The sequence below is a fragment of the Oncorhynchus clarkii genome, chromosome 8 (assembly GCF_045791955.1).
Source record: "Oncorhynchus clarkii lewisi isolate Uvic-CL-2024 chromosome 8, UVic_Ocla_1.0, whole genome shotgun sequence".
NCBI classification, from domain to species: Eukaryota; Metazoa; Chordata; class Actinopteri; order Salmoniformes; family Salmonidae; genus Oncorhynchus; species Oncorhynchus clarkii.
In genome coordinates, this window is record NC_092154.1 from 1036949 (window position 1) to 1109037 (window position 72089).

Genomic DNA, 72089 nt, shown 5'->3' on the forward strand with positions numbered 1-72089 from the left:
ATAGCTAAGATGGGGATAGGTCTTTCCATAATAAAGCGCTCTGTTTTCTTGACATTGCTATCAACAAAACAAGTCCTACAGGCCATAGTTTTGTTGCTCCTGGTCTACTGCCCAGTCATATGGTCAAATGTCACAAAGAGGGACATAGGCAAATTACAGTTGACTCAGAACAGAACAGCACGGCTGGAGCTATCAATGACATGCATGCCAATCTCTCCTGGCTCAAAGTAGAGGAGAGATTGACTGCGAGACTGAGAGAGGTATTGACATGTTAAAAGCACTGAGCTGTCTGTTCAAACGACTACCACACAGCTCATACACCCATGCATAACCCACAAGACATGCCACCAGGGGTCTCTTCACAGTCCCGAAGTTCAGAACGGACTCTGAAAATGCACAGTACTACATAGAGCCATGACTACATGGAACTGTATTCCACATCAAGTAACTCGCGCAAACAGTAAAATCATATTTAAAGCAGAACTATGGAACAATAGATGACTGTGAGGAGACACACGCCAGCACATGCACTCTATGCACTCCTATGAATGGTGGTATTATGCATTGGGAAACAAAAAAAAATAAAAAATCCACATTTTGTTACATTACAGCTTAATTCTAAAATTGATTACATACTGTACATTTTTCCCTTGTCGATCTACACACAATACCCCATAATGAGAAAGCAAAAAAAATGTTTTGCAAATATATTAAATATGAAAAACACAAATACCTTATTTGCATAGGTATTCAGACCCTTTGCAATGAGACTTGACATTGAGCTCAGGTGCATCCTGTTTCCATTGATCATCCTTGAGATGTTTCTACAACTTGATTGGAGTCCACCTGTGGTCAATTCAATTGATTGGACATGATTTGGAATGGCATACACCTGTCTATATAAGGTCCAACAGTTGAAAGTACATGTCAGATCAAAAATCAAGCCACGAGGTCGAAATAATTGTCCATAGAGCTCCAAGACAAGATTGTGTCGAGGCAGAGAACTGGGGAAGGGTACCAAAAAATGTCTGCAGCATTGAAGGTCCCCAAGAACACAGTGGCCTCAATCATTGTTAAATGGAATAAGTTTAGTAGAGTGGCAAGATGGAAGCCACTCCTCAGTAAAAGACACATGACAGCCCGCTTAGAGTTTGCCAAAAGGCACATAGAGGACTCTCAGACTACAAGAAACAAGATGATCTGGTCTGATGAAACCAAGACTGAACTCTTTGGCTTCAATGCCAAGTGCCACATCTGGAGGAAACCTGGCACCATGCCTACGGTGAAGCATGGTGGTGGCAGCATCATGCTGTGGGGATGTTTTTCAGTGGCAGGGACTGGCAGAAAAGTCAAAATCGAAAGATAGATGAACGGAGCAAAGTACAGAGAGATCCTTGATGAAAACCTGCTCCAGAGTGCTCAGGACCTCAGACTGGGGCGAAGGTTCACCATCCAGAACAACGAACCTATACACACAGCCAAGACAACGCAGGAGTGGCTTCATCATACCCAAGAAAATTGAGGCTTTAATTGCAGCCAAAGATGATTCAACAAAGTACTGAGTAAATTGTTTGAATACTTACAGTGGGAAGAAAAAGTAAGTTTAGAAAAACCTTGATATTCATTTTATCTGATCTTCTTCTAAGTAACAACAACATACAAACACAGTCTGCTTAAACTAATAACACACAAACAATTATAATTTTTCATGTCTTTCTTGAACACACCGTGTAAACATTCACAGCGCAGGTTGGAAAAAGTAAGTGAACCCTTGGATTTAATAACAGGTTGACCCTCCTTTGGCAGCAATAACCTCAACCAAATGTTTTCTGTAGTTGCAGATCAGACATGCAGAAGGGTCACGAGGAATTTTGGACCATTCCTCTTTACAAAACTGTTTCAGTTGCACAATCTTCTTAGGATGTCTGGTGTGAACCGCTCTTGAGGTCATGCCACAGCATCTCAATCGGGTTGAGGTCAGGACTGACTGGGACACTCCAGAAGGCATATTTTCTTCATTTTCCGCTCCCAGTTTTGTTGGGCATTATTTTTCTGTGCGATATTATAAGTGCACGTCTTCCTGTGAAACTATATGCTCTCTGCGCCTGATTCTTCCCTCACGCACCAAGTTACCCGTGACAGAATCCCGCACCAGGCTGTCTCTCCGTCTCCTCCCTACAGGTGCTCCCGCCTGTCCAGCGCTGCCAGAGCCTTCCTCCTCTCCAGAGCTGCCAGAGTCTCCCGTCTGTCCTGAGCTGCCAGTCTCCCGTCTGTCCTGAGCCGCCAGAGCCGTCAGTCAGCCAGGAGCTGCCAGAGCCGTCAGTCAGCCAGGAGCTGCCAGAGCCGTCAGTCAGCCAGAGTCTCCCGTCTGTCCTGAGCTGCCAGAGTCTCCCGTCTGTCCTGAGCCGCCAGAGTCTCCCGTCTGTCCTGAGCTGCCAGAGTCTCCCGTCTGTCCTGAGCCGCCAGAGTCTCCCGTCTGTCCTGAGCCGCCAGAGTCTCCCGTCTGTCCTGAGCCGCCAGAGTCTCCCATCTGCCCTGAGCCATTAGAGTCTCCCGTCTGTCCTGAGCCGCCAGAGTCTCCCGTCTGTCCTGAGCCGCCAGAGTCTCCCGTCTGTCCTGAGCCGCCAGAGTCTCCCGTCTGTCCTGAGCCGCCAGAGCCTCCCGTCTGTCCTGAGCCGCCAGAGCCTCCCGTCTGTCCTGAGCCGCCAGAGCCTCCCGTCTGTCCTGAGCCGCCAGAGCCTCCCATCTGTCCTGAGCCGCAAGAGCCGTCAGTCAGCTAGGAGCCGCCTGAGCCGTCAGTCAGCCAGGAGCCGCCAGAGCCTCCCATGTGTCCTGAGCCGCCAGAGCCGTCAGTCAGCCAGGAGCCGCCAGAGCCGTCAGTCAGCCAGGAGCCGCTAGAACCGTCAGTCAGCCAGGAGCCGCCGGAGCCGCCCTTCACTCCGGAGCTGCCGGAGTCGTCCTTCACCCCGGCGCTGCCGGAGTGTCGTCCTTCACCCCGGCGCTGCCACGTTAAAGAGGCCACGGAGGTGGGTAGAGAGGCGGAGAAGGACTATGGTGGAGTGGGTTCCACGTCCCACGCCAGAGCTGCCACTGCGGACAGACACCCACCCAGACCCTCCCCTATAGGTTTAGGTTTTGCGGCCGGAGTCCGCACCTTTGGGGGGGGGGGGGGTGGGTACTGTCACGTTCTGACCTTAGTTCCTTTGTTTTGTCTTTTGTTTTAGTATGGTCAGGGCATGAGTGGGTTGGCTATGTTTGTTTTTCTATGATTTTCTATATCTGTGTTTGGCCTGATATGGTTCTCAATCAGAGGCAGCTGTCAATCGTTGTCCCTGATTGAGAACCATATTTAGGTAGCCTGTTTTCCATTGTGTTTTGTGGGTGGTTATTTTCAGCCTTTTTGTGTCTGCACCAGATAGAACTGTTTCGGTTTTCACTTTTTTGTTTTGTTTTTGAAAGTGTTCAGTTTCATTAAAATACGATGAACACTTACTACGCTGCGCTTTGGTCCTCTCCTTCTTCCCAAGACAACCGTTACAATAAAATGAATCCCTTACTTTTGATGATCTTCATATGGTTGCACTCATAAGACATTCATTTACTCAATAAATGTTCCTTTTTTTCCGATAAAGTCTCTTTATATGTTTGCGCGTTTTCTTAAGTAATCCACAGGCTCAAACGCAGTCAAAACAGGCAGACAAAAAAATCCAAATTGTAAACGATGTTTGTATCCAATCCTCAGGTTGTTTTTAGCCTAAATGATCTATAATATTTCAACCGGACAATAACGTTGTCAATATAAAAGGTAAACAAGAAATGCACTCTCTCGGGATTGCGCATGAAAAAGCTATGTGACACGTCAGGGTCCACTCATTCAGACTGGTCTTACTCCCTCATTTATCAGAATACAAGCCTGAAACAATTCCTAAAGACTGTTGACATATAGTGGACGGTATAGGAACTGCAATTTGAGTCCTAAGTCAATGGATACTGTAATGGCATTGAATAGAAAACTACAAAACTACTTCCTGAATGGATTTTTCTCAGGGTTTCGCCTGCCAAATCAGTTCTGTTATACTCACAGACACCATTTTAACTGTTTTGGAAACTTTAGAGTGTTTTCTATCCAAATCTACCAGTTATATGCATATCATATCATATCATATCTTCTGGGCCCGAGTAGCAGGCCATTTAATTTGGTCATGCTTTTCATCCAAAATTCAGAATGCTCCGCCATACCCTAGAGAAGTTAACTTGGCTTTCGAAGACTTTAGAAAGGCAGGGCAGGATGGATATAAGTCTGTAACAGTTTGGGTCTAGAGTGTCATCCCCTTTGGAGAGGGGGATGACCGCGGCAGCTTTCCAATCTTTAGGAATCTTGGACGATATGAAAGAGAGGTTGAACAGACTAGTAATAGGGGTTGCAACAATGACGGCAGATAATTTAGAAAGAGATGGTCCAGATTGTCTAGCCCAGATGATTTGTACGGGTCCAGGTTTTGCAGCTCTTTCAGAATATCTGCTATCTGGATTTGGGTGAAGGAGAAGCTGGGTAGGCTTGGGCAAGTAGCTGCGGGAGGTGTGGAGCGGTTGGCCGGGTTGGGGTAGCCAGGTGGAAAGCATGGCCAGCCGTGGAGAAATTCTTGATTATCGTGGATTAATCGGTGGATTTATCAGTGCAGCTGGGAGGAGGTGCTCTTATTCTCCATGGACTTTACAGTGTCCTAAAACTTTTGGTATTTAGAGCTACAGGATGCACATTTCTGTTTGAAAAAGCTAGCCTTTGTTTTCCTAACTGACTGTGTGTATTGGTTCCTGACTTCCCTGAAAAGTTGCAAATCGCGGGGACTATTCGATGCTAGTGCAGTCCGCCTCAGGATGTTTTTGTGCTGGTCGAGGGCAGTCAGGTCTGGAGTAACCAATGGCTATATCTGTTCTTAGTTCTACATTTTGTGAAAAGGGAGTGCTTATTTAAGATGGTGAGGAAATTCCTTTTAAAGAACGACCAGGCATCCTCTACTGACGGGATGAGGTCAATATCCTTCCAGGATACCAGGGCCAGGTCGATTAGAATGGCCTGTTCGCAGAAGTGTTTTAGGGAGCGTTTGACAGTGATGAGCGGTGGTCGTTTGACCGTGGACCCATAGTGGATGCAGGCAATCAGGAAGTGATCGCTGAGATTTTGATTGAAAACAGCAGAGGTGTATTTGGAGGGCAAGTTGGTCAGGATAATATCTATGAGAGTGCACATGTTTACGGAATTAGTGTTGTACCTGTTGCGTAGTTTGATCATTTGTGTGAGATTGAGGGTATCTAGATTAGATTGTAGGACTGCCGGGGTGTTAAGCATATCCCAGTTTAGGTCACCTAACAGAACAAACTCTGAATATAGATGAGGGGCAATCAATTCACATGTGGTGTCCAGGGCACAGCTGGGAGCTGAGGGTGGTCTATAACAGGTGGCATACTTTTGAGATACTTTTTTCTGGAGAGATTCATTTTTAAAATTAGAAGCTCAAACTGTTTGGGCATAGACTGGAATGTATGACAGAACTTTGCAGGCTAACTCCTCCCCCTTTGGCAGTTTTATCTTGACGGAAAATGTTGTAGTTGGGGATGGAAATCTCAGAATGTTTGGTGGCCTTCCTAATGCAGGATTCAGACACGGCACGGACATCAGGGTTGGCGGAGTGTACTAAAGCAGTGAGTAAAACAAACTTAGGAAGGAGGCTTCTGATGTTAACATGCATGAAACCAAAGCTTTTACGGTTACAGGAGTCAACAAATGAGAGCGCCTGGGGACACACAGGGCCTGAGTTTACCTCCACATCACCCGAGAGGAGGAGTAGGATGAGGAGGAGTAGGATGAGGGTACGGCTCAAGGCTATCAAAACAGGTCGTCTAGTGTGTTGGGGACAGCGAATAAAAGGAGCAGATTTCTGGGAGTGGTAGAATAGATTCAGGGCATAATGTACAGACAGCGGGTACAGTGGAGATAAACCTAGATATTGAGTGATGATAAGAGAGGTTGCATCTCTGGATGAACTAGTTATGCTGGGTGAGGTCACCGCATGTGTGGGAGGTGAGACAAGAGGTATCTGACGCATGTTGAGTGGGACTAGGGGCTCCACAGTAAACTAAAACAATGATAACTATCCTAAACAACAGTATACAATGAATATTGGCATTTGAGAGAGACATAAAGTGAGGCATTAAGCAATCACAGGTGTTGATTGGGAGAGCTAGCTAAGGCAACAACGGGTAACACAACAACAGCTAATCAGCTAAGACAACAACAACAGGTAAAATGGCGATGAATGGGCAGAGAGGGTCACTTAACTACACACAGGGCCTGAGTTTGAGGCTGGGGCCGACAGATAAACAAAATAAACAAAAAAAATGGAGTACCATGATTAATGAACAGTCCAGCAGGCATTAGCTATGTAGCCAAGTGATCATAGTGTCCAGTGAACAGCAATAGTTGGAACAGGGAAGTCGTTACTAGCAAGCGGGAGACATGGCGTTCAAAAAAGGTTAACACGCCGAGGCTTGTAGAAGCGTCTGCATCGACGTTCAGCAAAGGCCGGTTGAGGGCACAACGGATGGAATTACGTCGGCAGATCAGTCGTAATGGAACGGCGAGGCTCCGTGTCGACAAAGGGTCCAGGCCAGTTGACAAAAGCGGTATTGTAGCTGGAGTAATTTTGGCTGCTAGCCGGGATAGGCACCTGGCTCGAGGCTAACTGGCGCTAGCTTCGGGACAAGGGCGTTAGCCACTATAGCCATCCGGTAGCAACTAGCTAGCAGCGATGATCCGATGCAAAGGTCCAGAGCTTACGACAAGAATCCGGTGGTGGATTCTAGTCGTGTTAGTGAACACGACTAGTTAGTGAAGAGCATCAGCTGTGTAACCGAGTGATCATAGGGTCCACTGAGTAGGACGGGAGATGTGCCTGGCTCAAGGCTAGCTTCGGGGCTGGGCCACTCGGTGGCAGCTAGCTAGCTGTGATGATCAGGAGTAACGGTCCAGGGCTTATGACAGGAATCAGGTGTTGTAGTGGAGTCCGGTATGCTCAGGGTTGATAACGCGCTGTGCAGACTGGCAGGTATTGCCCAGGCTAAAAGCGGCTGGTGTCTGTGCTAAAGGTAAAGGCCGCTAGCAGTGACTAACAATGACTAAGTAGCTATAAGCTAATTAGCTGGTTAGCTTCTGATGGCTAGCTTCTGATTGAGGTTCTGGCTATAAGGTCTAAAAATAGAAAATCACATTGGGTGAGGCGGGTTGCCGAAAGGTATATTTCATTTAAAAATGGAAAAATTCTCCCACTTAAAAAGATGAGAGAGGCCTGTAATTTACACCACACTTCAACCATGACAGACAAAATGAGAGAAGAAAATCCAGAAAATCACATTGTAGGATTTTTAATCAATTTATTTGCAAATTATGGTGGAAAATAAGTATTTGGTCACCTACAAACAAGCAAGATTTCTGGTTCTCACAGACCTGTAACTTCTCCTTTAAGAGGCACTGTACATACAAAAGATGAAAAAAATCGAAATTTCCACGGGAGAACGACAAACAACGTCTGCAATGCTACACCATCTTGGATAACTTAATATATTTATTTTATTTTTTTATTTTATTTCACCTATATTTAACCAGGTAGGCTAGTTGAGAACACCTTTATTTAACCAGGTAGGCTAGTTGAGAACACCTTTATTTAACCAGGTAGGCTAGTTGAGAACACCTTTATTTAACCAGGTAGGCTAGTTGAGAACACCTTTATTTAACCAGGTAGGCTAGTTGAGAACACCTTTATTTAACCAGGTAGGCTAGTTGAGAACACCTTTATTTAACCAGGTAGGCTAGTTGAGAACACCTTTATTTAACCAGGTAGGCTAGTTGAGAACACCTTTATTTAACCAGGTAGGCTAGTTGAGAACAAGTTCTCATTTGCAACTGCGACCTGGCCAAGATAAGGCATAGCAGTGTGAACAGACAACACAGAGTTACACATGGAATAAACAATTAACAAGTCAATAACACAGTAGAAAAAAGGGGAGTCTATATATACATTGTGTGCAAAAGGCATGAGAAGGTAGGCAAATAATTACAATTATGCAGATTAACACTGGAGTGATAAATGATCAGATGGTTATGTAAAGGTAGAGATATTGGTGTGCAAAAGAGCAGAAAAATAAATAAATAAAAACAGTATGGGGATGAGGTAGGTGAAAATGGGTGGGCTATTTACCAATAGACTATGTACAGCTGCAGCGATCGGTTAGCTGCTCAGATAGCAGATGTTTGAAGTTGGTGAGGGAGATAAAAGTCTCCAACTTCAGCGATTTTTGCAATTCGTTCCAATCACAGGCAGCAGAGAACTGGAACGAAAGGCGGCCAAATGAGGTGTTGGCTTTAGGGATGATCAGTGAGATACACCTGCTGGAGCGCGTGCTACGGATGGGTGTTGCCATCGTAACCAGTGAACTGAGATAAGGCGGAGCTTTACCTAGCATGGACTTGTAGATGACCTGGAGCCAGTGGGTCTGGCGACGAATATGTAGCGAGGGCCAGCCGACTAGAGCATACAAGTCGCAGTGGTGGGTGGTATAAGGTGCTTTAGTGACAAAACGGATGGCACTGTGATAAACTGCATCCAGTTTGCTGAGTAGAGTGTTAGTAAATTAGCTTAATAAAGTCATGAATATAATTTACTTTCAGATCTAAAAGTGGATCCAATCCTTCGAGAAAGCAATCTGAGTCGGCTGAGTCCAAATCCTCATTGTCCAAATCCTCATTGTCCAAATCACTCCCTTGATCCGAGTCTGACTCCAGTATTTTATTCAAAGCTTCTTGTCGGTATTCTTACTCAAAGCTGCTTTTTTTTATTTAGGTTTTCTGTCTGATATTCTTAGTTTTCCCCTTTTTATCACCTAGAGAAGCCATCTTTCATGCTAAAGTGATGACATTAAAGCAATGAAATCTGTTTAGAATGTAATGTAGCGTGCTCGGTGCGTCTCGTTTCTGAGCCAGGTAGCAATAGTTCGCATTAATCATGGGCTCTAGGCCTTGCTTTGTCCCACCCAGTTCATCTGCATATCCCTGGAAAGCTTTCCCATTGGTTACAATACTGCCAAGATGCCATAGTAGCCAATCCCCTGTGTAATGGATGCCGAAAGCGCGTAAGCAGGCAACATCAAATTTTTTATGAACAAAGATATAGTCACTCGGTGGACATTCGTTGTTAATATTAAGTCATACATCATCAGATAACATCATGCGATACCCCCCATGTGGCTATAGCTCAACGCAGACCAAACCGAGGCTTACCTTGTAAGATGTCTGCTGTTTGGTAAAAACATTTTGACTCTCGGGGCTGGTGATCAGTAACGGTAGGTCACAGGCAGACAAATAAGACATCCTCATGATCTGTGGAGTCCCGGCTTTCGGTGCATGTTGAAATATACCGCCTTTATTTTGTTTATGCTTCACAACGCCAACCGTAATGGAGGCAGTAGCCATCTTGAAATTAGGTCATCGGCTCGACCTTCCGTTATATATTTGTAAAATCGTATGCCCATATATGGTAGTAAGTCACACCAAAGCTTTTGAAGACACCGATCAATAGCCAAGATACCCAGCTTTCCGCAGACACCTTGCTTTTGCAGATAGGGGATACCGTTCTTATACCAGACTGAATTGAATAGACTGAATTGAATAGACTGAATTGAATAGACTGAATTGAATAGACTGAATTGAATACAAACATAATAATTGATTCCCCAGATATGTGGACAAGGCTGTTTTAAACATTATTATTGCACACAGGGTGAGTCCATGCAACTTATTATGTGACCTCTAGTGGATGTTTTTGCGGTGTAGTAGGTGGAATGGCGTTGGAGCCATCAAATTGGTGAGCAGCTTCACTTGATCATTGTCACAAAGCCCCAACCACCCCACTTGTGATACAAGCTCAGAATGACAGGCTGTAAACAAGGCTGCATATTGAAGTATATTGCCAGGAGCCATTGAGGATTTGCCTGTTTTAAGGCAGTTCCACCTCTAACATGGCAAAACATCAGATTTGGGCTAAAGCGGGATCCTGATTGTATCAGGTCATAAGACATAGAAGAAATTAGAAATTCGTTTTTATAATAGTTTGTAATTTATATATTTTGGATAATGATACTTATTTCCAGTAAAGTGCTTAAGTAAAAATACTTTAAAGTAGTATTGGGGGGTATCTGTACTTTACTATTTACAATTTATATTTTTGCCAACTTTTACATTTACTCCACTACATTCCTAAATAAAATAATATAATTTTTACACCATACATTTTCACTGACACCCAAAACACTTATCTAGAGAACATCCCTGGTCATCCCTACTACCTCTGATCTGGCGGACTCACTAAACAGAGAACATCCCTGGTCATCCCTACTACCTCTGATCTGGAGGACTCACTCAACAGAGAACATCCCTGGTCATCCCTACTACCTCTGATCTGGAGGACTCACTCAACAGAGAACATCCCTGGTCATCCCTACTACCTCTGATCTGGAGGACTCACTAAACAGAGAACATCCCTGGTCATCCCTACTACCTCTGATCTGGAGGACTCACTCAACAGAGAACATCCCTGGTCATCCCTACTGCCTCTGATCTGGCGGACTCACTCAACAGAGAACATCCCTGGTCATCCCTACTACCTCTGATCTGGCGGACTCACTAAACAGAGAACATCCCTGGTCATCCCTACTGCCTCTGATCTGGCGGACTCACTAAACAGAGAACATCCCTGGTCATCCCTACTACCTCTGATCTGGCGGACTCACTAAACAGAGAACATCCCTGGTCATCCCTACTGTCTCTGATCTGGAGGACTCACTAAACAGAGAACATCCCTGGTCATCCCTACTGCCTCTGATCTGGAGGACTCACTAAACAGAGAACATCCCTGGTCATCCCTACTGCCTCTGATCTGGAGGACTCACTAAACAGAGAACATCCCTGGTCATCCCTACTGCCTCTGGTCTGGTGGACTCACTAAACAGAGAACATCCCTGGTCATCCCTACTGCCTCTGATCTGGAGGACTCACTAAACAGAGAACATCCCTGGTCATCCCTACTACCTCTGATCTGGCGGACTCACTAAACAGAGAACATCCCTGGTCATCTACTGCCTCTGATCTGGAGGACTCACTAAACTCAAATGCTTTGTTTGTAAATTATGTCTGAGTGTTGCCATGTGCCCCTGGCTATCTGTCAACAAAAACAGCAAGAAAATTGTGCCGTCTGGTTTGCTTAATTTAAGGAATTTTAAATGGTTTATACTTTTACTTTTGATACTTAAGTATATTTAAATCCAAATACTAGTAGTATTTTACTGGGTGACTTTCACTTTTTCTTGAGTAATTTTCTATTAAGGTATCTGTATTTTTACTCAAGTATGACAATTGAGTACTTTTCCCACCACTATGTATTTCTATACTTTGATTAAAATTAGCAATAATTATTGAAATGACTGAATTGTACTGTATTGTACTGTATTATACTGTATTATACTGTATTGTACTGTATTATACTTAAACCCTTTTCTGTATTAGAACAATAGCAGTAATTCTAGGCTTGTGTCAGAGGACTCTCAATTGCTTTTTAATATTGAATGGAACTAAAAATACATATTTTTATTTTATTTCATCAAAATTAACTTTAATATCCTTTTATCACAGTGAATTAGGTTACATTAAAATAATGAACTTAAATGTTTTCTATTTCGTAAATGTAGGGTTAGGGTTTATTGTATATATTTCTTGTTTATTTCATTATGCAGTAGATGGATTTAGAGGGTAACACTCTGACGCTTATAGTTTCCGGTTTGAATAAAAGACAACCAGAATCCCTCACCGTTAATCGTTACCGTGTTCTCCATCTGTCAGAGCAGCACTTGCGGCGCCTTGCTCTGTCCCCATGACAACCCGATACAGCCAGACCGGAAATCCAACTCAAATAATATTCCCGGCGTAGCCACCAGAACGGGCCCATAAAAACTCCAGTACATTTCATAAATGCATCAGATTATATCAAGCGCGTCTGTTAAAAAAGCATCTCAATGGTAGGTTAGATGTATGCACGAGGGCAGGGGTCTGGAAGGTGTCACGTGTCATTTCAGCTGGGTGAGTGGAAAACCGGGCATTCACGAGGAGAGGAGGGGAGGAGAGATGAAAGGGGAGAGGAGAGGAGAGGAAAGGACATTCCATTTTCTTCAGACTTCAGGCTTTAGAATGCAGCATGGGCATGGTGACTGGGGAGAGAGCACCTGGCCATTTCTCTCCATTATGCACTTCTCTCTGTCTCTCAATTCAATTCAATTAAAATCAAATGGCTTCATTGGCATGGGAAACATTTGTTAATATTGCCAAAGCAAGTGAAATAGATCATTAACAAAAGTGAAATAAATAAAAAAAATTAAGAGTAAACATTACACTTACAAAAGTTCCAAAAGAATAAAGACAGTGTCTCTCTCTCTCTCTCTCTCTCTCTCTCTCTCTCTCTCTCTCTCTCTCTCTCTCTCTCTCTCTCTCTCTCTCTCTCTCCTTCTCCCTCTCCCTCTCTCTGAGGACTGTGTAGGCCTAGTGATAAATGTATTATAGAAGTGGTAGACAAACTTCAAGACTGAAGTGCTATTGTGTGCCTCTGTCTCTCTCTCTACCATTCCCTCCCTTCCGCCCTCTCTCTCACCACCTTCCTCTCCCGCTGGTTCCAGAGGTGTGTGCCCGGGTTTGGAGCTCCTAGGGCAGGCAGTGGGGTATTGGGGGAGTTAGGGGAACCTCTGCTCCTTTACCCAGCTCTCTCCCTCTCTCTCCTCTCTCACCTCGTCAGCTCGCGCTCCGCTCCCCGCGCTGCCACTTCCGCTATAAAAGCCCTGGCGCAGCTCCCCATGCCCATTAGCAGGCGCTAAATAACTGTTAACAGTATGTTACCCAGACTGCCCTGCTTCAGCTGGGAGACCCAACCAGCCTTCAAAGCTTTGCACGCAATTATGCAACATTGCTGAACATCCTACAGCTGTTTAATAAACAGCCCCGTTTAACACACACTCTACCTAAGAAACACACACACGACCCAACATACTTCCCTCAAACACAGACACACCATATAACAATTTAACACTTTACACTTGAAGTCCTCCTACCACTTCTATAACCTGGTTAGCACTAAACCTACGCTGCCCTCAGCTCTCAGCCCTCAGCCCTCAGCTCTCAACCCTCAGCTCTCAGCCCTCAACTCTCAGCCCTTACCCTCAGCCCTCAACTCTCAGCCCTCAGCCCTCAGCCCTTAGCCCTCAGCTCTCAGCCCTTAGCCCTCAACTCTCAGCCCTCAACTCTCAGCTCTCAGCTCTCAGCCCTCAACTCTCAGCCCTTAGCCCTCAGCTCTCAGCCCTTAGCCCTCAACTCTCAGCCCTCAGCCCTCAACTCTCAGCCCTCAACTTTCAGCCCTCAGCTCTCAGCCCTTAGCCCTCAGCCCTCAACTCTCAGCCCTTAGCCCTCAGCCCTCAACTCTCAGCCCTTAGCCCTCAGCCCTCAAATCTCAGCCCTCAGCCCTCAACTCTCAGCCCTTAGCCCTCAGCTCTCAGCCCTCAGCCCTCAGCTCTCAGCCCTTAGCCCTCAACTCTCAGCCCTCAGCCCTCAACTCTCAGCCCTCAACTTTCAGCCCTCAGCTCTCAGCCCTTAGCCCTCAGCCCTCAACTCTCAGCCCTTAGCCCTCAGCCCTCAACTCTCAGCCCTTAGCCCTCAGCCCTCAAATCTCAGCCCTCAGCCCTCAACTCTCAGCCCTTAGCCCTCAGCTCTCAGCCCTCAGCCCTCAACTCTCAGCCCTTAGCCCTCAGCTCTCAGCCCTTAGCCCTCAACTCTCAGCCCTCAACTTTCAGCCCTCAGCTCTCAGCCCTTAGCTCTCAGGTCTCAGTCTGGCTTACAGGCAGGTCAGGTCTAGCCCTCAACTCTCAGCCCTTAGCCCTCAGCTCTCAGCCCTTACCTCTCAGCCCTTAGCTCTCAGCCCTCAACTCTCAGCCCTCAACTCTCAGCCCTTAGCCCTCAGCTCTCAGCCCTTAGCCCTCAGCCCTCAACTCTCAGCCCTTAGCCCTCAGCCCTCAACTTTCAGCCCTCAGGTCTCAGTCTGGCCTACAGGCAGGTCTGGTTGAACAGACAGTGAGTGAGTGAGTGAGTGAGTGAGTGAGTGAGTGAGTGGATGAATGAATGAATGAATGGAAGCACCAGGACTCATGCCTAACCTACCTGGGCATGAGTGGAGACACTAACTCTGTGTGAAAAAACCTTATTTATGTTTAGAGAATTTAAGTGAACGAAGTATATAAATATACTCAATATTTGCATTATTGCATTGATTGTTAGAATACTCTTTCAATCACTCTCTCCCTCTCTCTCCTCCTCCCTTCGTCTCTCTGCTTTCTCTCTCTGGAAGTTTTGTTTGATCATTGACTGGAACAGTAATATCCATAATGTCTCTGCCATGATGGGGGGGGGGGGGGGGGGGGGGGGGGGGAGAGAGGGAGAGGGACCTTGCTGTGAAGACATTAAAAATCTCAACTAACTGTTTCCTTCCTTATCAGAGTCAGAGGAGGCCTACAGGCCAGACGGTCAGGTAGTCAGTAGAGGTCTACAGGCCAGACGGGTCAGGTAGTCAGTAGAGGTCTACAGGTCAGACCGGTAAGGTAGTCAGTAGAGGTCTACAGGCCAGACGGGTCAGGTAGTCAGTAGAGGCCTACAGGCCAGACGGGTCAGGTAGTCAGTAGAGGTCTACAGGCCAGACGGGTCAGGTAGTCAGTAGAGGCCAACAGGCCAGACGGATCAGGTAGTCAGTAGAGGCCTACAGGCCAGACGGTCAGGTAGTCAGTAGAGGCCTACAGGCCAGACGGTCAGGTAGTCAGTAGAGGACTACAGGCCAGACGGTCAGGTAGTCAGAAGAGGCCTACAGGCCAGACGGGTCAGGTAGTCAGTAGAGGTCTACAGGTCAGACCGGTAAGGTAGTCAGTAGAGGTCTACAGGCCAGTGCTTCTACACCTGCATTGCTTGCTGTTTGGGGTTTTAGGCTGGGTTTCTGTACAACACTTTGAGATATCAGCTGATGTACGTAGGGCTATATAAATACATTTGATTTGATTTGATTTAGAGGTCTACAGGCCAGACGGGTCAGGTTGTCAGTAGAGGCCTACCGGCCAGACGGTCAGATAGTCAGTAGAGGCCTACAGGCCAGACGGTCAGGTAGTCAGAAGAGGCCTACAGGCCAGACGGGTCAGGTAGTCAGTAGAGGTCTTCAGGCCAGACGGGTCTGGTAGTCAGTAGAGGTCTACAGGCCCGACGGATCAGGTAGTCAGTAGAGGTCTACAGGCCAGACAGGTCAGGTAGTCAGTAGAGGTCTACAGGCCAGACAGTCAGGTAGTCAGTAGAGGTCTACAGGCCAGACTGGTCAGGTAGTCAGTAGAGGTCTACAGGCCAGACCGGTCAGGTAGTCAGTAGAGTACTACAGGCCAGACGGTCAGGTAGTCAGAAGAGGCCTACAGGCCAGACCTGTCAGGTAGTCAGTAGAGGTCTACAGGCCAGATGGGTCAGGTAGTCAGTAGATTCCTACAGGCCAGACGGGTCAGGTAGTCAGTAGAGGCCTACAGGCCAGACGGTCAGGTAGTCAGTAGAGGACTACAGGCCAGACGGTCAGGTAGTCAGTAGAAGCCTACAGGCCAGACGGTCAGGTAGTCAGTAGAGGACTACAGGCCAGACGGTCAGGTAGCCAGAAGAGGCCTTTACAGGCCGGACGGGTCAGGTAGTCAGTAGAGACTTACAGGCCAGTCGGGTCAGGTAGTCAGTAGAGGTCTACAGGGCAGATGGGTCAGGTAGTCAGAAGAGGCCTACAGGCCAGACGGGTCAGGTAGTCAGTAGAGGCCTACAGGCCAGACGGGTCAGGTAGTCAGTAGAGGTCTTCAGTCCAGACGGGTCTGGTAGTCAGTAGAGGCCTACAGGCCAGACGGATCAGGTAGTCAGAAGAGGCCTACAGGCCAGACAGGTCAGGTAGTCAGTAGAGGTCTACAGGCCAGACGGGTCAGGTAGTCAGTAGAGGTCTACAGGCCAGACGGGTCAGGTAGTCAGTAGAGGTCTACAGGCCAGACCGGTCAGGTAGTCAGTAGAGGTCCTCAGGCCAGACCGGTAAGGTAGTCAGTAGAGGTCTACAGGCCAGACCGGTCAGGTAGTCAGTAGAGTACTACAGGCCAGACGGTCAGGTAGTCAGAAGAGGCCTACAGGCCAGACGGGTCAGGTAGTCAGTAGAGGTCTACAGGCCAGATGGGTCAGGTAGTCAGTAGAGGCCTACAGGCCAGACGGGTCAGGTAGTCAGTAGAGGCCTACAGGCCAGACGGTCAGGTAGTCAGTAGAGGACTACAGGCCAGACGGTCAGGTAGTCAGTAGAAGCCTACAGGCCAGACGGTCAGGTAGTCAGTAGAGGTCCTCAGGCCAGACCGGTAAGGTAGTCAGTAGAGGTCTACAGGCCAGACCGTTAAGGTAGTCAGTAGAGGTGTACAGGCCAGACCGGTCAGGTAGTCAGTAGAGTTGTACAGGCCAGATATGTCAGGTAGTCATTAGAGGTCTACAGGCCAGACCGGTTAGGTAGTCAGTAGAGGTCTACAGGCCAGACGGGTCAGGTAGTCAGTATCCGTTTTGAAAACGTGTCCTAACATAACGTTCTACCTATGGCTCATTTCTCTTCATCAAACTACAGAGAGAAGCTGCCTGCCTGGCGTCTGCCCTCCTCTACAACAGGAGCAGATAGACACTGTTAGGCCTAGCAACTATTCTCCAGATAGAGAAACAGAATAATTCAACTAAATGTAATCAGAAAATTATTTATTTTAGATTAGGCATCGAGGATAACTCTTTATCTACCGGAGAAATAACACCCGCCCAAGCCCCTGCCTGCTCGTGTCCGGAGGCGGGAGGGAGTGACGGCTCCGTGTTGGTCTCTCTCCGTTCCGGTGGAGGCTGTGCTCGTGGCTCTGGTCTGTGTCTGAAGTATCGCCCACGCGGACTCGGAGCTCCCAGTTAGTCCCACCGCGAGAGATAATGACTGATGCTGACGGAAGGTGGCACAGTTACGCAGCACGAGGCTACAGAGCCGTAAACCCACAAAGTATCAGTCAAGAACACACACTGGAATAAAGACAGAGGTAAGACTGACTCGCCGCGGTGTAAACCAACGGTCTGACAGAAAAGTATATATTATTTAAACATATTTTCTTTCCTGTGAAATTCATTTAGAGCAACGAAAGATAATACATATGATCAGATAATGCAATATTTCAGATTACTGACAAATAGTTTTATAAAAGTTTAACAGACAATAAACAGTTGAGAAAATATAGGAAAACGCACCATGTAGAACGACGTATACATATTAAATTAGTAGACCTGCTGACAAACACTGATATTAAAATCAAATCAAGTTGAAAAATAATACAAAAATAAATAAATAACAGGTTAACTCATAGGCTAGTTCCTGGTTAACTCATAGGCTAGTTCCTGGTTAACTCATAGGCTAGTTCCTGGTTAACTCATAGGCTAGTTCCTGGTTAACTCATAGGCTAGTTCCTGGTTAACTCATAGGCTAGTTCCTGGTTAACTCATAGGCTAGTTCCTGGTTAACTCATAGGCTAGTTCCTGGCATATCAAATTAACTTCTGCTTTGATCTGACCTGTTAGATTTTTATGAAACCTATCATATTTTATTGGTTAAATAAATGATGTGCTTATTTTTGTTGTTGTAAATATAATGTGTAAATAGCTATAGTTAAAATAAATGTATAATCACATGTTTAAATGTCCATTCTACAAAAACAAAAACAGTTATATGTCTATAATATATTCTGTAAATAATATGGAAGAATGCTCATTAATGCAAATATTCCTATATAGTTACATTTATATTGCCACATAATTAGGGTTTTCTATACCAGAAATACAGAAAATTAAACACACGTGGTCAACTTGGTTTGCGTTTGATATAAAGTAAATAGAGGCATATTCTGTCAAATATTAATTTTGTTTTTGTGAAATATAACCCATGCATTTGTTTTTGTAAAATGTAGGCTATGAATTTGGTTTTGTGAAAATATCTGTCGAAATGTAAAAATATCGCCAAATTATTCGTAAATTAAAGTTAGTTTTAGTGGGAATATCCATTAATGTCGAATAATCTTTCCAAAACAGAGTAACTAAATGCTGAAGCAAATACAAATCCGAAAATACAATTCTGAATAAAATGTATTCGCAATCAAAGAAAATATATTTAACCTAGGGAAATAACTAGGCCAAAATAGTGCAAGTGGATATAATCACATTCAAATGGTCTGAATGTATATGTTAGCAGCATGTCAAGTTAGGCCTCGGTTATTTATGTGTCTAGTCTGAATAATATAATCATGGTGTGCTGTCATATCGACGGATATGAGTGTAGTGGAGTGGCGCTGAGTGGAGTGGCGTGGAGTGTAGTGGAGTGGCGCTGAGTGGAGTGGAGTGGCGCGGAGTGGAGTGGCGTGGAGTGGCGCTGAGTGGAGTGGAGTGGCGCTGAGTGGAGTGGGGGGGGGGGGGGCATATTGCCATGACTTAAAAACAAATAGAAAATAAAACAACGAGACCGGTGTCAAAAAGGGACGTGTTTTGATGTTGAACATTAACCATTAAAATAAGTTATTCTCCATTTTAAATAGAGATGTTTTAGTTCTCAACGCTGAAAGGCGAGATATCCAATCTAAACAGTAGTACAGTTAGCTTTTATTTAAGGCATCCCTCCCCGCGAGCAGCGCACCATACCGTCATTTGATCTGATAACCAACCGGCAGAATATGACAGCGGCATTTCCCGCTACCATCCTTCATTTACATTACATTTACACCAATAAACGATGATAACGTGCTGTTTATAATACCCCCCCGGGTTGTGTACATTGTGCCAGGAGTGAAAGAGAAGCCGCGGGACTGTCCTCGCGCTTGTTTATTTATAGGCTTGCTCCATATGTCTTCACATGCACGGGCCCTAACGGACATTCCCCGCATGACCACGCACTAATTTACACGCCTGAACAGCACGAAGGAACAGACGGTAAACTGGACGCCTCCGGTAGGTATAATTTACGGTGCTCCAGTCATATAACACACATCCGAGCGCGATTCAACACTGAGCACCGTTAACGCACAGGTATGTGGTAAAATTACATTTATTTATATAAGCTATAGGCATATCATTGTTTTCTATAGGCTATATTATTAATATATTATGAATAATATGCATATCAATTACAGTAATCTATCCTAAACAATCCTTTAATTTATTAAAAAAAAGAAGACGTTTTTGATATAATAGTGCACTATACACGGATGTAATGTAAATCAGTGTATAGTGCACTATAGTCTCCATACACCCATATCCAGACGGTTCCTTCCTAGAATAAGGATAGCCAATAGTCCCGAACAGAATCATGCCGGGTTGTTGGGACAGTTCCTCAATAGTCCCGAACAGGACCATGTCGGGTTGTTGGGACGGTTCATCAATAGTCCAATAAGTGTGCCGCCTTCAATCACAAGGCAGTACAGGTTGGTGCGTATGGCCCAGTACATCACTGGGGCTGAGCTCCCTGCCATCCAGGACCTCTATACCAGGTGGTGTCAGAGGAAGGCCTGGAACATTGTCAAAGACACCCACCACCTAAGCCATAGAATGTTCTCGGCTAACGCACAGCAAGCGGTAATAGAGCGCCAAGTCTGGGACCAAGGTTCCTGAACAGCTTCTACACCATAAGACTGATGAACAATTAATCAAATGACTACTTGGACTATTTGCATTGAACACTCACAACACAATTACACACACACACACACACACACACACACACACACACACACACACACACACACACACACACACACACACACACACACACACACACACACACACACACACACACACACACACACAGACACACTTTCACACTCTTCACATATGCTGCTGCTGCTCTGTTTATTCTCTATACTGATTGCCTAGTAACTTTTACACCTATCTACATGTACATTTTTACCAGAGATGGAAAAAGTACTCCATTTTCACACTCTAGTAAAATAAAAGAAACCTTAATAGAAAATGACTCAAGTAAAAGTGAAAGTCACCCAGTAAAAAACTACTTGAGTAAAGTCTAAAATAATTTGGTTTTAAATATTCTTTGTGGAAAAAGTACAACATTGTCATACTTGAGTAAAAGTAAAAAGTAAATGTTATACATCGAATTCCTGATATTAAGCACACTCGAACATCATTTACAAACGCAGTATTTGTGTTTAGTGAGTCCGCAAGATCAGAGGCAGTAGGGATGGCAACGCATAATATTGATAGGTGTTTGAATTTGCAACTAGCTCTCACAGTCTCACATCAGAATGAGACGTTCAACCACATTTCAAAGTGGTTAAGGTTTATAACTTTATATCTCTGGATTTGAACTTGCAACCTTTGGAATCAGCTGCTTACTTTTTTGTGTCAGGGAAAAGGTATGGGAGTAAAAAGTACATATTTTCTTTAGGAATGTGGTGAAGTAAAAGTAAACATTGTCAAAAAATATAAATATCTCAAAAAACGACCCTAAGTATTACATTACTTCGTTACTTTATACCACTGCATATTACCACAGCGACCTTGTACCCCAGCACATTGACTCGGTACCACTACTGTACTGTACAGCCTCATTATTGCTATTTTATTGTGTTACTTTTTTTGTTGTTGTTGGTAATTGTCTTACTTTTTAAAGGTAGACTCAGCGATATGATGCACACGCAGAAAGTAAACAGCATACTGGTCCAGTTGACTACCATGCTGTAACACTGTGGCGGGAACCTGTGCACATGCGTGCTGCTAGTGGCGACATCATTTCGCTGAGTCTACCTTAACTCTGCATCGTTGAGAAAGGGCTCAGAAGTAAGCATTTCATGGTAAAGTCTACACCTGTTGAATGTGACAAATACAATTTGAGTCAATTTGATTTGGTTTCTCTAGAAGAGGGATATTAAGGTGTAATAACACTGTCCGGTGGTTATTGTGTCTGTCTGCCTCAGGGGGCTCCCTTGCGGGGGGGTTGACAAAACATGCAGAGCATGTTGGGCGGTGGTGTGAGAATACGCGCTCTGCACCGGGGCCATGATTCATTCACGAGCCCCCTTCACCATTTAACACCAGACAGCTCGAGGAGGTGGGACTTCGGTGAGATCAGGGCTCAATTGGACGGGAGGCAGAATAATTGACAGCTGACAGCCCAGCCCTACAACAGCCCTCAGATTATTTACACTTTCTAAAACTGGGGCCACTGCGGTCCGCATGCGCTCAGCTCACACACATCAGAAGGTCTATTTCACTTGCAGCTAACGTCTCATAGCTGCGTCCAGTTGGAGAGAGAGAGAAAGAGAGAGAGAGAGAGAGAGAGAGAGAGAGAGAGAGAGAGAGAGAGAGAGAGAGAGAGAGAGAGAGTGTGTGTATGTATTTGGTCACTAGGACGGTATGTGCGGTGCCCCAAAGTCAGTCCTGAACGGGCCGTAGCTCAAGGAGAGAGAGGAGCGTCCGCTATTACGGTGGAGGCCCTTGGGGTGAACTTTTCACTTCATTTCACTTTTGTTTAGAGTGACTTTTTCCTTATTTCCTTTCCTGCGCCTCTCCCTGGTCGGACGGTTGGTGGAATGGCAGAGAAGCGACGCTCCCCGTGCACTCTGAGCGTCAAGGCGCACGCGTTCTCGGTGGAAGCTCTGATCGGGTCGGAGAAGAGACGGAAGCTCGGGGAGGACGACACTAGGGTGTGCTTTCTCGAGGAGGTCACGGAGGTGTTGGAGCTGCCCAGTAACGGAGGGGAGAGAGAGGAGAGGGCGTGCAACCGCGCCAGCGACCGGGGCAGTGAGATAGAGTGCGTTAGTGACGGCTCGCGTAAGTAAAGACTGTTACCATGGAGTGGTGACACCGAAGACGACTTAAAATACATTCACCACCACTCCCTAGAAAAATGCACACTAAACGGAACATTTAATAATTACATATGAGGCTACAACTATTCTAACAGCGACTCATACGCAGGCGAAACTGATGTAGGCCTATCCCGTTACTTGCCGGATAAATCTAATCTAGTTTTTCTTGTTGACCTGTTTTTATTGCTCGTTGTTGTTTTTGTTGTGGGTGGTGGTTGTTTATTACTGCATAGCCTCAACAATAAGACAATGATTGTATGAACCGAATGATTGACATGAACTAAATTACCACTAGAATGAATTAAAAATAAAATCGATTACCTGCAATAACCAAGTAGGCTATACAAATATCCTAATAATAATAACAACAATAAATACAAATACTGTTAGAAATATAGTCTAAACTTGAACATAATTACAGATTATTTACAGAACCAAATGCACAGAGTAAGGGCCTAATATAATTATCTGGGTTCAGAAACACAGAGCATTTGAAACATGCATTAAAATGTATCTGATTTAAACATTAATGAGGGGCTGATATGTTTGCCGCTCTATTGTAGAGATATTATATAATATCCGGTTATTGGTCGAGTAAATAGAACGGCTGTGCGCGTGACTAATCAGCCGCTTTACGAGTCTTGTTACAATCATAAACACGCCAATTAGCTATTACCGGCAGGAAGATGGCCTCGGATGAGGGCCGTTATATGAACGGGGTTAAAAATACAGAAACACAACAAACTGTTCTATTGTAAATTAAGAAAAAATATAATCAAAACTACTGTATCTGTTTTTCTTCAGTGTGGTTAAGCCTGGGTGTTGCACTGTGCTGACTGTGATTCTATAGTCCTTATATATTACTTCTTCTTATTATATATCACTGTATTCTACATGAATATAATATGTATTTCTATTTGACCGTTATTTATCCAGGGAGTCCCATTGTCAGATCTCATTTAACAGGCTGGGAGACCTTTCCATTACACAAACGTTATAATAGCCAATTCATAGAATTGACTCAAATAAAATATAATATAATTTCATTGTCAATCAAAGGATGGTAATTTGTCTTTGGCCTCACCGTGATAATAGATGATAACATAACAGGAGAGATAATATGGTCCTAAAATAATATTTAACCGTAGCGCTATAGTTTCTTACATTTATGCCTGTCTGGTTGTGGGCTGACCAATACAGAACATATATTGTTATATTGTCTGCGGCCTGAACACCCATTTTGACAGCAACACAAATAGTCCAGTCTAGTCAGGTCTGGTCCAGTCTAATCAGGTCTGGTCCAGTCTAGTCAGGGCTGGTCCAGTCTAGTCAGGTCTGTTCCAGTCTAGTCAGGTCTGGTCCAGTCTAGTCAGGTCTGGTCCAGTCTAGTCAGGGCTGGACACCTCTAGTCAGGGCTGGTCAGGCCTTGTGACTCTAGTGGAGCGGAACAGACACGGCCCGTTTGGCGACGAACAGAGAGCCATGATTATTATAACTGATGGGGCAATGACACACACGCACACACGCACGCACGCACCTAAACACACACACACACACACACACACACACACACACACACACACACACACACACACACACACACACACACACACACACACACACACACACACACACACACACACGACTATACTTTAGACCCACTGCAGTCACTACTAGCCCGTACTAGGATACTAGCCTTTACCAAACTACTACATTAAAACAAGACTGTGTTGCTCGTGACTGACCCGAACTGTCTTTCCGTAGTGGAGAGCTGTGACGTGCTGTTGGAAAGCCCCCACCCAGAGGCCCAAGCCCAGCGCGCGCCACCGGTAACAGTAACGGTTCCCGGAGAGGAGATGCGCGTGGACTTGCAGGGCTCCGACCTGTGGAAACGGTTTCACGAGATCGGTACAGAGATGATAATCACGAAGGCTGGCAGGTGAGAGAAACGACACGGTAACACAGAGCCTAAAGAAACAGTCAATGAAGAAGAGGACGACAAGCCTTTGTCTTGAACTTTAAACAATGTGCAGATATTTTACATGAGCTTTCTGCTGTGACGGAAAAGGGTTATTATTTTTTATTTAAACATGTTTCAAATTAACCGGTCCTTCAATGTTGCAGTTATGACGCAAGGATTATTAAGTGTCTTAACAGAAATGTAAAGAAGATTTACCGTCTAATCACAATTTGTTTGATTTAACCGGATTGATCAGAAACAAAACAAAATTGTTTAATAAGAAGGGAAATACTGTGAACAGAATTGTTTATGAAAAGTTTACGCAAAATTACACAAAACCACCTTTGACTAAATATAATAATAATAATAATAACAATAATGTTTTATTATAATGTTATAAGGTACTATTGTAATGTTGAAATTATATTTTCGCCAATTCTGTCGTAGCCTATAGGTCTACCAAGCATAATCATATATTAGGCTAAAGTGCTGATATTTATATCAATGCGTGAGAAATTAATATTTCATGGCACGAAAAAAAATAAATCTGAACAATTGTAAAAACGACCAAACTGACTATGTTGCATCTCTTTCCACAGGGAGTGTAGGGCGACTAATCGAAATATTTAGTAAGCTACATATTTTATGTATTTTAATGTGACTCTATTTCTTGTCTCTCTCACCTCCCGGTGCAGACGGATGTTCCCCGCTATGCGCGTGAAGATCTCGGGTCTGGACCCCCACCAGCTGTACTACATTACCATGGACATTATCCCCGTGGACAACAAACGATACAGGTTAGGAATATAACACAAAATAACTATTATATAGGCCTAAACTATACAACTAATATAGGCATAACAACCCCGTGGACAACACATTATACTGCTGCTACAGGTCAGGAATTAGCCTATGCAAAATCCCTTTCTGATAACCTATACTATTGCAGGTATTTCTGCAAACGTTTACATATAGATTAACTATGCTAGGCTAGAAAGGCGTCTTGGTTTCTTTGATATTATAGCATAAAAACCTTGAGAGGTTTATTAAAGTTGTAATCGTTTGTGTCTGGTGAACTGGGAACAAAGCGGAACAAATGGCGGTTGGGAACGGTCTGTCAGTCAGCGATGTGTCCTTGTGCGGTTTGGGAAGAAACGCCTTTTGGACAGCAAACCTCCCAGTCCTGACGGTCAAATAACAAATGCTCCAATAAAATGAACACAAAACACAGTGTTGATGTTATTTCTCTTTTTCTCTGTGTATGTGTGTGTGCAGGTACGTGTACCACAGCTCCAAGTGGATGGTCGCGGGAAATGCGGACTCCCCAGTGCCGCCGCGTGTATACATCCACCCGGACTCTCCGGCTTCCGGTGAAACGTGGATGCGTCAGGTGATCAGCTTCGACAAACTCAAACTGACCAATAACGAACTGGATGACCAGGGACATGTAAGTTACCTATTTATTATATATTTTTATATATGCAACACGCAACATTATGATGACTGTATTATTACTTGGACTAAATCTACTTCATTTGGTGGATGGAATGATGGATATATTGACTGATTGATGGATATGTTGACTGATTGATTGATTTATGAGCTACTGGTAAATCTTGATCAGAATGCTATTTGTATGAAGTGACTTTAAACTGGAAAAACTTGAGGAAAGGGGATTTCAAAAGAAGGAATCTGAAATTGTGCCTGAAGTTTAATATTCTATAACATGTTTACTTTTAGATATACAGAAGATGTTGTGTTTGATAAAAGGACAGAAATTGTAAATATTCTGAATGGAAGGATCGTGTTTATTGAGGTCATGTCTTGATTGTTATCAGAGGAAATAGATCACATTTTCCCCAGAAGTTTCGTTTAGTTCATTGGAGTATTTTAAAAATCATTGTCAACTGTGAGCTATAAACAGACGGAAACCCTCAGGCTGGACTAAACTGTGATTGGCCGTTCAAGAGGAACTGTTTGTGTGTTTCTGTGTCTGTGTGTGTGTGTGTTTCTGTGTGTGTGTGTGTGTTTCTGTGTGTGTACGTGCATGCCTACGTGAGTGTGTATGTGCAAGTATGCGTCTGTGTTTTATGATGTGAGAGAATAGCAGGTAATTCCATTCATGTGTAATTGTGTAGTTCTTCTGCGGTATAATGATGCCCTAACCGTGCTGTGTGTGTGTGTTGTGTGTGTGCCGTATGTGTGCTGTGTGCGTGCTGTGTGTGTGTGTTTGTGTGTGCCGTGTGTGTGTGTTGTGTGTGTGTTGTGTGTGTACTGTGTGTGTGCTGGGTGTGTGTTGTGTGTGTGCTGTGTGTGTGTTGTGTGTGTGCTGTATGTGTGCTGTGTGTGTGTTGTGTGTGTGCTGTGTGTGTGCTGGGTGTGTGTTGTGTGTGTTCTGTGTGTTGTGTGTGTGCTGGGTGGGTGCTGTGTGTGTGCTGTGTGTGTGTTCAGATCATTCTCCACTCCATGCATAAGTACCAGCCACGTGTGCATGTGATTCATAAGGAGCGTGGCGAGGAGCTGTCTCATGTTAGAGCCGTTCCCCAGGGAGACGGAACCAGAACACTCAGCTTCCCAGAGACCACCTTCACCACTGTCACCGCATACCAGAACCAACAGGTAACCTTTACAAAACATTCACACAACCATACCAGAACCAACAGGTAACCTTTACACAACATTCACACAGCCATACCAGAACCAACAGGTAACCTTTACACAACATTCACACAGCCATACCAGAACCAACAGGTAACCTTTACACAACATTCTACACAGCCATACCAGAACCAACAGGTAACCTTTACACAACATTCACACAGCGATACCAGAACCAACAGGTAACCTTTACACAACATTCACACAGCCATACCAGAACCAACAGGTAACCTTTACACAACATTCACACAGCCATACCAGAACCAACAGGTAACCTTTTTACACAACATTCACACAGCCATACCAGAACCAACAGGTAACCTTTACACAACATTCACACAGCCATACCAGAACCAACAGGTAACCTTTACACAACATTCACACAGCTATACCAGAACCAGCAGGTAACCTTTACACAACATTCGCACAGCCATACCAGAACCAACAGGTAACCTTTACACAACATTCACACAGCCATACCAGAACCAACAGGTAACCTTTACACAACATTCACACAACCTCTAAAGTATAAACAACCATATCCGAGCCTTAAAGGTCCAATGCAGCCATTTTTATCTCAATATCAAATCCTTTCTGGGTAACATGGTACCATACTGTGATTGTTTTCAATTCAAATGGTAAAAATAAACAAAATAGAGTCCTAGAAAAGAGCAATTTTCTGAAGCATGAATTTTGCTAGGACTGCCTGGGAGGGGTTTAAGTGGGGAGGGGAAACGTAACATTTGCTGTTATTGTCAGAGAGGTTTGTAACTGTCTTTCTTATTGGTCTAATATCTAATTTACTGCATGGTGATGTCACCATGGTTGGCAAAAACTCCATCCCACCTAAAACAGGAGGAGATTTCAGGCAGTCTTTTCAAACAGCTCTTACACTAAAAGGCATTATCATAATTTTCACAACTTCGCAGTATTATTCCAACATCATAGTGTGAAAATATAAATACAGACATAAATATAAACTCAACATGTAAAGTGTTGGTCCCATGATTCATGAGCTGAGAAAAAGAACAAAGACATTTTCCATGCACACAAAAATATTATTTCTCAAAAATTTTGTGCAGAAATGTTAGATCCCTGTTAGAGAGAATTTCTCCGTTGCCAAGATAATCTATCTACCTGACAGGTATGGCACACCAAGAAGCTCATTTAAACAGCATGATCATTACACAGGTGTGCCTTGTGCTGCGGGCAATAAAAGGCCACCTATGTCTCAAGTTTTGATGGAGCATGCAATTGGCATGCTGACTGCAGGATTATCCACCGGAGCTGTCGCCAGATAATTGAATGTTAATTTCTCTACCATAAGCCACCTCCAACTGTGTTTGAAAAAAAATCGTAGTACGTCTAGCCGGCCTCACAACCTCGGAACACGTGTAACCATGCCACCCTAGGGCCTCCACGTCCAGCGTCTTCACCTCCAGGATGGTCTGAGACGAGCCACCCAGACAGCTGATGAAACTGTGGGTTTGCACAACTGAAGAATTTCTGCACAAACTGTCAGAAATTGTCTCAGGGAAGCTCATCTGCATGCTTGTCATCCTCACCAGGGTCTTGACCTGATTGCAATTCGGCGTTGTAACTGACTTCAGTGGGCAAATGCTCACTTTCGATGACCACTGGTCCGCTGGAGAAGTGAGCCCTTCACGGATAAAACCCAGTTTCAACTGTACCAGGCACATGGCAGACTGCACTGGGAAACATCATGTTTTTGACTGCACTGGGCAACAACGTGTTTTTGACTGCACTGGGAAACATCGTGTTTTTGACTGCACTGGGAAACATCATGTTTTTGACTGCACTGGGAAACATCATGTTTTTGACTGCACTGGGAAACATCGTGTTTTTGACTGCACTGGGAAACAACATGTTTTTGACTGCACTGGGAAACATCATGTTTTTGACTGCACTGGGAAACATCGTGTTTTTGACTGCACTGGGAAACATCATGTTTTTGACTGCACTGGGAAACATCATGTTTTTGACTGCACTGGGAAACAACGTGTTTTTGACTGCACTGGGAAACATCATGTTTTCGACTGCACTGGGAAACATCATGTTTTTGACTGCACTGGGAAACATCATGTTTTTGACTGCACTGGGAAACATCATGTTTTTGACTGCACTGGGAAACATCATGTTTTTGACTGCACTGGGAAACAACGTGTTTTTGACTGCACTGGGAAACAACATGTTTTTGACTGCACTGGGAAACATCATGTTTTTGACTGCACTGGGAAACATCATGTTTTTGACTGCACTGGGAAACATCGTGTTTTTGACTGCACTGGGAAACATCATGTTTTTGACTGCACTGGGAAACATCGTGTTTTTGACTGCACTGGGAAACATCATGTTTTTGACTGCACTGGGAAACATCGTGTTTTTGACTGCACTGGGAAACATCATGTTTTTGACTGCACTGGGAAACATCATGTTTTCGACTGCACTGGGAAACATCATGTTTTCGACTGCACTGGGTCTTTCAGACAACCATACACTAACTTCTATACCATTGTCACCTCACTGTCTACCAGAACCAACAGGTAACCTCCATATAATGTTTAAACTATAATCACCTAACATTCACACAACATTTAGATAATATTCAGACAACCACTACCCTCTACACTGTCATCACCCACCAGAACCAGCAGGTAACATTCACACAACATTCAGACGACCGTACTAGAACGAACAAACAACCCTAACCTAACCTTCGGTCGTCATACAGCTCAGAGAACACAGCAAAGGGAGTGGCATGGGATCAGGCTTTGACTGTAGAAAGAACAAGAGAAACATACTGTTAAATATCCCCCTTGGTGGTCAGAGAGAGGGACAGAGAGAGAGACAGAGGGAGAGCGACAGAGAGAGAGAGAGAGGAAAGAGAGAGAAAGAGAAAGAAAGAGAGAGAGAGAGAGAGAGAGAGAGAGAGAGAGAGAGAGAGAGAGAGAGAGGGCGAGGGAGAGGGACAGAGAGAGAGAGAGAGAGAGAGAGGAAAGAGGGAGAAAGAGAAAGAAAGAAAATAGAGAGAGAGGGAAAGAGGGAGAAAGAGAAAGAAAGAAAGAAAGAAAGAAAGAGAGAGAGGGAGAGAGAGGAAAGAGAGAGAGAGAGAAATGTAAAACACAGCACACACACACAGCACACAATGTAAACATATGTTTCCCATGCCAATAAAGCCCCTTTGAATTGAATTCAGAGAGAGAGAGGGAGAGGGCAAGAGAGTTGTAAGGTTCTAAGGGGCAGTGTGGAACGAGGCTGATGGAGCTCACACAGTGGACATTTTGGTCTCTACTGGTCTCTTCTGATCTATACTGGTCTCAACCGGTCTCTAATGGCCTCTACTGATCTCTAATGGTCTCTGCTGGTCACTTTTGTACTCTACTGAGATCAATTGACACCCTTTACCATGGCACTTTGGGATTTATTTTAAACTTCAAAACCCTTACTGGTCTATTTTGGTCTCTACTGGTCTCCTGGTCTCTGCTGGTCTCTTCTGGTCTTTACTGGTCTCTTTTGGTCTACTGGTCTCTACTGGACTTTCTGGTCTCTACTGGTCTCCTTTGGTCTCTACTGGTCTCTACAGGTCTCTTCTGACCAATCCTTCTCTACTATAAAGTTTACAAACAGGAGAAGGATGTACAGATAATTCCCAGACCAATCCTTTTTGTAACTGATGTTTGAGGGAATCTGACAATATCCTAATATGGTTGTGTTGCTTGTGTTGTTGTTGATGGTCTGATGTTGTGGTTGTTGTTGTTGTCTTCAGATCACCAGGTTGAAGATTGACAGGAACCCATTTGCTAAAGGCTTCAGAGACTCAGGCAGAAACCGGTGAGTTCCTCTACACATTACTGGATAGTTACAGAGACAGAGCATGGGTTGTGTGTATATACTGTACCAGTCAAAAGTTTGGAGACACCTACTCATTCCAGGGATTTTCTTCTTTCTTTCTTTCTTTCTTTCTTTCTTTCTTTCTTTCTTTCTTTCTTTCTTTCTTTCTTTCTTTCTTTCTTTCTTTCTTTCTTTCTTTCTTTTTACTGTTTTCTATATTGTAAACAAATCAGAATATGTTTTATATTTGAGATTCTTCAAAGTAGCCACCCTTTGCCTTGAGGACAGCTTTGCACACTATTTTCATTCTCTCAGCCAGCTTCATTAGGTAGTCACCTAGAATGTATTTCTATTAACAAGTGTGCCTTGTTGAAGGTTCATTTGTGGAATTTCTTTCTTTCTTAATGTGTTTGAGCCAATCAGTTGTGTTGTGACAAGGTAGGGGTGGTATACAGAAGATAGCCCTAATTGGTAAAAGACAAGTCCATATTATGGTAAGAACAGCTCAAATAAGCAAAGAGAAATGACAGTCCATCATTACTTTAAGACATGAAGGTCAATCAATATAGATCATTTCAAGAACTTTGAAAGTTTCTTCAAATGCAGTCGCAAGAAACATCGAGCTATGATGAAACTGACTCTCATGAGACCCAGAGTTACCTCTGATGCAGAGGATAAGTTAATTTGAGTTACTGCTAATATGTAAATGCTTCACAGAGTTCAAGTAACAGACACATCTCAACATCAACTGTTCAGAGGAGACTGTGTGAATCAGACCTTCAGGGTCAATTTGCTGCAAAGAAACCACTACTAAAGGACACCAATAAGAAGAGGAGACTTGCTTGGGGCAAGAAATACGAGCAATGGACATTAGACCAGAGGAAATCATTCCTTTGGTCTGGTGAATCCACATTTTAGATATTTGGTTCCAACCACTGTGTCTTTTTGACCACACATGCGGATGATCTCCGCATGTGTGGTTCCCACTGTGAAGCATGGAGGTGGTGGTGTAATGGTGCTTTGCTGGTTACACTGTCAGTGATTTATTTCGAATTCAAGGCACACTTAACCAGCATGGCTACCACAGCATTCTGCAGCGATACATCATCCCATCTGGTTTGCGCTTAGTGGGACTATGATTTGTTTTTCAACAGGACAATGACCCAACACACCTCCAGGCTGTGTAAGGACTATTTGACCAAGAAGGAAAGTGATGGAGTGCTGCATCAGATGACCTGGCCTCCACAATCACCCCACCTCAACCCAATTGAGATGGTTTGGGATGAGTTGGACCGCAGAGTGAAGAAAAAGCAGCCAACAAGTGCTCAGCATATGTGGGAACTCCTTCAAGAGGGTTGGAAAAGCATTCTAGGTGAAGCTGGTTGAGATAATGCCAATAGTGTGCAAAGCTGTCATCAAGGAAAAGGGTGGCTACTTTGAAGAATCTAAAATATGTTTAGGTTTGTTTAACACTTTTTTGGTTACTACATGATTCCATATGTGTTATTTTACAGTTCTGATGTCTTCACTATTATTCTACAATGTAGAAAATAGTAAAAATAAAGAAATACCCTTGAATGAGTGTGATCCAAACTTTTGACTGGTACTGTGTATATACAGCGAGGTCCATAATTATTGACGCCCTTGATAAAGATGAGCAAAATAAGTGTATAAAATAAATAACACAAATACTGAGCTATGTTGAATGGCCCAACAAATTGTGAAATTATATAATTATATGCTAATACAAATGCTCAGAGAAAGAGACAAAGTAAAAGAAAAACAATTTAAAAAAAAGGTAGGGGTTAAAATTATTAACACCACTGGTTTCTTTCAATACCTCACCTTGAGGATAACGACGCTGAGACTTGTTATAAAATGTTTTATGAGTTGGAGGACACATTGGGAGGGATCTTAGACCATTCCTCTATACAGACTCCTTCCAGATCCTTGATATCCTTTGTCTTTGGCTTATGGACTGACCTTTTCAATTTAAACCATAGCTGTTTAATGGGTTTCAAGTCCGGAGACTGAGATGGCCTCTGCAAAATGTTGATTTTGTGGCCAATTAACAATTTCCTTATGGATTTTGATGTCTGCTTGGGGTTACTGTCTTGCAGGAAGATCCACTTGCGTCCAAGTTTCAGCCTCCTGGCAGAGGAAACCAGGTTTTTGGTTAAAATCTCCTGTTACCGGGTAAAGTTCTTGAAGCCATTGACCTTAACAAGGGCCCCGGGACCAGTGGAATAGCCGCATTACATCACAGGTCCACATTTTACAGTAGGTATTGGGTTATTTTCTGCTCATGCCTTCTCATTTCGATGCCAAACCAACCACTGGTGTGCGTGGCCAAAGAGCTCTATTTTCGTGTCATCTGACCAAAGCACCGGTTCCAATCCAAGCTCCAATGCCGTTTAGCAAACTACAGGCGTTTACATTTGTTGGATGACATGAAAATAGAGTTATTTTGCCACGCACACCAGTGGGTTTGGCATCGCAAAGTGAATGCACGAGCAGAAAAGAACCCCATACCCACTGTAGAATATGGTTGTAGATGTTTCATGTAATGCGGCCATTTCGTTTCCACTGGTCCAGGGGCCCTTCTTAATTTCAACAGCACCAAGAACTTGACCAAAACCTGGTTTCCTTTAACAGTAGGCTTTCATTGTATTTTCTATCAGGTTTTAGACATTCAGAGACGTTCAGAGAGAGAGACATTTTTTAAATCCATAATAATAATTGCCCCCCTCCCAACAAAATCATATTTAAACCATTATATTTATAACACCATCATATAACATCACATTCTCATAAAGCTACAGGAATATTAATATAAACAACATTAGCAGCATTAAAACAACAAATATGTTTACATAAAAACACACTTCTAACATATCCAAATATGGTTGAGTGTTTTTAACATTTTTAGATATATTTCATTTGAAATGAGTGTCAAAAGAATATGAAAACTGCTTAGTTTGTGAAGATACTGTATATCTGTTCTTATGCACAACGCAATGCGGAGTGCCTGGATACAGCTCTTAGCTGTGTTATATTGGGCATATATCACAAACCCCTAATGTGCCTTATTGCTATTATAAACTGGTTACTTACGTAATTAGAGTTGTAAAAATACATGTTTTGTCAGCCAATCAGTATTCCCGGTCCTGAAACACCCAGTTTATAATATTAGATATACACTACATAGCCAAAAGTATGTGGATAACCCTTCAAATGAGTGGATTCGTCTATTTCATCCACACCCGTTCATCCACACACCTTTTCAACAAGTCAGTTCGTCAAATTACTGCCCTGCTAGAGCTGCCCCAGTCAACTGTACGCAGTGTTTTTGTGAAGTGGAAACGTCTAGGAGCAACAACGGCTCAGCCGTGAAGTGGTAGGCCACACAAGCTCACAGAACGGGACCACCGTGTGCTGAAGCACGTAGCACGTAAAAACCGTCTGTCCTCGGTTGCAACACTCACTACTGAGTTCCAAACTGCCTCTGGAAGCAACGTCAGCACAAGAACTGTTTGTTCGGAGCTTCATGAAATTGGGTTCCAAGCCTAAGATCACCATGCACAATGCCAAGCATCGGCTGGAGAGGTGTAAAGATCACCACCATTGGACTCTGGAGCAGAGGAAATGCGTTCTCTAGAGTGAGGAATCACGCTTCTCCATCTGGGAGTCCAAAAGACGAATCTGGCCAAGACAACCCTACCTGCCTGAAGTTTGGTGGAGGAAAAATAATGGTCTGGGGCTTCTTTTCATGGTTCTGGCTAGGCCCCTTAGTTCCAGTGAAGGGAAATCTTAATTCTACAGCATACAATGACATTCTAGACGATTCTATGCTTCCAAATCTGTGGCAACAGTTCGGGGAAGACCCTTTCCTGTTTCATCATGACAATGCCCCTGTGTACAAAGCGAGGACCTTACAGAAATGTTTTTTCAAGATCGGTGTGGAAGAACATGACTGGACTGGTCTGCACAGAGCCCTGACCTCAACCCCATCGAACACATTTGGGATGAATTGGAACACCAACTGTGAGCCAGCATCAGTGCCCGACCTCACTAATACTCTTGTGGCTGAATGGAAGCAAGTCCCCACAGCAACGTTCCAACATCTAGTGGAAAGCCTTCCCAGAATAGCGGAGGCTGTTATAGCAGCAAAGGGGGGATCAACTCCATATTAATACCCATGATTTTGGAATGAGATTATCGATAAGCAGGTCTCCATATACATTTGGTCATGTAGTGTATCTTTGTGTAGTGTGTGTGTGTGTGCGTGTGCGTGTGCGTGTGTGTGTGTGTGTGTGTGTGTGTGTGTGTGTGTGTGTGTGTGTGTGTGTGTGTGTGTGTGTGTGTGTGTGTATAATATATACTGAACTAAAATATCAACCCACCATGTAAAGTTTTGGTCTCATGTTTAATGAGCTGAAATAAAAGATCCCAGAAATGTTCCATACACACAAAAAACGTTTTTCTCTCATATGTTGTGAACAGATGTTATATCCCTGTTGGACAGCATTTCTCATTTGCCAAAATAATCCACCCACCTAACAGATAATCCATCCACCTAACAGATAATCCATCCACCTAACAGATAATACATCCACCTAACAGATAATCCACCCACCTAACAGATAATCCATCCACTTGACAGATAATCCACCCACCTAACAGATAATCCACCCACCTGACAGAAATCCACCCACCTGACAGATAGTCCATCCATTTGACAGATAATCCACCCACTTGACAGATAATCCATCCACCTGACAGATAATCCACCCACCTGACAGATAATCCATCCACTTGACAGATAATCCACCCACTTGATAGATAATCCACCCACCTAACAGATAATCCACCCACCTGACAGATAATCCACCCACCTAACAGATAATCCACCCACCTAACAGACAATCCACCCTCCTAACAGATAATCCATCCACCTAACAGATAATCCACCCACTTGACAGATAATCCATCCACCTAACAGATAATCCACCCACTTGACAGATAATCCATCCACCTGACAGATAATCCACCCACCTGACAGGTGTAGCATATTATATACAGTATGTAACTGTGTGTATAATAAACAGTATAACTGTGTGTATAATATACAGTATAACTGTGTGTATAATATACAGTATGTAACTGTGTGTTTAATATACTGTATAACTGTGTTTAATATACAGTATATAACTGTGTGTATAATATACAGTATATTACTGTGTGTATAATATACAGTATAACTGTGTGTATAATATACAGTATGTAACTGTGTGTTTAATATACAGTATGACTGTGTTTAATATACAGTATGTAACTGTGTGTTTAATATACAGTATAATTTATTGTATAATATACACTATATAACTGTGTATAATATACAGTATATTACTGTGTGTATAATATACAGCATAACTGTATGTATAATATACAGTATGTAACCGTGTGTATAATATACAGTATTACTTATTGTATAATATACAGTATATAACTGTATGTATAATATGCAGTATGTAACTGTGTGAATAATATACAGTATACATTATTGTATAATATAGAGCATTACTGTGTGCCTAATATACAGTATGTAACTGTGTGTATAATATACAGTAAATAACTGTGTGTGTAATATACAGTATGTAACTGCGTGTATAATTTACAGTATGTTTAATATACAGTATAACTTATTGTATAATATACAGTATATAACTGTGTGCATAATATACAGTATATATTACTGTGTGTATAGAAGACATTATGTAACTGTGTGTATGATTTACTGTATATTACTGTGTGAATAATATACAGTATGTAACTGTGTGTATAATATACAGTATATATTACTGTGTGTATAGTATACAGTATGTAACTGTGTGTATAATATACAGTATATATTACTGTGTGTATAGTATACAGTATGTAACTGTGTGTATAATATACAGTATATATTACTGTGTGTATAATATACAGTATGTAACTGTGTGTATAATATACAGTATATATTACTGTGTGTATAGATTACATTATGCAACTGTGTGTATAATTTACTGTATATAACTGTGTGTATAATATACAGTCTGTAACTGTGTGTTTAATAAACAGTATAACTTATTGTATAATATACAGTATTTAACTGTGTGTTCCAGGATGGGTCTGGAGGCTCTAGTAGAATCCTACGCTTTCTGGCGTCCGTCTCTAAGATCCCTGACATTTGAAGACATCTCTGGAATTAAGCAAGGTAAGACACGGTTTCTTAAAACCTCTATTGAAACAAGAATCCTCCAACCTAACGTAACAAAAAAATATTAACAACTTCCTCTTGTTAGTGGTCTGACTGTTGTATTTGTCTAACTGTTTTACTGGTCTGACTGTTGTTCTGGTCTGACTGTTGTCTTACTGTTGTACTGGTCTTAATGTTGTACTGCTCTGACTGTTGTACTGGTGTTACTATTGTGCTGGTCTTACTGTTGTACTGGTCTGACTGTTGTCTTACTGTTGTACTGGTCTTACTGTTGTACTGGTCTTACTGTTGTACTGGTCTGACTGTTGTCTTACTGTTGTACTGGTCTATTGTTGTACTGGTCTGACTGTTGTACTGGTTTTACTATTGTGCTGGTCTTACTGTTGTACTGGTCTGACTGTTGTCTTACTGTTGTACTGGTCTTACTGTTGTACTGGTCTTACTGTTGTACTGGTCTGACTGTTGTCTTACTGTTGTACTGGTCTATTGTTGTACTGGTCTGACTGTTGTACCAGTCTTGCTGTTGAACTGGTCTGACTGTTGTACTGGTCTGACTGTTGTCTTACTGTTGTACTGGTCTTACCGTTGTACTGGTCTGACTGTTGTCTTACTGTTGTACTGGTCTATTGTTGTACTGGTCTTACTGTTGTACTGGTCTGACTGTTGTCTTACTGTTGTACTGGTCTATTGTTGTACTGGTCTGACTGTTGTCTTACTGTTGTACTGGTCTATTGTTGTACTGATCTGACTGTTGTACCAGTCTTGCTGTTGTACTGGTCTGACTGTTGTACTGGTCTTGCTGTTGTACTGGTCTTACTGTTGTACTGGTCTTACTATTTTGCTGGTCTGACTGTTGTACTGTTCTTCCTGTTGTACTGGTCTTACTGTTGTACTGTTCTTCCTGTTGTACTGGTCTTGTTGTTGTACTGGTCTTGCTGTTGTACTGGTCTCACTGTTGTACTGTTCTTCCTATTGTACTGGTCTGACTGTTGTACTGGTCTGACTGTTGTCCTACTGTTGTACTGGTGTTACTGTTGTCTTACTGTTGTACGGGTCTGACTGTTGTACTGTTCTTACTGTTGTATTACTGTTGTACTGGTCTTACTGTTGTCTGACTGTTTTACTGGTCTATTGTTGTACTGGTCTGACTGTTGTACCAGTCTTGCTGTTGTACTGGTCTGACTGTTGTACTGGTCTGACTGTTGTCTTACTGTTGTACTGGTCTTACTGTTGTACTGGTCTGACTGTTGTCTTACTGTTGTACTGGTCTATTGTTGTACTGGTCTTACTGTTGTATTGGTCTGACTGTTGTCTTACTGTTGTACTGGTCTATTGTTGTACTGGTCTGACTGTTGTACCAGTCTTGCTGTTGTACTGGTCTGACTGTTGTACTGGTCTTGCTGTTGTACTGGTCTTACTGCTGTACTGGTCTTACTATTTTGCTGGTCTGACTGTTGTACTGTTCTTCCTGTTGTACTGGTCTTACTGTTATACTGTTCTTCCTGTTGTACTGGTCTTGTTGTTGTACTGGTCTTGCTGTTGTACTGGTCTCACTGTTGTACTGTTCTTCCTATTGTACTGGTCTGACTGTTGTACTGGTCTGACTGTTGTCCTACTGTTGTTCTGGTGTTACTGTTGTCTTACTGTTGTACGGGTCTGACTGTTGTACTGTTCTTACTGTTGTATTACTGTTGTACTGGTCTTACTGTTGTCTGACTGTTGTACTGGTGTTACTGTTGTCTTACTGTTGTACTGTTCTTTCCGTTGTACTGGTCTGACTGTTGTACTGGTCTTACTGTTGTCTTACTGTTGTACTGGTCTTACTGTTGTACTGGTGTTACTGTTGTACTGGTCTTACTATTTTGCTGGTCTGACTGTTGTACTGTTCTTCCTGTTGTACTGGTCTTACTGTTGTACTGTTCTTCCTGTTGTACTGGTCTTACTGTTGTACTGGTCTCACTGTTGTACTGTTCTTCCTATTATACTGGTCTGACTGTTGTACTGGTCTTACTGTTGTCTTACTGTTGTACTGGTCTTACTGTTGTACTGGTGTTACTGTTGTACTGGTCTTATTGTTGTACTGATCTGTCTGTTGTACTGATCTTACTGTTGTACTGTTCTTACTGTTGTCTTACTGTTGTACTGGTCTTACTGTTGTCTGACTGTTGTACTGGTGTTACTGTTGTCTTACTGTTGTACTGGTCTTACTGTTGTACTGGTGTTACTGTTGTACTGGTCTTATTGTTGTACTGATCTGTCTGTTGTACTGGTGTTACTGTTGTCTTACTGTTGTACTGGTCTTACTGTTGTACTGGTGTTACTGTTGTACTGGTCTTATTGTTGTACTGATCTGTCTGTTGTACGGATCTTACTGTTGTACTGTTCTTACTGTTGTCTTACTATTGTACTGGTCTTACTGTTGTCTGACTGTTGTACTGGTGTTACTGTTGTCTTACTGTTGTACTGGTCTTTCTGTTGTACTGATCTTACTGTTGTACTGTTCTTACTGTTGTCTTACTGTTGTACTGGTCTTACTGTTGTCTGACTGTTGTACTGGTTTTGCTGTTGTACTGATCTTACTGTTGTACTGGTTTTACTGTTGTCTTACTGTTGTACTGGCTTTACTGTTGTACTGGTCTTATTATTGTACTGGTCTTACTGTTGTACTGGTCTTATTGTTGTACTGGTCTGACTGTTGTACTGGTCTTACTGTTGTACTGGTCTTATTATTGTACTTGTCTTATCGTTGTCTTACTGTTGTACTGGTCTGACTGTTGTACTGGTCTTACTGTTGTACTGGTCTTACTGTTGTACTGGTCTGACTGTTGTACTGGTCTTATTGTTGTCTTGCTGTTGTACTGGTCTTGCTGTTGTACGGGTCTTACTGTTATCTTATTGTTGTACAGGTCTTACTTTTGTACTGAACCTAATGTTGAACTGGTTTTACTCTTGTCTTACAGTTCTACTCATCTTGATGTTGTCTTACTGTATTTCTCGTCTCACTGTTGGACTGGCCTTTCTGTTGTACTAGTCTTACTGACCTTAACTGTGATATGTTGTCTTAGTTGTACTGACCTTAACTGTGATATGTGGTCTTAGTTGTACTGACTATAACTGTGATATGTGGTCTTAGTTGTACTGACTATGACTGTGATATGTGGTCTTAGTTGTACTGACTATAACTGTGATATGTGGTCTTAGTTGTACTGACTATGACTGTGATATGTGGTCTTAGTTGTACTGACCTTAACTGTGATATGTGGTCTTAGTTGTGCTGACTATGACTGTGATATGTGGTCTTAGTTGTACTGACTATGACTGTGATATGTGGTCTTAGTTGTACTGACTGTGATATGTGGTCTTAGTTGTACTGACCTTAACTGTGATATGTGGTCTTAGTAGTACTGACTATGACTGTGATATGTGGTCTTAGTTGTACTGACTATGACTGTGATATGTGGTCTTAGTTGTACTGACCTTAACTGTGATATGTGGTCTTAGTAGTACTGACTATGACTGTGATATGTGGTCTTAGTTGCACTGACTGTGATATGTGGTCTTAGTTGTACTGACCTTAACTGTGATATGTGGTCTTAGTTGTACTGACTGACTGTGATATGTGGTCTTAGTTGTACTGACTATGACTGTGATATGTGGTCTTAGTTGCACTGACTGTGATATGTGGTCTTAGTTGTACTGACCTTAACTGTGAAATGTGGTCTTAGTTGTACTGACTATAACTGTGATATGTGGTCTTAGTTGTACTGACTATGACTGTGATATGTGGTCTTAGTTGTACTGACTGTGATATGTGGTCTTAGTTGTACTGACCTTAACTGTGATATGTGGTCTTAGTTGTGCTGACTATGACTGTGATATGTGGTCTTAGTTGTACTGACTATGACTGTGATATGTGGTCTTAGTTGTGCTGACTATGACTGTGATATGTGGTCTTAGTTGTACTGACTATGACTGTGATATGTGGTCTTAGTTGTACTGACTGTGATATGTGGTCTTAGTTGTGCTGACTATGACTGTGATATGTGGTCTTAGTAGTACTGACTCTGACTGTGATATGTGGTCTTAGTTGTACTGACTGTGATTTGTGGACTTAGTTGTACTGACTATAACTGTGATATGTGGTCTTAGTTGTACTGACTGACTGCGATATGTGGTCTTAGTTGTACTGACTATGACTGTGATATGTGATCTTAGTTGTACTGACTATGACTGTGATATGTGGTCTTAGTTGTACTGACTGTGATATTGGGTCTTAGTTGTACTGACTGTGATATGTGGTCTTAGTTGTACTGACTGTGATATGTGGTCTTAGTTGTACCGACTGACTATCACCTTAGTTGACTGGAAGTTGGTCTGCATTAGAGTGTTTGTTAAATGAATAAAAGGTCAATGTAAAATGGAACTGATTAGTTTAGTTTTTTGATGTTACTCTGTGTCTGTCACTCTGCAGGAGCCCCGGGGCCCCATGGAGGTGTTGGATCGCCTCACCTGCTCTCCTCCTCTCCTTGCTCCTCCCCCTTCCAGGTGTGGCCTCTCTCTCCCCCGGACTACAGCTGCAGCCGGCCGACACACACACCCCTACATCGCTACAGTAACCTCCCCGAGCCTTTCCCCTCTCCTACGTCGTCGCGAGGACCGTCAGCTTATGACAGCGAAGGATTCTGCTCTATGTCCCTCCCTCCTTCTCAGATTGGCTATCTACAAAACCCTGCCCACCAGGGTTATGGAAGTCTCCGCCTCCACTCCCCCCCTTACGGTCTCTACGGTTACGCCTTCCCCCCCTCCCCCCGCCTCATTGCCAGCCCAGACAAGATGGCGGCTGCTTCTGCCGCTGCAGCCAATCAGAACCCTTTTCTCGGCTCCTCACCCAGCGGAACCCTGGCGGACAGTCTGGGCATGCTCAGTGGAGGCCAGCAGGCCAACTTCCTGTTTGACTCTCGGACGCTGGGAATGGCTGGCAGCCAGTCAGGGGGAGGGGCTTCACAGGTCACTACCCACATGGGCTGAGAAATACTCCGACCCTGACCCCCAGGGTTGCTATCGCAAATAGCTGCTTCTCCGGGTAGGACATGGGTTTGGAACTCTGGAATAAATCACCAGCCAATGAGGATTGATGAGACATCTCACGGACCTATGGGGAGACAGAGAGAGATGGAGAGAGAGAGGAAACAGAGCGAGACAGCTTTAGTGACGTTTGTGTGAGCGCTAAGAAAGATAAAGAGAGAACGTCAAACTCCGCTGACTAATGGGATATTGTTGTGGTTGTTGTTCGTAAGTATGTTATTAAAGGACTAAATAAACAGAAGCTTCTGAGAGACTGAAACAGCTGCGTTGGAGGAGATCTGGGGGTCTGATACAAGTCTGGAGACCTAAGAGAACAATCACACCCACCAACAAGCCTCGGAGCTGGAGGTTCAACATCTGGAAATGAACACTACGAACACTTCAGCACCTGTGGTCTCCTATACAGCGTCTCTGAACAGTTATAAACTCACACAGCTCCTAGGAACAGAGTTGACACAGTGAGAGGTCTCCTATACAGCGTCTCCGAACAGTTATAACCTCACACAGCTCCTAGGAACAGAGTTGACACAGTGAGAGGTCTCCTATACAGCGTCTCTGAACAGTTATAACCTCACACAGCTCCTAGGAACAGAGTTGACACAGTGAGAGGCCTACTGAGATATATGAATGCTGTTATAAAGGACTGTATTCCCATGCCAAAGATACAGTGTCAGTCAATCTGCAATGTTTCCCTATTCCTTATGTAGTGCACTTCTCCTGGCTGGAAACCTATAAAGCACCCCTATGAAGCTCTGGCCTAAAGTAGTGCACTATATAGGGAATAGGACTCTGGCCTAAAGTAGTGCACTATATAGGGAATAGGACTCTGGCCTAAAGTAGTGCACTATATAGGGAATAGGACTCTGGCCTAAAGTAGAGCACTATATAGGAAATAGGACTTTACATCACACGTTGTGTGTGTGGCATGTTTTAACTATTTGACATAAAGGTGTCATAACTGCTTATAACCTTTATACATAATGAACTGTGTTAATGGTGGGTCATGTGACCTAACGTACTTACTGCCAACACACACACATGCACGCACGCACACACACACACACACACACACACACACACACACACACACACACACACACACACACACACACACACACACACACACACACACACACACACACACACACACACACACACACATTTCCTGCCAACCCACAGCGTTCTGCCTGGCCTCTGTCTATGACGGACAAGCAGCTTCATGAGCCAAAAAAAACAATAAAAAGTATAATATTATTACACACTAACCATCAGAGAACCTGTTTCACACAGATCCTTTTTGTAATATATCAAGCATCAAATATGTGTGTGTGAGTGAGAGAGAGAGAAATATGTGTGTGTGTGTATGAATCTCAGAAACAGAAGTCCAAACCCTTGTAAACAGAACATTTCAAAGGTTAAAGGTTAAGGTTTGGGAAGGCTTAAAACAAAAAGGCAAAAAATGTAAAACAAGTGTCTATCTGCTGAACACGCGGAGCCATAAACCAAGCAGCCTGACCTAAAATATAAACACAACATGCAACAATTTAAAAAATGTTATTCAGTTAATGTAAGGAAATCAATCAATTGAAATAAATAAATTATGCCCTAATCTATGGATTTGAATACTGGGCAAGAGCGCAGCCATTGGTGTGCCTGGGAGGGCATATGAGCCAGGCCCACCCACTGGGGAGCCAGGCTCAGCCAATCAGATTAAGTTTTTCCCACAAAAGGGCTTCACTAAAGAGAGAAATTCTCCTCAGTTTCATCAGCTGTCCTGGTGGTTGGTCTCAGAAGAACCCACAGGTGAAGATGCCTGATGTGGAGATCCGGGGCTGGTGTGGTTACACGTGGTTTGTGGTTGTGAGGTCAGTTGGATGTACTGCCAAATTCTCTAAAAGGATGCTGGAGGCGGCTTATGGTAGAGAAATTAATATTAATTTCTCTGGCAACAGCTCTGGTGGACATTCCTGCAGTCAGCGTTCCAATTACACACACCCTAAAATCTTAAGACATCTGTGGCATTGTGTTGTGTGACAACATTGCACATTTTAGAGTGACATTTTCTTGTCCCAGCACAAGGTGCACCTGTGTAATGATCATGCTGTTTAATCAGCTTCTGGATATGCTGCAACTGACAGGTGGATGAATCATCTTGGCAAAGATAGGGATGTAAACAGGGATGTAAGCACATTTTTTCACAACATTTGATAGAAATAGGCTTTCTGTACATGTGGAAACATTCTGGGATCTTTTATTTCAGCTCAGGAAACATGGGACCAACACTTACCATGTTTCATTTATATTGTTGTTCAGTAGACACATGAGGACAGTGAGGTCCGGACCTTCGTAATTTTTTCAAATTTGAAAAAATACAGATATATATAAAAATATATATTTTGTAAATAAACAATAAACAAAATCAATTATGGGTCATCTAAATATGGATCATTTTATCAAAACACTTTTCTTCTTCATATAACGGGGTTCTAATCATGTCGCTTTGTGAAAACTTGCAGTCGGCTCACTAGAGAAATAGGCAAAACTAGAGACGCTGCTGACAGTGTGTTAGCGAGATGCAGGACAAAAGCCACATTTAAAACCATACAGTAACTCCTGCCATGTCTACAGATATCCCCCAAATAACTAAAAACCATCTCAGAGAATGTTAGGATTACTGAGCCAGCGAGCAGGATGAAGTAAGAAGCCAACATTACACAGAGCCAATCTCAGCAGGACAAAACAAAAAAGGCATAATAATGCATTCAGGAGGAAGCTGAGGAGACAGAGAGTGAGAGAGGAAGCAAGCAAAGAGAGAGGCTAGTACAGTGGTCACCAAACTTGGGGTCGGGGTCTGATGTGCGGTCCCATGAGAAAATATGTACTAATCTTATCAAACAGGTTAGGAACTTAAAAAGAGAAGATATGTTTCAATGTGAAAATCTCAACAGGACCTATCTTCCCTATAGACCAACATTAAAATAAAACCACTGTATGTTTTAATGTGAACATCTCAACAGGACCTATCTTCCCTATAGACCCACATTAAAATACAAACACTGTATGTTTCAATGTGAACATCTCAACAGGACCTATCTTCCCTATAGACCAACATTAAAATAAAACCACTGTATGTTTCAATGTGAACATCTCAACAGGACCTATCTTCCCTATAGACCAACATTAAAATAAAACCACTGTATGTTTCAATGTGAACATCTCAACAGGACCTATCTTCCCTATAGACCAACATTAAAATAAAACCACTGTATGTTTCAATGTGAACATCTCAACAGGACCTATCTTCCCTATAGACCAACATTAAAATAAAACCACTGTATGTTTCAATGTGAACATCTCAACAGGACCTATCTTCCCTATAGACCCAACAATAAAATACTACCACTGTACCTTTCAATGTGAACATCTCAACAGGACCTATCTTCCCTATAGACCAACATTAAAATAAAACCACTGTATGTTTCAATGTGAACATCTCAACAGGACCTATCTTCCCTATAGACCAACATTAAAATAAAACCACTGTATGTTTCAATGTGAACATCTCAACAGGACCTATCTTCCCTATAGACCAACATTAAAATAAAACCACTGTATGTTTCAATGTGAACATCTCAACAGGACCTATCTTCCCTATAGACCAACATTAAAATAAAACCACTGTATGTTTCAATGTGAACATCTCAACAGGACCTATCTTCCCTATAGACCAACATTAAAATAAAACCACTGTATGTTTCAATGTGAACATCTCAACAGGACCTATCTTCCCTATAGACCAACATTAAAATAAAACCACTGTATGTTTCAATGTGAACATCTCAACAGGACCTATCTTCCCTATAGACCAACATTAAAATAAAACCACTGTATGTTTCAATGTGAACATCTCAACAGGACCTATCTTCCCTATAGACCAACATTAAAATACAATCGACTTCCAAACAATACAGTTTACACACTTTTTTTTTTTTTTTTTACCAGATATTAATACAGAATCGTAAGTAATATTCTAATAATTCATGTGAATGAGATAATATGATAATCTGTGTGCTACACTGATGTCTGATTGTGCGGAGGTTAATTAGTAATGCCTAGGAATACAATGTGAATGTTATGTAATTTGAGAAAAGCAATATCTGTAGAGTTGATGATTTTATGCAAGTCCTGATTACATCTGACTGAACAGTCCTGATGCTGTGTCAGTGTGAATCATGTCTCATATCTCCCCTCTTTACAACATTAGAGCTGTACATCCAATAGGCTAGGTGTTTGTAGATGTACTGAGGTGAATGAACCTACAGCAGCCAAGGTGATAATGGCTGGAGTCATTTTAGCTTGTTTTTGCTCTTCTCCAAATAGCATTTGAAAGTATTTTAATTGTATAGAAACACAGTATATGACCTTCAACTAAAAAAAAAGTGTCCTGCCTGGTTTAAAAAACCCTGATAATAGATCCGGGCCTACTTGATGGTAATAACGCTCACCGCTTATAGCATGGCCAGTTTTGACGGCTTTGCCTGACTTACTGCTTACCTGGATGGACGTCTAATTTCACAGTGGATCTTGAGCGACTTGGCTGTGCTGTCAGAGGGTAGGGACGAAGATAGGACTTGGTCCTGTGGTGTGTGTGGTCAGTACATGTGGACGGACGTGACGGACCCTACTCTGTGTCTGTGTCATAGCTTATGACTGATCTTACAAACTTGGGATCCCTGAGAACACTACCAGACATGACTGACCAAGTGTGTTGTCATGCTGCTGTACTCTCAACCCAGACAGGTCACTACAGCTAGCACAGCGGAACTGTGTGTGTTGTGGCCAGTCTGTGTGTGTGTTGAAGGGGAGGTCCTGACTAGAGCAGAGCACATGGAGGAGGGAGGAAAAGGACGAGAGGGAGAGTAGGGGAGGAGAGGAGAGGGAGAGGAGAGGAGAGGAGGAGGAGAGGGAGAGGAGTGGAGGAGGAGAGGGAGAAGCGGGAAAGTAGGGGGAGAGGGGGAGGGGAGGGAGAGGAGAGGGAGAATGGAGTAGGGTGAGGAGAGGGAGAGTCAGGGGGAGGAGAGGGAGAGTAGGGGGAGGAAAGGGTGAGGAGAGGGGGAGGAGACTAGGGGGAGGAGAGGGAGAGTCAGGGGGAGGAGAGGGAGAGAGGCAGATTAGGGGGAGGAGAGGGAGAGAGGCAGACTAGGGGGAGGAGAGGGAGAGTCAGGGGGAGGAGAGGGAGAGAGGCAGATTAGGGGGAGGAGAGGGAGAGTAGGGGGAGGAGAGGCAGAGTAGGGGGAGGAGAGGTAGAGACATCAAAAGGAACATAACATTTGACATACCAATTAGGATCTGGCTAAAAATACTTGAATCAGTTATAGAACCCATTGCCCTTTATGGTTGTGAGGTCTGGGGTCCGCTCACCAACCAAGAATTCACAAAATGGGACAAACACCAAATTGAGATTGCGCATGCAGAATTCTGCAAAAATATCCTCCATGTTCAATGTAAAACACCAATTAATGTTTGCATGCAGAGCAGACTTTGTCCGATACCCGCTAATTATCAAAATTCTACAACCACCTAAAAGGAAGTGATTTCCAAACCTTCAGATGAACCTGAAGAGTCCCCTAAGCAAGCTGGTCCTGGGGCTCTGTTCATGAACACACCCCACAGAGCCATCACCTACAGAGAGATGAACCTGAAGAGTCCCCTAAGCAAGCTGGTTCTGGGGCTCTGTTTCCAAACACAAACAGACCCCACAGAGCCCCAGGACAGCAACACAATTAGACCCAACCAAATCATGATAAAACAAAAATATAATTACTTGACACATTGGAAAGAATTTTAAAAAAACAGAACAAACTAGAATGCTATTTGGCCCTAAACAGAGAGTACACAGTGGCACAATACCTGGTGACTGACCCACATTTAAGGAAAGCTTTGACTATGTACAGACTCAGTGAGCATAGCCTTGCTATTAAGAATGGCCACCGTAGGCACCCCTGGCTCTCAAGAGAAGACAGGCTATGTGCACACTGCCCACTAAATGTGGAAACTGAGCTGCACTTCCTAACCTCCTGCCCAATGTATGACCAATATTGATAAACTCCCATATCTACTGGGTGAAATACCACAGTGTGCCATCACAGCAGCAAGATTTGTGACCTATTGCCACAAGAAAGGCAACCAGTGAAGAACAAACACCATTGTTAATACAACCCATATTTATGTTTATTTATTTTCCCTTTTGTACTTTAACTATTTGCACATAATATGACATTTGAAATGTCTTTATTCTTTTGGAATGTTTACGGTTCATTTTTTATTGTTTATTTCACTTTTGTTTATCATCTAGATCACTTGCTTTAGCAATGTAAACATATGTTTCCCATGCCAATAAAGCCCCTTGAATTGAATTGAAATTGAATTAAGAGGAGAGGAGAAGGAGAGTAGGGGGAGGCGAGGAAGAGGAGAGGGGAGGCGAGGAAGAGGGGGTTATTTTAGAATGCAGGAATGATTGGTGTGCTTTTTCTGAGTGACAGGTGACACACACAAACACCCTTTCGGGTCAGTAGATCAGCTGAGGTGGGGACATTAACACTTGCATGCGACCAGGTGCTGAGGTGACAGAACTGTCACGCTATCCGCCTCAGGTGGGGTGTGAAAAAAAGCCTCAGAAAAAAGATTCTAGGTGATGTCCAATTGTACACAAGGTCAAAGAGGAATCTGACTTCCACTTTAACCTTCTGATAAACACACAGTGGTTGAACACGTCACTTTATACCTATATTTCAATCATGGAAGCCTCTCCGACATAATCCAGGTAGAATCAGGAATTCCCCAGGGCAGCTTTCTAGGCCCCTTATTTTTTTTGAGTAAAGCCAGTGTGTCTATGTATGCGGATGACTCAACACTATACACGTCAGCTACCACAGCAACTGTAATGACAGCTTAACAAAGAGCTGCAGTTAGTTTCAGAATGGGTGGCAAGGAATAAGTTAGAAAGTTAATATTTCATGGAACAAATCATTAATCAAATCATCAAAACCTAAAAGCGTTGCATTTGGGACAAATCTATGCTGGCTTCCTGTTATTAAGGCTAGGGCTGATTTCAAGGTTTTACTGCTAACCTATAAAACATTACATGGGCTTGCTCCTATCTATCTCTCTGATTTGGTCCTGCCATACATACCTACTCGTATGCTACGGTCACAAGACGCATGTCCCGGAGGACCTGAGCCCTAGGACCATGCCTCAGGACTACCTGGCCTGATGACTCCTTGCTGTCCCCAGTCCACCTGGTTATGCTGCTGCACCAGTTTCAACTGTTCAGACTGCGGGTATGGAACCCTGACCTGTTCACCGGACGTGCTAACTTGTCCCGGACCTGCTGTTTTCGACTCTCTCTATCTCACCTGCTGTCTCTAACTCTGAATGATCGGCTATGAAAAGCCAACTGACATTTACTCCTGTTGCACCCTCTACAATCACTGTGATTATTATTATTTGACCCTGCTGGTCATCTATGAACGTTTGAATATCTTGGCCATGTACTGTTATAATCTCCACCCGGTACAGCCAGAAGAGGACTGGCCACCCCTCAGAGCCTGGTTCCTCTCTAGGTTTCTTCCAAGATTCCTGCCTTTCTTGGGAGTTTTTCCAAATGCTTCTACATCAGCATTTCTTGCTGTTAAGATATTTAGGCTGGGTTTCTGTATAGCACTTTGTGTCATCGGCTGATGTAAAAAAGAGCTTTATAAATACATTTGATTGATTGATTGTTTTGTAAGAAGTATTGACAAGCTGAATGTACCGATCTGTCTGTTTAAACTACTAGCATACAGCTCAGACATCCATGCATACCCCACATGCCAGCAGAAGTATTTTCACAGTCCCCAAGTCCAGAACAGACTATGGGAGGAGCACAGTACTACATAGAGCCATGACTACATGGAACTCTATTCAACATTTTTTATTTATTTTATTTATTTTACCTTTATTTAACCAGGTAGGCAAGTTGAGAACAAGTTCTCATTTACAATTGCGACCTGGCCAAGATAAAGCAAAGCAGTTCGACAGATACAACGACACAGAGTAACACATGGAGTAAAACAAACATACAGTCAATAATACAGTATAAACAAGTCTATATACAATGTGAGCAAATGAGGTGAGAAGGGAGGTAAAGGCAAAAAAGGCCATGGTGGCAAGGTAAATACAATATAGCAAGTAAAACATTAGGTAACTGATGCAAGCAGTAGAATCAGATATTAAAAAAAAACACATACAAAAACACCTTATGGAACAGCGGGGACTGTAAAGAAAAACACACACACAGGTACAGACACACACATACACACACACACACACACACACACACACTAGCACACACAATCTACACACGCGTACATTATAATATTGTGGCATGGTGGTATTATACATTTTGTATTGTAGATATGTAGTGGGGTAATAATATTACATGATGTACTGTTTTATCTTTGTTTTATATGTAATGTATGTGCCTTAATGTCTTTGGACCCCAGGAGGAATAGCTGCTGCCTTGGCCGGAACTAATGGAGATCCATAATAAACCCCAGGAAGAGTAGCTGCTTCCTTAACAGGAACTAATGGAGATCCATAATAAACCCCAGAAAGAGTAGCTGCTGCCTTGGCAGGAACTAATGGAGATCCATAATAAACCCCAGAAAGAGTAGCTGCTGCTTTAACAGGAACTAATGGAGATCCATAATAAACCCCAGAAAGAGTAGCTGCTGCCTTGACAGGAACTAATGGAGATCCATAATAAACCCCAGGAAGAGTAGCTGCTGCCTTGGCAGGAACTAATGGAGATCCATAATAAACCCCAGAAAGAGTAGCTGCTGCCTTGACAGGAACTAATGGAGATCCATAATAAACCCCAGGAAGAGTAGCTGCTGCCTTGGCAGGAACTAATGGGGATCCATAATAAACCCCAGGAAGAGTAGCTGCTGCCTTGACAGGAACTAACGGGGATCCATAATAAACCCCAGGAAGAGTAGCTGCTGCCTTGACAGGAACTAATGGCGATCCATAATAAACTCCAGGAAGAGTAGCTGCTGCCTTGGCAGGAACTAATGGCGATCCATAATAAACCACTGGACGAGTAGCTGCTGCCTTGGCAGGAACTAATGGGGATCCATAATAAACCCCAGGAAGAGTAGCTGCTGCCTTGGCAGGAACTAATGGGGATCCATAATAAACCCCAGGAAGAGTAGCTGCTGCCTTGGCAGGAACTAATGGTGATCCATAATAAACCCCAAGAAGAGTAGCTGTGTCCTTGACAGGAACTAATGTCAATCCATAATAAACCCCAGGAAGAGTAGCTGCTGTCTTGACAGGAACTAAAGGCGATCCAAAACAAACCCCAGGAAGAGTAGCAGCTGCCTTGACAGGAACTAATGGCAATCCATAATAAAACCCAGGAAGAGTAGCTGCTGCCTTGGCAGGAACTAATGGGGATCCATAATAAACCCCAGGAACAGTAGCTGCTGCCTTGGCAGGAACTAATGGCGATCCATAATAAACCTCAGGAAGTGTAGTTGCTGCCTTGGCAGGAACTAATAGGTATCTATAATAAACCCCAGGAAGAGAAGCTGCTGCCTTGGCAGGAACTAATGGGGATCCATAATAAACCCCAGGAAGATTAGCTGCTGCCTTGGCAGGAACTAATGGGGATCCATAATAAACCCGAGGAAGAGTAGCTGCTGCCTTGGCAGGAACTAATGGCGATCCATAATAAACCCCAGGAAGAGTAGCTGCTGCCTTGACAGGAACTAATGGCGATCCATAATAAACCCCAGGAAGATTAGCTGCTGCCTTGGCAGGAACTAATGGGGATCCATAATAAACCCCAGGAAGAGTAGCTGCTGCATTGGCAGGAACCAATGGGGATCCACAATAAATAAAAATAGAACGATCGACAGCTGTTGTACACATCACTTTATCGTTCTAATAGACACACATAGTACACATCTACTTGCCTCCCCAGTCAGTCCTCTATAACCACTAGGTTACCTGTCTCCCCAGTCAGTCCTCTATAACCACTAGGTTACCTGTCTCCCCAGTCAGTCCTCTACAACCACTAGGTTACCTGTCTCCCCAGTCAGTCCTATATAACCACTAGGTTACCTGTCTCCCCAGTCAGTCCTCTATATCCACTAGGTTACCTGTCTCCCCAGTCCTCCATAACCACTAGGTTACCTGTCTCCCCAAACAGTCCTCTATATCCACTAGGTTACCTGTCTCCCCAGTCCTCCAAAACCACTAGGTTACCTGTCTCCCCAAACATTCCTCTATATCCACTAGGTTACCTGTCTCCCCAGTCAGTCCTCTATAACCACTAGGTTACCTGTCTCCCCATTCAGTCCTCTACAACCACTAGGTTACCTGTCTCCCCAGTCAGTCCTATATAACCACTAGGTTACCTGTCTCCCCAGTCAGTCCTCTATATCCACTAGGTTACCTGTCTCCCCAGTCCTCCATAACCACTAGGTTACCTGTCTCCCCAAACAGTCCTCTATATCCAATTGGTTACCTGTCTCCCCAGTCAGTCCTCTATAACCACTAGGTTACCTGTCTCCCCAGTCAGTCCTCTACAACCACTAGGTTACCTGTCTCCCCAGTCAGTCCTATATAACCACTAGGTTACCTGTCTCCCCAGTCAGTCCTCTATATCCACTAGGTTACCTGTCTCCCCAGTCCTCCATAACCACTAGGTTACCTGTCTCCCCAAACAGTCCTCTATATCCACTAGGTAACCTGTCTCCCCAGTCCTCCATAACCACTAGGTTACCTGTCTCCCCAAACAGTCCTCTATAACCACTAGGTTACCTGTCTCCCCAGTCAGTCCTCTATAACCACTAGGTTACCTGTCTCCCCAGTCAGTCCTCTACAACCACTAGGTTACCTGTCTCCCCAGTCAGTCCTATATAACCACTAGGTTACCTGTCTCCCCAGTCAGTCCTCTATATCCACTAGGTTACCTGTCTCCCTAGTCCTCCATAACCACTAGGTTACCTGTCTCCCCAAACAGTCCTCTATATCCACTAGGTTACCTGTCTCCCCAGTCCTCCATAACCACTAGGTTACCTGTCTCCCCAAACAGTCCTCTATATCCACTAGGTTACCTGTCTCCCCAGTCAGTCCTCTATAACCACTAGGTTACCTGTCTCCCCAGTCAGTCCTCTACAACCACTAGGTTACCTGTCTCCCCAGTCAGTCCTATATAACCACTAGGTTACCTGTCTCCCCAGTCAGTCCTCTATATCAACTAGGTTACCTGTCTCCCCAGTCCTCCATAACCACTAGGTTACCTGTCTCCCCAAACAGTCCTCTATATCCAATTGGTTACCTGTCTCCCCAGTCCTCCATAACCACTAGGTTACCTGTCTCCCCAAACAGTCCTCTATATCCACTAGGTTACCTGTCTCCCCAGTCATTCCTCTATAACCACTAGGTTACCTGTCTCCCCAGTCAGTCCTCTACAACCACTAGGTTACTTGTCTCCCCAGTCAGTCCTATATAACCACTAGGTTACCTGTCTCCCCAGTCAGTCCTCTATATCCACTAGGTTACCTGTCTCCCCAGTCCTCCATAACCACTAGGTTACCTGTCTCCCCAAACAGTCCTCTATATCCACTAGGTTACCTGTCTCCCCAGTCAGTCCTCTATAACCACTAGGTTACCTGTCTCCCCAGTCCTCTATAACCACTAGGTTACCTGTCTCCCCAGTCAGTCCTCTACAACCACTAGGTTACCGGTCTCCCCAGTCAGTCCTCTATAACCACTAAAATTCCTGTCTCCCCAGACAGTCCTCTATAACCACTAGGTTACCTGTCTCCCCAGACAGTCCTCTACAAACACTAGGTTACCTGTCTCCTGAGTCAGTCCTTTATAACCACTAGGTTACCTGTCTCCCCAAACAGTCCTCTATAACCACTAGGTTACCTGTCTCCCCAGTCAGTCCTCTACAACCACTAGGTTACCGGTCTACCCAGTCAGTCCTCTATAACCACTAGGTTACCTGTCTCCCCAGTCAGTCCTCTACAACCACTAGGTTACCTGTCTCCCCAGTCAGTCCTCTATAACCACTAGGTTACCTGTCTCCCCAGTCAGTCCTCTATATCCACTAGGTTACCTGTCTCCCCAGTCCTCCATAACCACTAGGTTACGTGTCACCCCAAACAGTCCTCTATATCCACGAGGTTACCTGTCTCCCCAGTCCTCTATAACCACTAGGTTACCTGTCTCCCCAAACAGTCCTCTATAACCACTAGGTTACCTGTCTCCCCAGTCAGTCCTCTATAACCACTAGGTTACCTGTCTCCCCAGTCCTCTATAACCACTAGGTTACAGGTCTCCCCAGTCAGTCCTCCATAACCACTAGGTTACCTGTCTCCCCAGACAGTCCTCTACAAACACTAGGTTACCTGTCTCCCCAGTCAGTCCTCTATAACCACTAATATTCCTGTCTCCCCAGACAGTCCTCTATAACCACTAGGTTACCTGTCTCCCCAGACAGTCCTCTACAACCACTAGGTTACCTGTCTCCCCAGTCAGTCCTCTATAACCACTAGGTTACCTGTCTCCCCAGACAGTCCTCTATAACCACTAGGTTACCTGTCTCCCCAGACAGTCCTCTATAACCACTAATATTCCTGTCTCCCCAGACAGTCCTCTATAACCACTAGGTTACCTGTCTCCCCACTCAGTCCTCTATAACCACTAATATTCCTGTCTCCCCAGACAGTCCTCTATAACCACTAGGTTACCTGTCTCCCCAGTCAGTCCTCTATAACCACTAGGTTACCTGTCTCCCCAGACAGTCCTCTATAACCACTAGGTTACCTGTCTCCCCAGATAGTCCTCTACAACCACTAGGTTACCTGTCTCCCCAGACAGTCCTCTATAACCACTAGGTTACCTGTCTCCCCAGTCAGTCCTCTATAACCACTAGGTTACCTGTCTCCCCAGACACTCCTCTATATCCACTAGGTTACCTGTCTCCCCAGTCAGTCCTCTCTAACCACTTGGTTACCTGTCTCCCCAGTCAGTTCTCTATAACCACTAGGTTTCCTGTCTCCCCAGACAGTCCTATATAACCACTATTATTCCTGTCTCCCCTGACAGTCCTCTACAACCACTAGGATTCCTGTCTCCCCAGACAGTGTTCAATACTGTGAGTCAGTTCCCTGGCTCTGTGTCCTATTGAATAATACATGGATGCTGTAATCTTATTATATATATTTATATTATGATATTATTGTGTGTTGTAATGCCAGAGACAAACACAGAGCTCCAGTTCTGTTGAATAACAGCTGATTTACGTCATTTTAGCAGAGCCACATAGTTTCAATTGGAGTTAAGGGCCTTTCTCAAGGGCACATCGGCAGATTATTGACCCCGTCGGCTCGGGATTGGAACCAGCAACCTTTCGTTTCCTGGTCCATTGGTCCTGGTTACTAACATCAGCTTTAAGCACACATATAAACCACAACAAACATCACACAGTCTGTCTCTCTGGGCCTGTCTGCAGGACACACAGCCTGTCTCTCTGGGCCTGTCTGCAGGACACACAGCCTGTCTCTCTGGGCCTGTCTGCAGGACACACAGCCTGTCTCTCTGGGCCTGTCTGCAGGACACACAGCCTGTCTCTCTGGGCCTGTCTGCAGGACACACAGCCTGTCTCTCTGGGCCTGTCTGCAGGACACACAGTCTGTTGCTCTGTAGAGACATCGGCAGGTAGAAACGTAGAGCCGTAGCTCCGACAAGAGAAACGTTAACACATCAGCTAGATGGTAGCACACTGTGAGTCAGTCCATATTACTAGATGGTAGGTATAACAGTGTTCAACACTGTGAGTCAGTCCATATTGCTAGATGGTAGGTATAACAGTGTTCAACACTGTGAGTCAGTCCATATTGCTAGATGGTAGGTATAACAGTGTTCCACACTGTGAGTCAGTCCATATTGCTAGATGGTAGCACACTGTGAGTCAGTCCATATTACTAGATGGTAGCACACTGTGAGTCAGTCCATATTACTAGATGGTAGGTATAACAGTGTTCAACACTGTGAGTCAGTCCATATTACTAGATGGTAGGTATAACAGTGTTCCACACTGTGAGTCAGTCCATATTGCTAGATGGTAGGTATCAATGTGTTCAACACTGTGAGTCAGTCCATATTGCTAGATGGTAGGTATCAATGTGTTCCACACTGTGAGTCAGTCCATATTACTAGATGGTAGGTATCAATGTGTTCCACACTGTGAGTCAGTCCATATTGCTAGATGGTAGGTATCAATGTGTTCCACACTGTGAGTCAGTCCATATTGCTAGATGGTAGGTATAACAGTGTTCCACACTGTGAGTCAGTCCATATTGCTAGATGGTAGGTATCAATGTGTTCCACACTGTGAGTCAGTCCATATTGCTAGATGGTAGGTATCAATGTGTTCCACACTGTGAGTCAGTCCATATTGCTAGATGGTAGGTATCAATGTGTTCCACACTGTGAGTCAGTCCATATTGCTAGATGGTAGGTATAACAGTGTTCCACACTGTGAGTCAGTCCATATTACTAGATGGTAGGTATCAATGTGTTCCACACTGTGAGTCAGTCCATATTGCTAGATGGTAGGTATCAATGTGTTCAACACTGTGAGTCAGTCCATATTGCTAGATGGTAGGTATCAATGTGTTCCACACTGTGAGTCAGTCCATATTACTAGATGGTAGGTATCAATGTGTTCCACACTGTGAGTCAGTCCATATTACTAGATGGTAGGTATCAATGTGTTCCACACTGTGAGTCAGTCCATATTACTAGATGGTAGGTATCAATGTGTTCAACACTGTGAGTCAGTCCATATTACTAGATGGTAGGTATCAATGTGTTCCACACTGTGAGTCAGTCCATATTACTAGATGGTAGGTATAACAGTGTTCCACACTGTGAGTCAGTCCATATTGCTAGATGGTAGGTATCAATGTGTTCAACACTGTGAGTCAGTCCATATTGCTAGATGGTAGGTATCAATGTGTTCCACACTGTGAGTCAGTCCATATTACTAGATGGTAGGTATCAATGTGTTCCACACTGTGAGTCAGTCCATATTGCTAGATGGTAGGTATCAATGTGTTCCACACTGTGAGTCAGTCCATATTGCTAGATGGTAGGTATAACAGTGTTCCACACTGTGAGTCAGTCCATATTGCTAGATGGTAGGTATCAATGTGTTCCACACTGTGAGTCAGTCCATATTGCTAGATGGTAGGTATCAATGTGTTCCACACTGTGAGTCAGTCCATATTGCTAGATGGTAGGTATCAATGTGTTCCACACTGTGAGTCAGTCCATATTGCTAGATGGTAGGTATAACAGTGTTCCACACTGTGAGTCAGTCCATATTACTAGATGGTAGGTATCAATGTGTTCCACACTGTGAGTCAGTCCATATTGCTAGATGGTAGGTATCAATGTGTTCAACACTGTGAGTCAGTCCATATTGCTAGATGGTAGGTATCAATGTGTTCCACACTGTGAGTCAGTCCATATTACTAGATGGTAGGTATCAATGTGTTCCACACTGTGAGTCAGTCCATATTACTAGATGGTAGGTATCAATGTGTTCCACACTGTGAGTCAGTCCATATTACTAGATGGTAGGTATCAATGTGTTCAACACTGTGAGTCAGTCCATATTACTAGATGGTAGGTATCAATGTGTTCCACACTGTGAGTCAGTCCATATTACTAGATGGTAGGTATCAATGTGTTCAACACTGTGAGTCAGTCCATATTGCTAGATGGTAGGTATAACTGTGTTCCACACTGTGAGTCAGTCCATATTACTAGATGGTAGGTACAACAGTGTTGAGTTGTGGACCCGTAACCTTTCTGTAGTTGGCCTGCCAGTTGTGGACCTACAATACTTAGACCCATGACATCACAAATGGCCCCCATTTCTTTGTCAAAATATTTCCAGTGCAGTGCTGATGTGGTCCAGACGGTCCCAGAGCTGAGGCTCGACAAGCGTGACTGGGCATGAGAGAGCAGGGTGATTGAAACAGAAAGGTTCCCCAGGGTTGGAGTTTGGTTTGGCAGCTAACTAAAGTTTAGAGGGCCAGGTTTGATGATGATGGGGTTGGGCTCTACGTTCACCACTACGCACACTACAGAAGAACTTTCTAACTATGGCTGGCCTGTAACGGTTTTCGTCCTCCTCTTCTGAGGAGGAGTAAGAAGGATCGGACCAATGCGCAGCGTGGTAAGTGTTCCTCATATTTTTAATCAAAATTGAACACTACACAAACTGAAAACGAAACAGTTCTGTGTGAAAGACACAGACACAGAAAACAACCACCCACAACCAAAATGGGGAAAACAGGCTTCCTAAGTATGATTCTCAATCAGAGACAACGATCGACAGCTGCATCTGCTTGAGAACCATACCAGGCCAAACACAGAAATACAAAATAAAAAAAGAACAAAATACCCACCCCAACTCACGCCATGACCAAACTAACACAAAGACATAAAAAAGGAACTAAGGTCAGAATGTGACATGGCATTCATTACGGCTGGTCTTAACCAGGGCTGGTCTTAACCAGGGCTGGCCTTTATTACGGCTGACTTTACCAGGGCTGGTCTTAACCAGGGCTGGCATTTATTACGGCTGACTTTACCAGGGCTGGAATTTAACAGGGGTGGTCTTAACCAGGGCTGGCCTTTATTACGTCTGACCTTAACCAGGGCTGGCCTTTACCAGGGCTGGCCTTTATTACGTCTGACCTTAACCAGGGCTGGCCTTTACCAGGGCTAGTCTTAACCAGGGCGGGCCTTTATTACGGCTGACCTTAACCAGGGCTGGTCTTAACTAGGGCAGGTCTTTATTACGGCTGACCTTAACCAGGGCTGGTCTTAACCAGGGCTGGCCTTTACCAGGGCTAGTCTTAACCAGGGCGGGCCTTTATTACGGCTGACCTTAACCAGGGCTGGTCTTAACCAGGGCTGGTCTTTATTACGGCTGACCTTAACCAGGGCTGGTCTTAACCAGGGCTGGCCTTTATTACGGCTGACCTTAACCGGGGCTGGTCTTAACCAGGGCTGGTCTTAAACAGGGCTGGTCTTAACAAGGCCTGGCCTTTATTACGGCTGACCTTAACCAGGGCTGGCCTTTACCAGGGCTGGTCTTAACCAGGGCTGGACTTTATGACGGCTGACCTTAACCAGTGCTGGCCTTCACCAGGGCTGGTCTTAACCAGGGCTGGTATTTATTACGGCTGACCTTAACCAGGGCTGGTCTTTATTACGGCTGACCTTTACCAGGGCTGTTCTTAACCAGGGCTGGCCTTTATTATGGCTGACCTTAACCAGTCCTGGCCTTTACCAGGGCTGACCTTAACCAGGGCTGGTCTTTATTACGGCTGACCTTAACCAGGGCTGGTCTTTATTACGGCTGACCTTAACCAGGGCTGACCTTAACCAGGGCTGGTCTTTATTACGGCTGACCTTAACCAGGGCTGGACTTAACCAGGGCTGGCCTTTATTACGGCTGACCTTAACCAGGGCTGGCCTTTACCAGGGCTGTTCTTAACCAGGGCTGGCCTTTATTACGGCTGACCTTAACCAGGGCTGGCCTTTACCAGGGCTGGTCTTAACCAGGGCGGGCCTTTATTACGGCTGACCTTAACCAGGGCTGACATTAACCAGGGCTGGTCTTTATTACGGCTGACCTTAACCAGGGCTGGCCTTTTTTACGGCTGACCTTAACCAGGGCTGGTCTTAACCAGGGCTGCCCTTTATTAAGGCTGACCTTAACCAGGGCTGGTCTTAACCAGGGCTGGTCTTTATTACGGCTGACCTTAACTAATCCTGGCATTTACCATGGCTTGGCTTAACCGGGGCTGGCCGTTATTACGGCTGACCTTAACCAGGGTTGGCCTTTACCAGGGCTGGTCTTAACCAGGGCTGGCCTTTATTACGGCTGACCTTAACCAGGGCTGGTCTTAACCAGGGCTGGTCTTTATTACGCTGACCTTAACCAGGGCTGGTCTTAACAAGGGCTGATCTTTATTACGGCTGACCTTAACCAGGGCTTCTCTTAACCAGGGCTGATCTTTATTACGGCTGACCTTAACCAGGGCTGGCCTTTACCAGGGCTGGTCTTAACCAGGGCTGGCCTTTATTACAGCTGACCTTAAACAGGCATGGCCTTTATCAGGGCTGGTCTTAACCAGGGCTGGTCTTTATTACGGCTGACCTTAACCAGGGCTGTTCTTAACCAGGGCTGGTCTTTATTACGGCTGGTCTTTATTACGGCTGACCTTAACCAGGGCTGGTCTTTACCACGGCTGGCCTTAAACAGGGCTGGCCTTTATTACGGCTGAGCTTAACCAGGGCTGGTCTTAACCAGGGCTGTTCTTAACCAGGGCTGGCCTTTATTATGGTTGACCTTAACCAGGGCTGTTCTTAACCAGGGCTGTTCTTAACCAGGGCTGGCCTTTATTACCGCTGACCTTATCCAGGGCTGGCCTTTACCAGGGCTAACCTTTATTACGGCTGAAATAAACCAGGGCTGGCCTTTATTATGGCTGACCTTAACCAGGGCTGGTCTTTATTACGGTTGACCTTAACCAGGGCTGGTCTTAACCAGGGCTGGCCTTTATTACTGCTGACCTTACCAGGGCTGGTCTCAACCAGGGCTGGCCTTTTTTACGGCTGACCTTAACCAGGGCTGGTCTTAACCAGGGCTGGCCTTTATTACGGCTGACCTTAACCAGGGCTGGTCTTAACCAGAGCTGACGTTAACCAGGGCTGGCCTTTATTACGACTGACCTTAACCAGGGCTGGCCTTAACCAGGGCTGGCTTTTATTACGGCTGACCTTAAACAGGGTTGGTCTTAACCAGAGCTGACGTTAACCAGGGCTGGCCTTTATTACGGCTGACCTTAACCAGGGCTGACCTTAACCAGGGCAGGTCTTTATTACGGCTGAACTTAACCAGGGCTGGTCTTAACCAAGGCTGGCCTTTATTATGGCTGATCTTAACCAGGGCTGGTCTTAACCAGGGCTGACCTTAACCAGGGCTGGTCTTATTACGGCTGACCATAACCAGGGCTGGCCTTTATTACGGCTGACCTTAACCAGGGCTGGTCTTAACCAGGGCTGGTCTTTATTACGGCTGACCTTAACCAGGGCTGGCTCTTACCAGGGCTGGCCTTTATTACAGCTGACCTTAACCAGGGCTGGTCTTAACCAGGGCTGACCTTTATTACGGCTGACCTTAACCAGGGCTGGCCTTTATTATGGCTGACCTTAACCAGGGCTGGTCTTTATTACGGCTGACCTTAACCAGGGCTGGTATTAACCAGGGCTGACCTTTATTACGGCTGACCTTAACCAGGGCTGGTCTTTATTACAGCTGTCCTTAAGCAGGGCTAGTCTTTATTACAGCTGACCTCAGCAGGGCTGGTCTTAACCAGGGCTGGCCTTTACCAGGGCTAGTCTTAACCAGGGCGGGCCTTTATTACGGCTGACCTTAACCAGGGCTGGTCTTAACCAGGGCTGGTCTTTATTACGGCTGACCTTAACCAGGGCTGGTCTTAACCAGGGCTGGCCTTTATTACGGCTGACCTTAACCGGGGCTGGTCTTAACCAGGGCTGGTCTTAAACAGGGCTGGTCTTAACAAGGCCTGGCCTTTATTACGGCTGACCTTAACCAGGGCTGGCCTTTACCAGGGCTGGTCTTAACCAGGGCTGGACTTTATGACGGCTGACCTTAACCAGTGCTGGCCTTCACCAGGGCTGGTCTTAACCAGGGCTGGTATTTATTACGGCTGACCTTAACCAGGGCTGGTCTTTATTACGGCTGACCTTTACCAGGGCTGTTCTTAACCAGGGCTGGCCTTTATTATGGCTGACCTTAACCAGTCCTGGCCTTTACCAGGGCTGACCTTAACCAGGGCTGGTCTTTATTACGGCTGACCTTAACCAGGGCTGGTCTTTATTACGGCTGACCTTAACCAGGGCTGACCTTAACCAGGGCTGGTCTTTATTACGGCTGACCTTAACCAGGGCTGGACTTAACCAGGGCTGGCCTTTATTACGGCTGACCTTAACCAGGGCTGGCCTTTACCAGGGCTGTTCTTAACCAGGGCTGGCCTTTATTACGGCTGACCTTAACCAGGGCTGGCCTTTACCAGGGCTGGTCTTAACCAGGGCGGGCCTTTATTACGGCTGACCTTAACCAGGGCTGACATTAACCAGGGCTGGTCTTTATTACGGCTGACCTTAACCAGGGCTGGACTTAACCAGGGCTGGCCTTTTTTACGGCTGACCTTAACCAGGGCTGGTCTTAACCAGGGCTGCCCTTTATTAAGGCTGACCTTAACCAGGGCTGGTCTTAACCAGGGCTGGTCTTTATTACGGCTGACCTTAACTAATCCTGGCATTTACCATGGCTTGGCTTAACCGGGGCTGGCCGTTATTACGGCTGACCTTAACCAGGGTTGGCCTTTACCAGGGCTGGTCTTAACCAGGGCTGGCCTTTATTACGGCTGACCTTAACCAGGGCTGGTCTTAACCAGGGCTGGTCTTTATTACGCTGACCTTAACCAGGGCTGGTCTTAACAAGGGCTGATCTTTATTACGGCTGACCTTAACCAGGGCTTCTCTTAACCAGGGCTGATCTTTATTACGGCTGACCTTAACCAGGGCTGGCCTTTACCAGGGCTGGTCTTAACCAGGGCTGGCCTTTATTACAGCTGACCTTAAACAGGCATGGCCTTTATCAGGGCTGGTCTTAACCAGGGCTGGTCTTTATTACGGCTGACCTTAACCAGGGCTGTTCTTAACCAGGGCTGGTCTTTATTACGGCTGGTCTTTATTACGGCTGACCTTAACCAGGGCTGGTCTTTACCACGGCTGGCCTTAAACAGGGCTGGCCTTTATTACGGCTGAGCTTAACCAGGGCTGGTCTTAACCAGGGCTGTTCTTAACCAGGGCTGGCCTTTATTATGGTTGACCTTAACCAGGGCTGTTCTTAACCAGGGCTGTTCTTAACCAGGGCTGGCCTTTATTACCGCTGACCTTATCCAGGGCTGGCCTTTACCAGGGCTAACCTTTATTACGGCTGAAATAAACCAGGGCTGGCCTTTATTATGGCTGACCTTAACCAGGGCTGGTCTTTATTACGGTTGACCTTAACCAGGGCTGGTCTTAACCAGGGCTGGCCTTTATTACTGCTGACCTTACCAGGGCTGGTCTCAACCAGGTCTGGCCTTTTTTACGGCTGACCTTAACCAGGGCTGGTCTTAACCAGGGCTGGCCTTTATTACGGCTGACCTTAACCAGGGCTGGTCTTAACCAGAGCTGACGTTAACCAGGGCTGGCCTTTATTACGACTGACCTTAACCAGGGCTGGCCTTAACCAGGGCTGGCTTTTATTACGGCTGACCTTAAACAGGGTTGGTCTTAACCAGAGCTGACGTTAACCAGGGCTGGCCTTTATTACGGCTGACCTTAACCAGGGCTGACCTTAACCAGGGCAGGTCTTTATTACGGCTGAACTTAACCAGGGCTGGTCTTAACCAAGGCTGGCCTTTATTATGGCTGATCTTAACCAGGGCTGGTCTTAACCAGGGCTGACCTTAACCAGGGCTGGTCTTATTACGGCTGACCATAACCAGGGCTGGCCTTTATTACGGCTGACCTTAACCAGGGCTGGTCTTAACCAGGGCTGGTCTTTATTACGGCTGACCTTAACCAGGGCTGGCTCTTACCAGGGCTGGCCTTTATTACAGCTGACCTTAACCAGGGCTGGTCTTAACCAGGGCTGACCTTTATTACGGCTGACCTTAACCAGGGCTGGCCTTTATTATGGCTGACCTTAACCAGGGCTGGTCTTTATTACGGCTGACCTTAACCAGGGCTGGTATTAACCAGGGCTGACCTTTATTACGGCTGACCTTAACCAGGGCTGGTCTTTATTACAGCTGTCCTTAAGCAGGGCTAGTCTTTATTACAGCTGACCTCAGCAGGGCTGGTCTTAACCAGGGCTGGCCTTTACCAGGGCTGGCCTTTATTACAGCTGACCTTAACCAGGGTTGGTCTTTACCACGGCTGGCCTTAAACAGGGCTGGCCTTTATTACGGCTGAGCTTAACCAGGGCTGGTCTTAACCAGGGCTGTTCTTAACCAGGGCTGGCCTTTATTATGGCTGACCTTAACCAGGGCTGTTCTTAACCAGGGCTGACCTTTATTACGGCTGACCTTAACCAGGGCTGGCCTTTATTATGGCTGACCTTAACCAGGGCTGGTGTTAACCAGGGCTGGTCTTTATTACGGCTGAACTTAACCAGGGCTGGTCTTAACCAAGGCTGGCCTTTATTACGGCTGACCTTAACCAGGGCTGGTATTAACCAGGGCTGACCTTTATTACGGCTGACCTTAACCAGGGCTGGTCTTTATTACAGCTGACCTTAAGCAGGGCTAGTCTTTATTACAGCTGACCTCAGCAGGGCTGGTCTTAACCAGGGCTGGCCTTTACCAGGGCTGGCCTTTATTACAGCTGACCTTAACCAGGGCTGGTCTTAACCAGGGCTGACCTTAACCAGGGCTGACCTTAACCAGGACTGGTCTTTATTACGGCTGACCTTAACCAGGACTGGCCTTTATTACGGCTAACCTTAACCAGGGCTGATCTTAACCAGGGCTGACCTTAACATGGGCTGGTCTTTCTTACAGCTGACCTTAACCATGGCTGGTCTTTAATACTTCTGACCTTAACCAGGGCTAGTCTTAACCAGGGCTGGTCTTTATTATGGCTGACCTTAACCAGGGCTGGCCTTTATTACGGCTGATCTTAACCAGGGCTGACCTTAACCAGGGCTGGCCCTTACCAGGTACATACGGGTAACTGTTGAGCATGAAAACCCAGCAGCATTGCAGTTATTGACACAAATAGGTGCGCCTGGCACCTAGTATTGTCAAGTGTGCCTCCCCCTGGCGCCTGAGGGTGCCAGGCTACCTTGCATCAGGCATTCCTTTCATCCATTACGCACACCTGCCTTCCCACGTCACGCACATCATCGATATAGGAGTCTCCTGGACTCACTATTCACCTGTTATCACCTCCCCTATATTTGTTTCTCAGCTCTGTTCCCCTGCTCAGTTCCCCAGCTCTGTTCCCCAGCTCAGTTCCCCAGCTCTGTTCCCCAGCTCAGTTCCCCAGCTCAGTTCCCCAGCTCTGTTCCCCAGCTCAGTTCCCCAGCTCAGTTCCCCAGCTCTGTTCCCCAGCTCTGTTCCCCAGCTCAGTTCCCCAGCTCAGTTCCCCAGCTCTGTTCCCCACCTCTGTTCCCCAGCTCAGTTCCCCAGCTCAGTTCCCCAGCTCTGTTCCCCAGCTCTGTTCCCCAGCTCAGTTCCCCAGCTCAGTTCCCCAGCTCAGTTCCCCAGCTTAGTTCCCCAGCTCTGTTCCCCAGCTCTGTTCCCCAGCTCTGTTCCCTCCCATCTCAGTTCCCCAACTCTGTTCCCCAGCTCTGTTCCCTCCCAGCTCTGTTCCCTCCCAGCTCAGTTCCCCAGCTCAGTTCCCCAGCTCAGTTCCCCAGCTCAGTTCCCCAGCTCAGTTCCCCATCTCAGTTCCCCTGCTCAGTTCCCCAGCTCAGTTCCCCAGCTCAGTTCCCCAGCTCAGTTCCCCAGCTCTGCACTGATTGTTTTTTGTTTGTGTTACCTGTTTGCTGACGCTGTTCCTGTCTCATTTCATGTCCGTTATTTATTAAATGTGTTACTCGTCATTCCATGTCAAGTACCATACCCCGTTCAAAGGCACTTCAATATTTGTTCTTGCCCATTCACCCTCTGAATGGCACACATACACAATCCATGTCTCAAATGTCTCAAGGCTTAAAAATCCTTCTTTAACCTGTCTCCTCCCCTTCATCTACATTGAAGTTGATTTAACAAATTACATCAATAAGGGATCATAGCTTTCACCTGGATTCAACTGGTCAGTCGGTGTCATGGAAAGAGCAGGTGTTCTTAATGTTTTGTACACTCGTTGTACACTGCATATAATAATATATTTGACGATAGTTGCAGGAATCCTTCTAATTGTGTTCTTTACACTTGTTAAGTCTGTTTTCATCAAATACCCCCACAACTGTGATTTATGGACCAGCCCAGAGGAAGGGCCAACAGTTATTCTATTAGTCGGACTGCTGAACTCTGATCCATGGGGGACATGAAAAACCATTATGGCACAACATTATCCTATAATCTTTCCGTGTAAACACACACACTAGACAGCTGTCAATGTCACCTTTACGTGTGAAAGTTGTAGTGTGTGAGTGGCATTGACAGCTGTGGTAGGCTGTGTGGCAGTCACGATGAAGGCAGAGTCTCTGTCTGTCTGTCTGTCTGTCTGTCTGTCTGTCTGTCTGTCTGTCTGTCTGTCTGTCTGTCTCTGTCACTCTCTCTCCCTCTCTCTCTCTCTCTCTCTCTCTCTCTCTCTCTCGCTCTCTCACTCTCTCTCTCTCTGTCTGCTTGTTTAAGTCAAACTCAAATCTTTCTTACTTATTGGGCCATCAGTGTCTCTCAACCAGACCAGCAGTGTCTCTCAACCAGACTAGCAGTGTCTCTCAACCAGACCAGCAGTGTCTCCCAACCAGACCAGCAGTGTCTCTCAACCAGACCAGCAGTGTCTCTCAACCAGACCAGCAGTGTCTCTCAACCAGACCAGCAGTAGCAGGAGGTGGTGAGTAACCAGCCTGAGACTCAAAGTCTTAGTTTAGCTCCCTATACTAAAGCCTAGGTTCTAGCTCAGCAGGCTAACAGTCATGTGACGCACACACCACCCTGACGAAGATGTTGTTCAGACAGCCATTGAGGTGAGAGGGTGTTAGTATGTGAGTGTGTGTTCAGACAGTCATTGAGGTGAGAGGGTGTGTGTGTGTTCCCCCAGCCCTGGCTAGACTTAGCGTGGTTATTTATAGCCCAGCAGACCATCAAGTCCTCCCCCAGCCCTGGCTAGACGCAACATGGTCATTTATAGCCCAGCAGACCATCAAGTCCTCCCCCAGCCCTGGCTAGATGTAACATGGTCATTTATAGCCCAGCAGACCATCAAGTCCTCCCCCAGCCCTGGCTAGACTTAACATGGTCATTTATAGCCCAGCAGACCATCAAGTCCTCCCCCAGCCCTGGCTAGACTTAACATGGTCATTTATAGCCCAGCAGACCATCAAGTCCTCCCCCAGCCTTGGCTAGACTTAACATGGTCATTTACAGCCCAGCAGACCATCAATCTTAATAGAGAAGAGAAGAGCAAAGAGCTGATGAAGCCACAAACATGATCACTATTCACACAGAGGGAGGGAGGGAGGGAGGGAGGGAGGGAGGGAGAGAGAGAGAGAGAGAGAGAGAGAGAGAGAGGTGTGTAACATGCTGACCATATCGCTCGCGTAGCATGTGCGAGCGTTGCAAAACACATTGACATGTAATTCATTATATCCAAGATGGCGTAGCAGTCGGACGTGTGTTTGTCTTGTCCCGTCCCGTGTAAAGTTTCTTTCTTCAGGTTTTTTTTCGTATATATTTTAATATCACTTTCCATCTACAAACTAAATATACTTTCCTGCAACCCGCCTCACCAAGTGTGGTACGAATCTGCTGTTTTTATACCGTATAACTGGAACCTCCATCAGAAGCTAGCCAGCTAACTAGCTACTAGCTAGTAGTCATTGTTCACCACTGCTAGCGGTCTTCACCTTTAGCTCAGACACCAGCCAGCTTCAGCTCGGTCAATACCTGCCAGTCTGCACAGCGCGATATCAACCCAGAGCATATCGGACTGCTTCTCTCTACCACATCACCAGATTCCTGCCACAAGCTCTGGACCATTACACCGGCTCATCGCAGCAAGCTAGCTGCAATCGAGTGGCTATTGTTGGCTAAAGCCTCTGTCCCGAAGCAAGCACCAGTTAGCCTTGAGCTGGCCTCGAGTTAAGCCCATCTCCCGGCTAGCCGATGAAGTATACCAGCTATTTCTTTGGTTACAATAACTCTTTTTCCAATTGGCCTGGACCCTTTATTGTCGACACGGAGCCCCGCGGATCCACGACTGGTCTGCCGACGTAATCGCCCAATGTGGTTTCAACAGGCTTTTCCGTTGCATTGTCGCCGAAGACCCATCTGCCAGCCCCTAGCTAGCTTTCTGAACGCGGTGTCTCCAGCTTGCCTAGCGTAGTAGCGACTATCGAACTGCTCCCTGACTCACCTATTGCTGCTCATTGGACCCTATGATCACTCGGCTACACAGCTGATGCCTGCTGGACAGTTCCCTAACACGGTACCTCATTTTGTTTATCTGTCGGCCCCACCCTCGAACTCAGGTCCTGTGTGTACCTAACTGACCCTCTCTGCCATTTCATCGCCATTTACCCGTTGTTGTCTTAGCTTTCCTGATCAACACCTGCGATTGCTTTATGCCTCTCTCTAATGTCAATATGCCTTGTCTTCTGCTGTTTCAGTTAGTTCTTATTGTTATATTTCACTGTAGAGCCCCCTAGTCCCACTCAACATGCCTTAGATAGCTCTTTTGTCCCACCCCCCACACATGTGGATTAACTGGTCCCTCCAGAGGTGCAACATCTCTAATTGTCACTCAATGCCTAGGTTTAATATTTAGTCAGCCACCAATTGTGCAAGTTCTCCCACTTAAAAAGATGAGAGAGGCCTGTAATTTTCAACAGAGGTACACTTCAACTATGACAGACAAAATTAGAAAAATAAATGCAGAAAATCACATTGTAGGGTTTTTATGAATTTATTTGCAAATTATGGTGGAAAATAAGTATTTGGTCACCTACAAACAAGCAAGATTTTTGGCTCTCACAGACCTGTAACTTCTTCTTTAAGAGACTCCTCTGTCCTCCACTCATTACCTGTATTAATGGCACCTGTTGGAACTTGTTATCAGTATAAAAGACACCTGTCCACAACCTCAAACAGTCACACTCCAAACTCCACTATGGCCAAGACCAAAGAGCTGTCAAAGGACACCAGAAACAAAATTGTAGACCTGCACCAGGCTGGGAAGACTGAATCTACAATAGGTAAGCAGCTTAGTTTGAAGAAATCAACTGTGGGAGCAATTATTAGGAAATGGAAGACATAGAAGACCACTGATAATCTCCCTCGATCTGGGGCTCCACGCAAGATCTTACCCCGTGGGGTCAAAATGATCAGAAGCAAAAATCCCAGAACCACACGGGGAGACCTAGTGAATGATCTGCAGAGAGCTGGGACCAAAGTAACAAAGCCTACCATCAGTAACACACTACGCCGCCAGGGACTCAAATCCTGCAGTGCCAGACGTGTCCCCCTGCTTAAGCCAGTACATGTCCAGGCCCGTCTGAAGTTTGCTAGAGAGCATTTGGGTGATCCAGAAGAAGATTGGGAGAATGTCATATGGTCAGATGAAACCAAAATATAACTTTTTGGTAAAAACTAAACTCGTCGTGTTTGGAGAACAAAGAATGCTGAGTTGCATCCAAAGAACACCATACTTACTGTGAAGCATGGGGGTGGAAACATGTTTTTCTGCAAAGGGACCAGGACGACTGTGTAAAGGAAAGAATGAATGGGGCCATGTATTGTGAGATTTTGAGTGAAAACCTCCTTCCATCAGCAAGGGCATTGAAGATGAAATGTTGCTGGGTCTTTCAGCATGACAATGATCCCAAACACCCTGCCCGGGCAACGAAGGAGTGGCTTTGTAAGAAGCATTTCAAGGTCCTGGAGTGGCCTAGCCAGTCTCCAGATCTCAACACCATAGAAAATCTTTGGAGGGAGTTGAAAGACCGTGTTGCCCAGCAAAAGCCCCAAAACATCACTGCTCTAGAGGAGATCTGCCTGGAGGAATGGGCCAAAATACCAGCAAATACCAGAAAATAAGTATTTGGTCACCTACAAACACGCAAGACTTCTGGCTCTCACAGACCTGTAATTTCTTATTTTGTCCACTCGTTACCTGTTTTTTTATTTATTTTTTATTTTTTTCACCTTTATTTAACCAGGTAGGCTAGTTGAGAACAAGTTCTCATTTACAACTGCGACCTGGCCAAGATAAAGCATAGCAGTGTGAACAGACAACAACACAGAGTTACACATGGAGTAAACAATAAACAAGTCAATAACACAGTAGAAAAAAAGAAAAAAAAGAGTCTATATATACATTGTGTGCAAAAGGCATGAGGAGGTAGGCGAATAATTACAATTGAGCAGATTAACACTGGAGTGATAAATGATCAGATGGTCATGTGCAGGAAGATATACTGGTGTGCAAAAGAGCAGAAAAGTAAATAAATAAAAACAGTATGGGGATGAGGTAGGTCAATTCGGTGGGCCAAATGAGGTGTTGGCTTTAGGGATGATCAGTGAGATACACCTGCTGGAGCGCATGCTACGGGTGGGTGTTGCCATCGTGACCAGTGAACTGAGATAAGGCAGAACTTTACCTAGCATGGTCTTCAAATCAAATGAAATCAAATGTATTTATATTGCCCTTCGTACATCAGCTGATATCTCAAAGTGCTGTACAGAAACCCAGCCTAAAACCCCAAACTGCAAGCAATGCAGGTTTAGAAGCACGGTGGCTAGGAAAAACTCCCTAGAATGGCCAAAACCTAGGAATAAACTTAGAGAGGAACCAGGCTATGTGGGGTGGCCTGTCCTCTTCTGGCTGTGCCGGGTGGAGATTAAAACAGACATGGCCAAGATGTTCAAATGTTCATAAATGACCCACATGGTCCAATAATAATAAGGCAGAACAGTTGAAACTGGAGCAGCAGTACAGCCAGGTGGACTGGGGAGAGCAAGGAGTCATCATGTCAGGTAGTCCTGAGGCATGGTCCTAGGGCACAGGTCCTCCGAGAGAGAGAAAGAAAGAGAGAAAGAGAGAATTAGAGAGGGCACACTTAAATTCACACAGGACACCGAATAGGACAGGAGAAGTTCTCCAGATATAACAAACTGACCCTAGCCCCCCGACACATAAACTACTGCAGCATAAATACTGGAGGCTGAGACAGGAGGGGTCAGGAGACACTGTGGCCCCATTCGAGGACACCCTGGACAGGGCCAAACAGGAAGGATAAAACCCCACCCACTTTGCCAAAGCACACCCCCCACACCACTAGAGGGATATCTTCAACCACCAACTTACCATCCTGAGACAAGGCCGAGTATAGTCCATAAAGATCTCGGCCATGGCACAACCCAAGGGGGGGGGGGGGGGGGGCAACCCAGACAGGAAGATCACATCAGTGACTCAACCCACTCAGGTGACGCACCCCTCCCAGGGGCGGTATGAAAGAGCCCCAGTAAGCCAGTGACTCAGCCCCTGTAATAGGGTTAGAGGCAGAGAATCCGAGTGGAAAGAGGGGAACCGGCCAGGCAGAGACAGCAAGGGCGGTTTGTTGCTCCAGAGCCTTTCCGTTCACCTTCCCACTTCTGGGCCAGACTACACTCAATCATATGACCCACTGAAGAGATGAGTCTTCAGTAAAGACTTAAAGGTTGAGACCTAGTTTGCGTCTCTGACATGGGTAGGCAGACCGTTCCATAAAAATGGAGCTCTATATGAGAAAGCCCTGCCTCCAGCTGTTTGCTTAGAAATTCTAGGGACAATTAGGAGGCCTGCGTCTTGTGAACGTAGCGTACGTGTAGATATGTATGGCAGGACCAAATCAGAGAGATAGGTAGGAGCAAGCCCATGTAATGCTTTGTAGGTTAGCAGTAAAACCTTGAAATCAGATCTTGCCTTGACAGGAAGCCAGTGTAGAGAGGCTAGCACTGGCAGAGGCTATCACAGTAATATGATCAAATTATTTGGTTCTAGTCAGGATTCTAGCAGCCGTATTTATCACTAACTGAAGTTTATTTAGTGCTTTATCCGGGTAGCCGGAAAGTAGAGCATTGCAGTAGTCTAACCTAGAAGTGACAAAAGCATGGATTCATTTTTCTGCATCATTTTTGGACAGCAAGTTTCTGATTTTTGCAATGTTACGTAGATGGAAAAAAGCTGTCCTTGAAATGGTCTTGATATGTTCTTCAAAAGAGAGATCAGGGTTCAGAGTAACGCAGAGGTCCTTCACAGTTTTATTTGAGACGACTGTAC

General features: G+C 44.7%; 2 protein-coding genes across 3 annotated transcripts; both read left to right on the forward strand.

The window, feature by feature from the left end:
* The first annotated feature begins 1132 nt into the window (after positions 1 to 1132).
* LOC139415677 (uncharacterized) lies at positions 1133 to 14208 on the forward strand. Its single transcript, XM_071163798.1, has 5 exons — positions 1133 to 1319; positions 13282 to 13517; positions 13603 to 13734; positions 13820 to 13966; positions 14050 to 14208. Exons 1-5 carry the CDS (start codon positions 1133 to 1135, stop codon positions 14206 to 14208), a joined length of 861 nt encoding a protein of 286 aa, XP_071019899.1.
* Positions 14209 to 21547: 7339 nt separating this feature from the next.
* Positions 21548 to 42109, forward strand: LOC139414867 (T-box transcription factor 18). 2 transcript variants are annotated; one of them, XM_071162454.1, is made up of 8 exons: positions 21548 to 22021; positions 23824 to 23998; positions 24715 to 24816; positions 25295 to 25466; positions 26471 to 26638; positions 30465 to 30529; positions 36694 to 36785; positions 41260 to 42109. In XM_071162454.1, the coding sequence occupies exons 1-8, from the start codon at positions 21781 to 21783 to the stop codon at positions 41814 to 41816; spliced, it is 1572 nt and encodes a 523-aa protein (XP_071018555.1). In that variant the 5' UTR covers positions 21548 to 21780; the 3' UTR covers positions 41817 to 42109. The 2 variants fall into 2 exon arrangements, with proteins under 2 accessions (XP_071018555.1, XP_071018556.1); XM_071162455.1 differs by lacking the exon at positions 24715 to 24816.
* Positions 42110 to 72089: the final 29980 nt, after the last annotated feature.

Coding starts and splice junctions, on each gene's coding strand:
- LOC139415677 (XM_071163798.1), top strand. CDS start 1,133: ATGACAGCCCGCTTAGAGTTTGCCAAAAGGCACATAGAGGACTCTCAG. Junction 13,518..13,602: donor CTTTCAGCCCTCAGCTCTCA/GCCCTTAGCCCT, acceptor CTCAAATCTCAG/CCCTCAGCCCTCAACTCTCA. Junction 13,967..14,049: donor TCTCAGCCCTTAGCTCTCAG/GTCTCAGTCTGG, acceptor CTTACCTCTCAG/CCCTTAGCTCTCAGCCCTCA.
- LOC139414867 (XM_071162454.1), top strand. CDS start 21,781: ATGGCAGAGAAGCGACGCTCCCCGTGCACTCTGAGCGTCAAGGCGCAC. Junction 22,022..23,823: donor GTGCGTTAGTGACGGCTCGC/GTAAGTAAAGAC, acceptor GTCTTTCCGTAG/TGGAGAGCTGTGACGTGCTG. Junction 36,786..41,259: donor CATCTCTGGAATTAAGCAAG/GTAAGACACGGT, acceptor GTCACTCTGCAG/GAGCCCCGGGGCCCCATGGA.